We start from the raw sequence: 72,089 nt of genomic DNA, 5'->3' as shown, positions 1-72,089 counted from the left end.
TAAAGATCAGCCATGGATGTGCCTGAAATTTGGTTCCATTGTAAGTACATAAAGAAATTCTAGTACACTTTGATTTTTCCCTGACGTTAGAAATATGTTGGGGTTGGGGGAGATGGATCAGTGGGTAAATTGCTTGACTCTCAAGCATGAGGACCTGAATTCAGATCTCCACTACTCATGTAAAAGAGAGGCCCTGTAATCCCAGGATTGAGGAAATGGAGACATAAGGATCCCTAGGGCTTGCTAGGTAACTGGCTGACTTCAGGAGCTTTAGGTCCAGCGTGAAACCTGGTCTGAAATAATACTATGGAAATTGACTGAGGAAGATACCCTACTTCTGATCTTCACACACACATTCACATATACACACATGTGAGCATCCATCCATCTACACAAATACACACAATCATGCACACAAAGCACACATACATATACATGGCTAAAAATTATTTTAGTTCTCCTTAAGCTAATGTATAAATTTAATTCAATTTATACAATACCTATAATCATTATATGGAGTTAGATATCATCACTCTAATGTTCTTTGCTAAAAGTATGTGCAAGGTAGCTAATAAATAAGTGAAAAGAGACACATATAAAAGAGGATTTATGATACTAGACAAGAATGCATAATATAAAGTTTCTGGGGCTCATAAGATAGTGCAGTCCATAAAGTGTTTTTTTGCAATCATACTAACCTAAAATCAATCTCCAGAAAACACCTCAATATGCCATGTATGGTTTCTTATACCTGTAATCCCAGTGTATGGGAGACAGACACAGGGAGATCCATGGTGCTTGCTGGTCAACCTGTCCTATTTGGTTATCTCCAGGCCCATGAAAATTCAAACTTCAGTTCACCACCTAGTCCATCTGGAAGATTTCATTATTTGAGGAATGTGGAAAGAAGTTCTCCAATGACATTGTCACTTTAAAAAAAGAGAAAAAAAAAACTCTATTAGCAGGGCATGGTGGTGCATGCCTTTAATCCCAGCAGTCAGGATGCAGAGGTAGGAGGATCACTGTGAGTTCGAGGCCACCCGAATCTACAGAGTGAATTCCAGGTCAGCCTGGGCTAGAGTGAGACCCTACCTCAACCCCCCCCCCAAAAAAAAACAAAAACCCACTATTTTTCTTTTTTGCCCATTGTGATTCCCTTTGTTCTTTCAAATATACTTTATTAACATTTTTTTTTTCTTTTTGGCTTTGTTTTTCGAGGTTGAGCCTCACTCTGATCCAGGCTGACCTGGAATTCACTATGTAGGCTCAGGGTAGCCTCAAACTCTCAGCGATCCACCTACCTCTGCTTCCAGAGTGCTGGGATTAAAGGAGGGCACCACCACGCCTGGCAATTTTAAACTTTATTTTGGTGTTTAAAGTTTCCAAATTTTGTTCAGAACATTGTCCATATTTTTTGAGAAAGCATTAGTCATTGGCTGACTGCTCACCAATTAGGCTTGTCTGGCTAGCCAGCGAGCCCCACAGATCCTTTTGTCTCTGCCTGCTCAGCATAGGGATTTTCTAGATATTGCAGGAGTTTTCATATATTCTCCAATGGTCTTCTGAATTTCCCTGACATCTTGGAATGTCATTCCTTTCAATTTTAACTTTATTAATTTATATTTTCCCTCTTTTCTATTAAGTTTGACTATAAGCTTATTGATTTAATTTATTTTTTCATGGAAGCAATTCTTTGCATTATTTATTATTGTATGCTCTGTTCTTTTGTCTTTGATTAATTTCTGCTTTATCTTTATTCTTTCCATCTACTGATTTAGGAATTTACTTGATCTGACTTTTCTAAGATGATGTTCATCATTGACTTGGCTCCTCCATGTTCTGTTAGTGCAATCAGTCCTATCTATAAACTTCTGTTTTGAAACTGTCATTGCTCTACTTCAAATGTTCTGGTAAATTGTTTCATTTTTCATTTGAGTCTGGGAGTTTTTTTTTTATTTCTTCCCTGATTTGTTCAGTGACCCAATGAATCTGTTCAATTTTCATACGTTTATTGAACTATTAATGGGTACATACTGGAGTAAAAATCTCTAGTCTATTATTTCATGGTAGTGTGAATAACTCTGAGTGGCAATTTTCCAAAGATTGAAGGAATTGCATTTGAATACTTTCACTTAAAAGTGGTAAATATTTGAGGAAATAGTCATTTTAAAGTGATTTAATTGTGACACAGTATGCAATCAGCTAGAACATCACATGGTATCAATTAATATTACTTTTCATATATGTTAAAAATCAATTAATTTGATAATTAAACCATCTAAAATCAGAGTGATCATAAAATGGTCAGGAAGATATTAGTAGAACTATTTAAAAGGAAATTATCAGTGAAGTGTATTCTTTTTGTTAAAATAGTGCCTATCAAGCTATCATTATCATAGTATAATGCTCTATTTTTTTGTATGGCATTCAAGGGATTTTTAACATAGCAAGCTGTGAAGTAATCAATGCATTATTCAAAGTTCAAGATATATACACATATTCAAACTTTCTCTTATAGACTTAAAGGCTGTCATTCCCTATCCACAGCCCATGAAAGCTGTTGATTTATTTTTTCCATATATAGGTTTTGCTTTTCCATAAAGTTAATTAAATGGCATCAAATTCTGTCATTTGTATTTGGCTTCTTTTAGTGAGTATAATATTAGATTCAAGTCATATCAATGCTTGTATATATTTTATTAAAGAGTAATGCTCCATTTCATACATATGCACATTTTAGTGTAAATGAATTACGGTAAGTAATTTCTGGAAGAAAAGCCTCAAATTTGGCTTAAGGTTCCAGTGATTAGAGTCCATCATGATAGGGAATGCATGGCATGAGCAGAAGGCTTGTGTCACATCATCACCTAAGCAAGGAGGAAGGAGACAGAGACTACATCAAACATTGCCTGGTTATAACACCTCAAGGACCACCATTATTGTGATTTAAACCACATAGGTGGCTTTATATGTAGCAATGCTAGCTGATGTCAATCATGGGTCTCAGCTAGCTATACACTAGTGATAGAGTTTGTTCTTTACTACAGATGATGGGACTTTTGACTACTGTCCAATTAACTGCCTGACTATCTGCCCCTTGAACTTCTCAGTGTATCTGCTTCTTGCATTTGTCCTTCACGTGACTGACTTCCCTAGTTGTTTCCCACATAGGAGTTGTGGAACTATGCCTGAAGTCCTGATTTTGTGATTTCAAACAGTAGGCCCTTTTCACACAAATGGAGTCTATGTCACAAAATTTTTCAACTTGACCTATGGCTTAAGAGCACTGTGGACCTGTAATATTGGTACAGGTGTCAGTCTCATCACCAGGGCCATTGGACTTATCTTTTTCATAAGGCTTTTCTCTTTCCCTCTGCCCTTCCATGAATGAAATGCTAGAGCTCTGTGCTGATTGCTCCTGTAGACTGCAAGGTATTTTTGTTTTTCCATTGTTTTTCAGCTGCACTGTCATCATATTTATGATTTCAAATACATTTCACTCTTTTTAATAGAATCTATGCTTTCTTAACACAAGTTTTCTTTTATATTTTATTTTTTGAGACAAGGTTTCACGTAACTCAAGCTGGCCTCAAACTTACTTTGTAGCCAAGGTTGACCTGAGCTTCTGATCCTCCTTCCTTCCCTTCTCAATGGCTAGGATTGTAGGCATGCATCACTATACTTTCCTTTACACTGACTTATTATTCACTGTGTGACATAGAGGCAGTTTCTACCCTATTACTCTGGAATTACTTATTTTCTTATAAGTATATTGAAATTATTCATCTGTGGAAAACATGTGTTTTTTATCCTTTGTTTGTTCCTATTCATGTGAGAAGAATGCCTATGACAGTATTTTGGAGATGCCTAAGTTTATGATAGCTGCTGACACTAGACAGACTAAATCCACAGAATACAGATAACTGTGGATATGAAAGGCAAACTACATTTGTGTTGCATATTTGAGATATTATGGTTACTTATAGAACCATAACTATACAAAATTTTATATCCTACCACATTTTCATTTACCATTTCTTTGCCCACTTTCCCCATATTTTCCCCTGTAGGGATAACACATTCTTCAGTTTCTGGTCTAATCTCTCCTCTATTTATTTTCCACAAAGTAGAATTCAAATCTTTTCATGTACTGTCTTCTTATATGAAGGATACCATTCTAATGATACCCATTTCTACTTTCTAATTTTCATTTAACAAATGTCTCCTATCTATCTCATAGAGATTTACATACATTTTTCTTTCTTACAATTCTACCAGACATATCTATGTGGATATGTGGATTTTCCATATTTTAATCATTCACAAACACACACACATAGATAGATAGATAGATAGATAGATAGATAGATAGATAGATAGATAGATAGATAGGTAGATAGAGTTTTATTTGAGTCCTTCATTTCAAAATTATAAATCATGTTTTAGTGAATATCCTTGCATATAGATATTTTGTATTAATGAAAATGTACAATCACTGCATATTCCTATCAGTAAGATTAGGAGTACTGGTTCAAAATTTAAGAGTATATATAGTTGGGTTAGGTACTTCCAATTTCTTTTCTGGAAGGGTTTCACTAGTTTACATTTATATTAGTAGTGCATGAGAGTGGTTGTTTTTATACTGTCTTGCTACCAAAACATGCTACTTTACTTTTTAAACTCTACCCTTTATGTCACCTAGTGCTGAGTGGAAACTCATTGCTGTTTTAATGTGCATGTGTATAGGTATCATGGAATCTTAGCTTTTATCATTTATTTCATCTTATTTTGTACATTTTTGTGAATTATTAGTTCATATTTTTCATCATTAAAAAAAATATTTTATTTTTATATACTTATTTATTTGACAGAGAAAGAGGGAGAAAGAGAGACAGAATGCACCAGGGACTTTAGCCACTGCAAAGGAACTCCAGATGCATGTACCCCCTTGTGCATCTGGCTAATGTGGGTCCTGGGGAATCGAACCTGGGTCCTTTGGCTTTACAAGGCAAAGGCCTTAACTGCTTAGCCTTCCCTCTAGCCCTTTTCCTCATTTTTATACCAACATTTTGGGGTGTGTCTCTCAATATTAGAAATCTATATATAATTAGCATCTCATCCACATGTCTGAGAAATGCCTGTGAATGCATCATCACAGGTTGTCAGTTAACCTGTTTCTTGATTTGTAGTATGGGAATTTTAATTTTTTATTAATTATGAACTTTATGAACAAATAACTTGTTATCTTCATATCTTGTGTTATCTTCATATCTCCTCTAGTGCTCAGCTACTTATTTTATCTATTGGTTTGTTTATTTATTTATTTATGAGAGAGAGAGAGAGAGAGAGAGAGAGAGAGAGAGAGAGAGAGAATGAGCACACCAGGGCCTCCAGAAGCTGCAAACTAAATTCAGATGCAGTGCCACCTGGTGTATCTGGCTTATGTGGGTCCTGAGGAATCAAACCTGGTGGGTCCTTTGGCTTTGCAGACAAGTGCCTTAACCTCCAATGAATGTCTCCAACCCCTTATCTCCTTTTTAATCAGTCCAGTACCCTGGCCCATGAAATAGTGCTGCCCATAGTTAGGTAGTTCTTCTCACCCCAGTTAAGGCTACTCTTACCATCTTCATTCACTTAATCAAGATAATCCTTTACAGGCATGTTCACAGGCTCCTTTCCTAGGCGATTCTAAGTCATGTCAATTTGACAATCAGTATTAACCATCACAATCATTAAGTTGTATAACTCCATGATTGTTGCTGGCCTGTTTGAAATTGAGGTCATTTTATATAGTAGCTTAGGAGAAACTGACATTTTTAAAAGTTTACCTGTTCAGGGGAAAATAAAATGTGAATCTTAAATGGAATGTTCTATAATTGTTAAAGTAGATTTCAGGCAAATCCAAAATAGATCTTTTCAACTAACAGTGTAAATATTCACACATCCACTTAGGAATATATTGACCTTGGAAACTGGTTTAAATTGCAAGTGTGGGAGAGATTGCTTTAGTGTTTGGAACACTTTGTGAAACCACTCCCTTGCTTCCTGAGATGTACAGTCCCCTTCTGACAAGACAGTTTCACGTTTATTACACACACAAAGTATCACAGTTCTTGAAAAATGGAATGTTAATAACCCTGTCTAGAACTTTGAGCAAGAAAACTATCCCATCTTTAAAAACTTGGAGCATTTTGTCAGAATTGCTCTAATGTTGTGTATCCTCAGATTGTAGCATTTAGAAACACCAAGAACATGTAATTCTTCAGTCTTCATTGAGGTAGTTTTATCTTAGCTGTCAAGTTAATCTACACAGAGACAATGGCTTAACGTGTACCAGCTGCTAAAACAAAGTACCATAAGCAGGGATATAATAGGCAACATAGATTTTATTTTCTGATTTTAAAATATGATAGTGTGGAATTATACTTAAGTTTGCTCATTTATATGATACTGATTTTTTAATATCTAATAGAGTTATGATATTTTTGTCCTGGCCTTTTAGCAATTTTGTTTGTTCTGATAGTAGTGGGGAAAATTATGAGTGCTATGATTCTGTGTTTATTCTATATGTCTTACCTGACTTTCAGTTCCCCCAATGTGTTTCTTTTCCCATCATCATCACATACATAATTATCTTTCCTATTTAGAAAGAAAAATATGTTAGAATGACATATATAATTCAGATAGAGTATTTCCTTTATAGCATAATATTTTAAGGATTAGAGGAAAATAGAAAATTAATGGTTTATTGCTATTTTTCTTATTGTTTTACATACTATGAAATATATTGTTTATTGTCTTATGAAATGATAATGCACAGAATTTCAATGAATTATTAAAATATCAATGTAATGATCAATTGATTCTTGTTGGGTCCATGTTAACATTGTATTACTTTTGTCATTTTGAGTTAAATAAAATTTTATTAAAAGTTTTTAAAAAGCTAACCTTACCTGTTTCATGATGATTTTATTTTAGATCTTACATTTTGTATTGTGACTCTTACTTTATGCTGTTTACATAACCTGGCCCCCCTTGCTCTCTGAAGCATGGTTTGGATCAATGTGCAACCGGACTATATTTGGGGCAAGAGGTACCTGGGACGTAATTGGAGTGCTTCCTCGGCTACCTCCATCTTCCATGGTTTGTAAATGGCCCCATATCCTGATATAAAATCTGGAACACTCCATAAAGACATACTTAATACCATTGTAGTTGTACTGACAATGTGAATGATATTCTTATAAATTTCTATAACCAGGTGGCTCCCAATTCTTTAGTTTCAGGAGATTTGAAAAATAACCTAAGTGACTTTTGAATTGGGTGATGATCAAAATAATTTAAGTATATTATATACAAAATCTGGATTCTAATCTATAATGAAGATCCTCTTTTGCCATTTTTAAGGCAATAGAGAATGATGTCTATGAATTTTGTCTCCCTCACGAGGCCTGATTTTGTATTGCTTAATTTTAAAGCATACTCCAGTAACAAATAAGAGCAGCTATACTTCCTTCAGTACAGTAATGAGAAAGAAAGTTTCAAGGATAATGTGGATTTAGAGCTTGATACTCACCTAAACTGCAGTGATCTATAAAGCATAATTACTACCTTGTGGAGGATGGTAGGAAAATAAACCATACAGTCATAATGTGAGTTGAATCCGTCAGACAAATAAGGTAGAATAAATTCCATAGAAGGCCAGCCATCTGCAGGTGTTGTGCCAAGACCCCTGACCAGGTGCCAAGACCCCAGTTATCCAGGAGTCACCCATAGAGCCACCAAAAAAGCCAAGAAACTTGAATGTAAAGGCAACAGGTTTCTTTATTGCAAGCCAAGGCCTGGGCTCCATCCACACAGTCAGGCACAGCGGTAGTGAGGGAGAGAGCCCCTTCCTTCAGGGGAAAGGGGCTTATATACGGATTTGAATAAAGAAGTAGGGGATGGGCATATGATTGGCTAAACAAGCAGTGGTACATTGAAATTATAGGTTTATTTAAGTAAGTGGTTGGAGGCTGGAGGCCCCCCACAGTGGATTGTTTCTGGAATGTCCTTGAAGTGGAGATTCCTCAGTTTCTTATCTAAGCAGGTGGTCAGAGCCCCCCCCCCCCCCCCCCGCAGTGGAGTGTTACTTTAGGGGGAAAGGCAGCAATTGAGCAAGCAAGCAAAGTTTACATTACCCGGCTAGTTCTCTATCTAAGTCAAGCCTGGGCCTTTTACTTAAAATGGTTGTCTGATTTAAAATGGCAGCATCAGCACCACTGTCCAGCCACTAAGCGTGGTCACAGAAACCAGATGCAGCACATTACTTCTCCTTGGTCTCTCACAGGGAGGGAAACTGGATGCATAAACTTACATATTTGAACAAAAGAAGAAACACTGTACAAATAGGTTAGAATAAATTAGCTGAATATTTTAATGAATAGTTAACCTATCAGGTAACAATACCATGACAGTATAAGACCCCTGAGAGCTTCAGACACAGGGCTGTTCACACTTATTTTCAGGCTTTTCTCTAAAGATCCATGCTAGAATCTTAAAAGATGAAAAAGGGATAGAATGGGAGATAAAAGAGAACTTGGTTGTTGCAAGTCTGGAAGAAGGAATAACTCACTGCTACAACAAAACTGAATTGTCCTATCAGCTTCTACACTAACTAATCTATTAGCTTCTGTGATAGAAATCCAAAATATTCAGTGATTTTTATTATCCACAAGTCTGACAAATATGTATTGTATGGTAAAGTTAGAAAATATTCTACCATGAGGAGAGGAACTTGAAAGATCTATGGGTACATATCCATTAGCAGTAGCATTAGCAGTCTCTTACACACTGAAGAGGCAATGTCAGCCAACTCTCCTGTACACAATCACAAGGAAAAGGTAAAATATTGCTGCTTCATGGAAATAAGGCAAATAATTTGAGAAGACTCATACCCACAGATGCCTATACACATAAAAGGGCTCAAGATTGAGCTGTAAGCAGGAGAGTGAAAAAAATCCTGTTCATTAATATTAGGCTATCAAATGCTCTACAGAAATAAAGATATTTACAAATGCAACAGGTATTGACATGAGGAAATAGACCCTCTTTGTAGGAAAGAAACACAAAGATGAAAGTAATAGATATACCAGGAATATTTAAGGGAATGATTTAGGCTGAGCATGGTGGCGTAGGGCTCTAATCCTAACACTTGGTAGGCTGATTCAGAACAATTTGAGTCTGGAGTTATTTTACCATGAGTCTAAAATATAAGTATGTTTTCTTCACTTGACTTTTTTCAGGTTATTTTTCCCTTGGTAACTTATCTTATAAGATTTAGATTGGATTAGACTTCCTGTTAAGATGGAGGCGTAGTACCACGGCAAAGCAGCCTAGGGGGGAAAAAGACCAAAAAAACTCAGCGAAATACACACTTTTACTAAAAAGTGAGGTGTATAGGAAATTGAAATGGCAGGGGAGAAGTAGAAGAGTTCCAGAGCATCCAGAGCCCTCACAGGCCAGCAAAAGCAGCCAGGCAGGTGGCAGCGTACCACAAAGCTGCCAGTCTCAGCTCGATCCACAGGAAAAGCCAGGTGAGGGGAGCTTCCACTCACACCAGAGCTCTCCGCAACTCAAGAAACGTGAAGGGAGAGCAGCAGTGAACAACGGAGGAGCAGACCACGAGGTAGAAGAACACATGGAACAGCGAGAGAACTACAGCAGCTGTGGCTCCCTCCCCTCCCCCACTGCCTGAGCCCAGCTCCAGCAAACAGAGCAGCAGTCCTGGAACCTGGACAACTTGAGCCGACAGTAGGACCCAAGCAGGAGCAGGGTCCGGCAGCAACAACAGAGGCTCCGGCACCAGCAATAGCGGCCCACTAGTGGCAGATCCAGTAGTGGCAGCTTCAGAGGCAGAAGCAGCAGCAGATCCAGCAGTGGCAGCTTCAGCAGCAGCAGCGGCAGATCCAGAAGCCGCAGCTTCAGAGGCAGCAGTGGAAGATCCAGCAGCGGCATCTTCAGAGGCAGCAGCGGCAGATCTAGCAGGGGCAGCTTCAGAGGCAGCAGTACCAGAACCAGCAGTGGAAGCTACAGCAGCAGCAGCAGCTTCAGAAGCAGCGGTGACAGACCAGCACCAGCAGCTTCAGCAGCAGCAGTAGCGGTTCCAGCAGCAGGGTGCCGATCTGCAGGGCCACAGTTGCCAGCCTCGGTTTTCCCCACAGGAAAAGCCAGTGCCCAGCTCCAGAAATCAGGACAGCAGCCCAATCATCAAAAGGTAACTGGGATTGATTGCACCAGGGAAGGGTCTCACTTGGTCACAAGCTGACTAGGATCCCTCAACAGACCAGAAATCTTAACCTCTTTGTTGATAAAGGATCTGGTTGTTATAATAACTACTCTTGCATAAATAAGCAGTGCTGATTTTGATTGAATGTGTACAGTGTTTAGTTCAATTTTAGAATCTACGTGTATTTTATTCCACTCAGCCTACTTGAATACTCTCATACCAGGGAAACTCAACCCCTAGGAACAACTTTGTAGAAACTCAGAGAGCCTTAAGAGCAACACCTAACACCTCACTCTCATCAATTTACAGATCATCCTGGGAAAAAATAAACAGAGAGGCATCTGGACTAAATGAGGTCATAGAAGGAATGGACCTAACAGATATATACAGGACATTTCATCCAAATGCTGCAGAATATACATTCTTTTCAGCAGCACATGGAACATTCTCTAAAATAGACCATATATTAGGACACAAAGCAAATCTTAACAAATTTAGGAAAACTGAAATAATTCCTTGCATTTTGGCTGACCACAATGGAATTAAACTACAAATCAGTAGCAAGAAATGCTATAGAGCATACACAAAATCATGGAAACTAAACAATACACTACTAAATGATGAATGGGTCAATGAAGAAATCAAGAAGGAAGTCAAAAAATTATAGAGTCAAATGATAATGAGAACACAACATACCAAATTCTCTGGGACACAATGAAGGCAGTTCTAAGAGGTAAATTTATAGCCTTAAGTGCCTATATTAAGAAACCAGAAAGGTCTCATAAAAACGACCTAATGCTTCACCTTAAAGGCTTCGGAAAAAGAAGAACAAGGCAAACCAAAAATCAGTAGACAGGAATAAGTAATAAAGATTATGGCAGAAATTAATGAAATAGAAACAAACAAACAATAAAAAATAATCCAAAGAATTAATGAAACAAAGAGTTGGTTCTTTGAAAGGATAAACAAGATTGATAAACCCTTAGCAATTCTGACCAACAGAAAGGGAGTAGAGACACAAATTAATAAAATCAGAGATGAAAAAGGTAACATCACAAGAGATTCCAGAGAAATTCAAAAAATCATAGGGACTTACTATAAAAAACATATACTCCACAAAGTATGAAAATCTGAAAGAAATGGATGATTTCCTTGACTTATATGACCTACCTAAATTATATCAAGATGAGATTAATCACTTAAATAGACCTATAACAAGCATGGAGATCTGAACAGTTATCAATAATCTCCCAACTAAAAAACGCCCAGGCCCAGATGGATTCACTGCTGAATTTTACCAAACCTTCAAGGAAGAGCTAACACCATTGTTTCTTAAGCTTTTCCAGGAAATATAAAAAGAAGGAATTCTACCAAACTCCTTCTATGAAGCCAGCATCACCCTGATACCAAAACCAGGCAAAGATAGAACAAAAAAAGAAAATTACAGACCAATCTCCCTCATGAACATAGATGCAAAAATTCTCAACAAAATATTGGCAAACAGAATACAAGAATATATCAAAAAGATCATTCACCCTGACCAAGTAGGCATTATCCCAGAGATGCGGGGACGGTTCAATATGCAAATCTGTAAAACCCTATGGAAAAATACCAGGAGGCAAAAACAGCTCCCAGATGCAGACAGGCAAACAATCTTGTGACCATAGCATGACCATTGACCCTGCCTAATGTACTATAGATAACCCTGACAGGATGTTTCCGAGAAGAAAACAAAAAAAATCCCCTCCGCAGTCCCTGGAACCCTGCTGTATCCCCACCGACCCCAAGTCTATTAATAAGTAACCGGTGCTGGGACTGTAACCATGCTTCTGCTCCTGTAAACCTGTGTAAGATTCCCGGGGGAGGGGGAATCTTCCGTGGTGGGAGACCCACGCCCAAGAACCAAGACTGAGCCACTGGATGCAAAGGCAAGAGGCAGCTTTATTGTTCACACAGGCGCCTGCGGGCACTCCAGTCCTTCGAGAGGCTGAGTGCGCAGGGCAAGGGGAAGGGTCTCTTTTATAGAGTTAGGGAGAGCAGAAGCAGGTTTACAGAAGCAGAAGCATGATTTCATTCCCAGCACTGGTTACTGGTTACTTATTAATAGACTTGGAGTCGGTGGGGATCCTTTTTTTTTTGTTTTCTTCTCGGAAACATCCTGACAGGGTTATCTATAGTACATTAGGCGGGGTCAATGATCATGCTATGGTCACAAGGTTGTTTGCCTGTCTGCATCTGGGGGTCACAAGGCTGTTTGCCTGTCTGCATCTGGGGGCTGTTTTTGGCTCCTGGTATTTTTCCATGGGTTTTACATTCCCCCATTTCTCTTGGAACTGAGTAAAATCTTTTACTTACAATACTATGTCATTTTGGCTTAATGGCTGATACTGACTAGTGAGGACGAACGCCTGGATAACTGAGAGCCTGTCCCGTATAAACTGTACCAGCCTATTGAGAATACATGGACCAAAGGTTAATAGGAGCACAAGAATGAGCAAAGGACCCAGGAGCGTGGATAAGAGGGTGGTGAACCAAGGGGATTTATGAAACCAACTTTCGAACCAGCCCTGTCGTGACTCTAGCAATCTCTGCCTCTGGGCTAGTCTTTCCCTGAGCATTTCCATAGATTCCCGGACTATGCCCGTGTGGTCAGCATAAAAACAGTATTCTTCCTTAAGGGCAGCACAGAGGCCTCCTTCTTTTAGAAACAACAAGTCTAGGCCTCTTCTATTTTGCAATACTACCTCTGAAAGGGAAGTAAGGGAAGTTTCTAGAGCAGAAATAGATTTTTCTATGGCCTGTAAGTCTGTGGTTATCGCTTCTTGTAGGGCTCGGGTCTGCTCAGAGTGTACCAGGGCAGTTGTTCCAGTTTCTATCCCCGCTAAGATTCCTCCTGCTCCCAAAAGGAGGGCGATGGTAAGGGTTATGGGCTCCCGCCTAGGTCTGTTTTCAAATACCTGAAGAATGAATTCTGATCTATGGTAGGTAATGCGTGGCCATAACTGGACTAGGACACAGTAATCAGCAGTAGAATTAAGGACAGTAGCAGAAATGCAAGGAGTCAGTCCTGTATTACAGGCCCAATAGGTTCCATTTGGAGATTCTAAGTAGTAAGCTCCAGGGGACACAGGAGTGGTTTTGTTACATAAATGTTGAAGAGTAGTGGGTATGGTCCCAATACAGGAGCCCTGGCCAGTTACTTCTGCAAGAGTTAATTTATGAGACGCAACAACAAGACATAGAGTAGGAATGTTAGTGGAGTTGGTAAAGTTTCCTGGTAAGGCTATACCCTCATAGTAAGGAGGGTTAGCAGTTAAACAGAGCCAGCAGTCTTGGGTATAATTACTGATAGAGGCATTTAGGGAGAGATAAGCCCCCTGTATTAGACTAAAGAGTCGATTACCTGTTCCCTGGGGTTTATAGGGATGAGTGGTTGGTCTTTTAGGAGGGGGAATTATAACATTGGTAGGTTTAGAAGGCGGGGCCAAGGAAAGTGGGAGTCGGGGGATAGGTTTTTGATCTGGTAGAACTGGGTTGGGGCCTATTGGACTTATGTCAGTTGATAATTGGAGCTTAATGGTGAGGAGGAAACCTGGGTCTGGCCCATCTATGTAAAGACGGACCCCCCAAGTATGGCCTTTGAGCCATGTCCTATCTGCCTTGCCGGGAGAAGTGAAAGTAATGTTTAGAAGCATCTTGTTACCCTGATTTAGGCGAGTTACAGTAATAAAATCCCAGGAGGATTTGGGTTGCCAGTATACATTTCCAGTGGTTTTACATCTCCAGTTTTTACAATAATAGTCCACTCTAGTTCCACAGTCTGATGCCTGGGCATGTTGGGGGCAAACATATAGAGTGGAGTTTAACAACTGTCTGGCAGGTTTGGAGTAACATCCTGGGCTAACAAGAGGGTTGTGTCTCTTCCGGTGAGTCCTTTTTAAAGTCTCTTTAAAAGGTTTTCTATGGGCAGTCATGGCACACAGATTGGGGGTTAAGGAGGGCCACCATGTCCATAATGGGGCAGGGGAGGTATTAGACCAAATAATTTGTCCTCCCTCAGAAATGACTAGCCAAGTCAAAGATAAGGGAAGGTGAGGACTAGCAGAGACGTTACTCACAAAACTGAAAGTTAAGAAGAGGCATGTTAAGATCGAGAGAGTCTTATCTTTAGGGGATTTGGAGTGTGATGTGCTTTCCATGATGCGAGGTTTGGTGGTGTGCTGTCTGGGTACTCTGTCAGGGCAGCCTTGACGTGGGAGGCGTGGATCCAAGTGGCGATTCCGTCTACTTTTAAGGCTGTGGGAGTTGTCAGGAGCACAGTGTAAGGTCCTTTCCAGGGAGGTTCCAGATTCTTGGTCTGATGTCGATGGACCCAAACCGAGTCCCCTATCTGGAATGAATGGGGGATTAGCGGTTTATTAGTTGCCTCTTTATAGGCAGCTGCTAGAGGTTTCTAAACTTCCTGGTGTACCAACTGTAGGACCTTCAAGTGAGCCTGTAGGGTGGGGGTATCAGTAAAATTAGAAATTTCTGTAAGCATGAAAGTGACAGCTGGCGGGGGACTGCCATAGAGGATTTTAAAGGGGATTAGGCCATGAGGGCCTGGGGTGTTCCGGGCCTTGTAGAGGGCCAGGGGTAGGAGTTGTACCCAATCCTTTGAGCCAGTTGCAAGCGTTAATTTAGATAAAGCCTCCTTAATTGTTTTATTTATCCTTTCTACCTGACCTGAACTTTGGGGTCTGTATGCACAATGTAACTTCCAATTGATCCCCAGTACCTTGGCCACTGACTGACTTACCTGGGAGACCCGAGTGCCTGTGGCATTCCATACCGAGGAAAGATATCATCTAGCAATTTCTTGGTTACCACTCTGGCGGTTTCATGCTTGGTGGGAAATGCTTCTACCCATCCTGAAAAAGTGTCTACAAAAACTAGGAGACATTTGTAACCATACATGCCCGGTTTTACCTCAGTGAAGTCGAGCTCCCAACAAGCCCCGGGTTGGTGTCCCCTCAGGCAAGACCCAAGGGCCATCTGGGCTCGTCCAGCATTTACCTGAGCACACACTTTGCAAGTGTTTGCAACTTCTTTTAGGATTGAACCTTTGTTTAGAAAAAGATGTCCTGTTTCCTTTTGTTCTAGTAGAGTATTCATCTTCTGAGCACTCATGTGGGTTAGCCTGTGAAGTTGCTTAATGAGGAGGGCTGTAATCTTTTGAGGTACAATAGTCTTTTCTAGGTAAGTCCATTTGTCGTGGGCAGCATCATATGATGCCCCCAGTTTCTGAATCAAGTCCCAAGTCCTCATTCGTGTATTCCCATCCTGGAGTTGGAGATGCTGCTTTAGGAGTCCCCTCCTCAGTGGCCATCAAAATCGAGTTGGGGGTCCCAGAGCTGCCTCACGGGCGGCTTTATCAGCGAACCTGTTCCCTATGTCCTCGGGGCTGTTTCCTTTCTGATGACCTGGACAGTGTATAATGCTGAGCTTCTGGGGTAGGTACAGAGCCTTGAGGAGGGCCAATATCTCAGTCTTATTTTTGATTTCTTTTCCCTCTGAAGTCAGCAGGCCCCTTCTTTTGTAAATTTCCCCATGTATGTGGGCGGTGGCGAATGCATACCGGCTATCAGTGTACACATTGAGTTTTTTACCTTTAGCCTGCTGGATAGCTTGAGTCAAGGCAATGAGTTCCGCTTTTTGTGCTGAGGTCCCTCCGGGCAGGGCGCTAGCCCAGACTACCTGGTCTCTGGTGGTCACTGTGGCCCTGGCTTGCCCCTCATCATTCAGTAGGAAGCTGCTACCGTCCGTGTACCAGGTGAAATCTGCATCCTGCAGCGGCTGGTCAGTGAGATCCTTTCTGGTTCCGTGTACCTCTGCAAGAATCTGCTGGCAGTTATGAGTCTCTGGCCCCTCAGGGAGGGGCAACAGGGTGGCCGGGTTTAGGGCCACTACCGGACCAAATTGCACACGGTCTTTGTCGAGAAGCAAGGATTGGTAATGAGTCATACGTGTATTAGACAGCCAGCGATCTGGGGGCTGTCTCACGATAGACCCAATGGCATGTGGCGTTAGCACAGTCAGAGGTCGCCCCAGGGTTAGTTTACTTGCATCCTTGGTCAAGACTGCAACTGCAGCGATCATTCTTAGGCATGGTGGCCAGCCTGAGGCCACTGGATCTAACTTTTTTTGAGAGATATGCAACCGGGCGCCTCCATGGTCCAAGCTGCTGAGTTAGCACTCCCTTCGCAAACCCCTGTCTTTCATCTATGAATAGCTCGAAGGGCTTGGTGATGTCAGGCAAGCCCAATGCCGGAGGAGAGAGGAGAGAGTGTTTAATTTTGTCAAAAGCCTCTTGTTGTGGCTCAGTCCAATTGAAGGGGGTTCCTTGTTTAGTCAAGGGGTAAAGGGGGGCTGCCATTTCAGCAAACCCTGGTATCCATAGGCGACAGAACCCGGCGGTCCCCAAGAACTCTCTGAGCTGTCTATGGTTCTGGGGGACAGGAATGCGAGCTACAGTGTCTATACGGGCCGGTGTTAACCAGCGTTGGCCATTTCTTAATTTGTACCCCAAGTAGGTGACCTCTTGTTGACAGATTTGGGCCTTCTTAGCAGAAGCTCTATAGCCCAAGCGTCCCAGAGTCTCAAGCAGGGCCCCGGTACCTGTATGACAGTCCTGATGTGAGGAGGCCGCAAGCAGGAGGTCATTTACATATTGGAGCAGAATTAAGGAAGTGTGCTGGATTCGAAAGTCAGCCAAGTCCCGATGTAAGGCTTCATCAAAGAGGGTGGGACTGTTTTTAAATCCATGGGGAAGTCTTGTCCATGTTAATTGCCCTGAGATTCCACAGTCAGGGTCCTTCCATTCGAATGAAAACAGTGGCTGACTCTGGGGAGCCAGTCTCAGGCAGAAAAAGGCATCCTTTAAATCCAAGATTGAATTTCACTGATGAGAGGGAGGTAAAGAACTCAGCAGGTTATAAGGATTAGGCACAGTGGGGTGGATATCTTCCACCCTTTTGTTAACTTCCCTAAGTTTTTGGTCAGGGCGATAGTCCCTGGTCCACTCTGGGTCTGGGTCTCCTTTGGTCTCCCAACCTATTAGTCCTATCATTGTTCTGTACTACAGTGGCCAAGAGGTGGCTCAATTCTCTGCTTCTCTTGTGTTTCCTAGTATTTTTTTGTTTTGTTTTGTTTTATGCTTGTCTTCTCTATTCTCTGCCTCCCTGCGTAGGCAGTCCTCTCTCTTTTCTGTTGTCTCTCATTTATTAAAAATCCTCTCTGCTTTCTTCAATAAATCCTGGAGAGTCTGTCCCTGTAAATAGTCTAATCTTTGAAGTTTATTTCTAATATCTGGGGCAGACTGCCAGATAAAAGTCATGGACACATTTAACCCCTGATTAGGATCCTCCAGATCATAGGGGGTGTACATACGATAGGCTTCCTTAATTCTCTCTAGAAAGGCAGCAGGGGATTCATCTGGTTTTTGTATTACTTGCTTTACCTTGGTCAAATTAGTAGGGTGGTGCCCAGCACCACGGAGGCCCGCTATGAGCAACTGGCGATAAAGGCGTAGGTGTCCCCTACCGTCTGCTGAGGTGTGGTCCCAGTCGGGGCGGGTCAAAGGAAAAGCATCATTAATCTTATCTAGTATCTGGGTGGGTCTCCCGTTATCGCCTGGAACATTCTTTCTGGCTTCCAGAAAGACTCTCTGCTTTTCTTCTGTCGTGAGAAGAGCCTCAAGGGAAAGGCTTGTGAAGTCTCCCCCTGTGGTGGCTGCTCTCGGTGGCTCCGTAGGTGTCCAGCCACTGGGGAAGGGAGTGCAAGGGGGGAGGGCGTGGCGGCACGGCTGGTGCCTGGGTTTGGGATCCATAGGGAGGGGGTCCTTCCGAGAGGAGATCTATAAGGGGGGGTATTGGGGTCCGGGGGAAGTACCGGTTTCAGGGGCTGCTTCTTGGTATCAACCGGACAACAAGAGGAGGAAGTAGGGGCAGGGAGAGGCAGCAGCGGGGCAGGTTGGGGGGGGATAAAAGGGGCGACCCATAGCGGTGGGCCAACCGCTAGACACTCCCAGGTGACTATATAGGGGACTTGGTCCGGTTGTCCATGTGGACCGTGATCGAACACCTTTGCTTTCACCTGTAAAATAGTAGAGAGGTTAAAGGTCCCATCCCTTGGCCAGCCCACATTAAAGGTGGGCCATTCCGCAGAACAGAAAGTTTGCCATTTTTCCTTTTTGACGTCTACTGACTGGTTGGAAGCAATCTTTCGAACGTCTTTCCAATGATCTAGGGTTAAACTCAGGGGGGGTCACCATTTTTTTGACCCATTTTGTCAAGAGACAACACTAAACAAACACCAAGGACTAAGACAACAGAGAGACAGCCGGCACAGAGACGTGCAGCGTGGCTTCAGTAACAGACTGAAAATGCAGATTCAGACGGGGGGACCGTTTGTCCACCCAACAGACTAACATATCCCTCGGATACTTGTTGAGCTCCGAAAAATCGGGCTCCCAAATTCCCTGAAGCGTCCTCCAGGGTGGTGGGGGAGAAGTCCGAGCCCGTCAGCTCCTTCTCAAGCCGCCCAGATACAAAACGACACGGATCCGAGCCGATTTTCTAACGCAGCGCAAAAAAAAACGGAACCAGACGTAGACAGACAGCACCAAATCAAATGCTTACCTTCCGGTGGGTTGGGCGGGGGTCCCCAATCCCGGGCGAGCCCCCAGCTGTAAGATTCCCGGGGGAGGGGGAATCTTCCGTGGTGGGAGACCCACGCCCAAGAACCAAGACTGAGCCACTGGATGCAAAGGCAAGAGGCAGCTTTATTGTTCACACAGGCGCCTGCGGGCACTCCAGTCCTTCGAGAGGCTGAGCACACCGGGCAAGGGGAAGGGTCTCTTTTATAGAGTTAGGGAGAGAAGAAGCAGGTTTACAGAAGCAGAAGCATGATTTCATTCCCAGCACTGGTTACTGGTTACTTATTAATAGACTTGGAGTTGGTGGGGATCCTTTTTTTTTTGTTTTCTTCTCGGAAACATCCTGACAGGGTTATCTATAGTACATTAGGCGGGGTCAATGGTCATGCTATGGTCACAAGGTTGTTTGCCTGTCTGCATCTGGGGGTCACAAGGCTGTTTGCCTGTCTGCATCTGGGGGCTGTTTTTGGCTCCTGGTATTTTTCCATGGGTTTTACACCTGCTTCTGCTCTCCCTAACCCTATAAAAAGAGACCCTTCCCCTTGCCCGGCACGCTCAGTATCTCGAAGGACTGGAGTGCCCGCAGGCGCCTGCGTGAACAATAAAGCTGCCTCTTGCCTTTGCATCCAGTGGCTCAGTCTTGGTTATTGGGCATTGGTCTCCCACCACGGAAGATTCCCCCCCCACCCCGGGAATCTTACAAAATCTATAAATGTAATACATTATATAAATGGATTGAAGGACAAAAATCACATGATCATCTCATTAGATACAGATAAAGCATTTGACAAAATCTAACATCCCTTCATGATAAAATTCCTACAGAGACTGGGAATAGAAGGAACATATCTCAATATAATAAAAGCTATTTATGACAAGCCTACAGCCAACATATTACTAGATGGGAAAAAACTGGAAGGTTTCCCACTAAAATCAGGAACAAGACAAGGATTTCTATTGTCCCCACTTTTATTTAATATAGTTTTGGAAGTCTTAGCCATAGCAATAAGGCAAGAGACACATATAAAAGGGATACAAATTGGAAAGGAAGAGATCAACTTTTCATTATTTGCAGATGACAGGATTCTATGCATAAAGGACCCTAAAGACTCTACTAGCAAACTGTTAGAGCTGATCAAAACCTATAGCCATGTAGCAGGATACAAAATAAATACACAGAAATCATTAGCCTTCATATATGCTAACAACAAAAATACAGAGGATGAAATCAGAGAATCACTCCCATTCACAATTGCATCAAAAAAAATTAAGTACCTTGGAATAAACCTAACCAAGGAAGTAAAGAATCTCTACAATGAGAACTTTAAAACACTCAAGCTAGAAATTGCAGAAGACACTAGAAAGTGGAGAAACAGCCCCTGTTCCTGGATTGGAAGAATCAATATTGTTAAAATGGCAATCGTACCAAAAGCAATCTACACATTTAATGCAATCGCTATCAAAATTCCAAAGGTGTTGGGCTTTGAGAGGCCCGGACATGAGGCCTAGTGGAACTTCCTGAGTCTAACTGCCTCCACCCCGCTATGACTCAGCAGGGGGCCAAATGGCCTCTGGCCTGCTATTTCCACACAGGAAATTAGAATTCCTGCCTGTGGGCACTTAGAACTCAGCAGGGGGCCAAATGGCTTCTGGCCTGCCACTTCCGCACAGGAAGTTAGAGTCCTCTGCTCATGTGCTCTTAGAATCAATCATCTCAAAGGTTGCGGTATGCTATTGGCCCTTACATCTCACCCCACCCTAAAGTCTCTGCCTTCTTTCTCAGCATTATATAAACACCCGCCTGTAACAATAAAGTGAGTTCCTGCTTGGAAAGGACTCCCGACTCAGTGTGGTTTTTCTCCGGTGGCCAGGAGAGGTTTCTGGGTGGTCCGAGGCTCATCATCCCCTCAACCACTAGGGAGGAGCCAGCAGGCCTGGTTCTTCCCTCGGCACTACCTGAGTGGGAAGGAGCCCAACACAAAGGCATTCTTTGTGGAAATAGAGAAAACAATCCAAAAATTCATTTGAAATCACACAAAAAAACTAGAACATCTAAAATAATACTGAACAACAAAAGTAAGGCTGATTTTAACCTATACTACAGAACCATAGTAACAAAAACAGTATGGTACTGGAACAAAAACAGACATGTAGATCAGTGGAACAGAATAGAGGACCCAGTCATGAGTCACTGTCTCATCAGTTTCTTCAGGCAGAAGAGTAGCGGGTTTGAGGATGGCAGGTGGGGCTTGAGTTCCTTGGTTTATTCAGCCATGGCCTGACCCATGGCGGGGGTTTGTCCATCAAATCCTTCCATGTGAGGATATAAGCCTCCTGGTTGGCACGGGAGCCTGGACCATTCTGAAAAATAATATCTTTAACAGCCAGAATAGTCTCGGAATTAAAGGTTCCTTCTGATGGCCATTCGACCTTATAAGTTGGCCACCCAGAGGCACAAAACGTTTGTCAGGGTCTCCTTCTAACCTCAACTGACAAATTATGGGCCCTAGACTTAACTTCAGTGCAATGGTCAAGAGTCAAGTTAAGGGCATTTATCATCGTCTATCACATAACAAAAACTGTAAACAAAGACACGAAGGACAACAACGCACACAACTGAGACTAACAGATTTAGACATCAGCGGCACGTCCACGTCCTCCACAAGCAGGCAAAAGGATCCGACGGCCACGGAGGCTCCCTCCACCTCAACAACAGAACTCGGTCCTCTGACCGACAATAGGAGACTACCAGGTGTCCCTGGTTCTCCTTACCTCCTGGGGCGTCCCACAGGGTGGCAGCCTGTGATCTTCGTAACACATCTGCTGAACACAGTCCTCTGTTCCTTACGGCCTGAGAGGATGGCTGCAAACCAAAAACTGAAAGTGCGCATCCCAGAAAACATATTCATACCTCCCAGAAAACAGATACTCAGAACAGAAACACTGGCCGGCACACATTCATTCCAGGGGGGGTCCCCATCACCTCCAAGTTGGTTCTCAGGTGTGAGTGTGGTCACAAATCCTAGATGAGCCCCCAAATGTAAGACCCCCAAAACGAGGACCCCTTTCACTTTCACCTAGGGAATTCAGTATCACATTTCTATTACTTTTGGAAGTGTTAAATAAGCATGAAATATAAATATCATTTTGTCTGCTAAGGAAGTTGCCTGTATTCTGTCTGAATTTTTTTAGACTACACCAGACTAACTTTAAGCAATAAATCTCAAGATTGAGAGTTCTGAAGTGATGTGGATATGTCTAAAAACTTTTATTTCTCTCCACTGGATAGATTGCAACCAAGGATTCCCTTCTGCATCACACACAGCTCTATGGCAAGTGACAATCTGTATCTTACTAAGTTGCCCTGCAATCTTGGGACTCCTATCTCTCTTTTACCATGATTATTCTGTTCTAGACCACATTTCCAGCATTTTACTTTTTTTTCTTTTCTTTTTTTTCTCTATCCTTCAAACTTTCGAATCTTTCACTGTAACAATTCCTCTCTCGGTGGGAATTTAGGCACAGATTCTGCCTAAGCCTAGTCAGATTAAATAAAACAAAAAAACAAAAAAAACCCAAAAAACCCGCTACCTTCTCCAGGTTTACTCTTAGTATTTCCAGTAGGTCACTAGTTTGCCTTTTCCATTTTTTTTTTTTTTTACATTTGCCAGGCTATAATAACATCAAGAATTTAGATTGATTCACTAGGTGAACTTTCTGGGTTGGGGAAGGAGGAGAAGGGGAAAGCTGTGGGTCTACTGCTGATGCCTGCTACTGTGGCTGAAAAATAACACAAGCACAACTAATGGGTCACTTTTAAATTCAGACAGATAGTATTTTGTACAAGTATAATGTGATACTTATGGAACCAAAAGCTGAAGCTCCCAGAAGCCACAACTGTGTTATTAGAATTTCAAGACAATTATGGAGAGTTTGTTATTATCTTTCTTACTATCTTTTTGTGTGTATGAGTTGACAGTTCTGTGACTAGCTGAGGTAATCCTTGTTCTGGGTTAATTATTCTAGACAGATTTATTTTTAACTTAGATCTATGCATAAGACATTGTTTAATTCTTCTTTGAGAAAAACATTCTTCCATATGACTAAGTTCATACTTGCCCAATTAGAGGGCACAGCTTTAGAATTATAGAAACTAACCCCTGGATTCATTTATGCAAGACTGTGCAAGCAGCTCATTATAGCAGAGACTGAAAGAAAGGAAAACTAATCTCTGGAGTTTCCCAAGAATGGGTTAGCTGTGTCAATAACAGAGCCTGTGAGAAGAGAAAATTCACCCATGGAGTAATTTAAACAAAGGGCGAGACTGTTGCATCTGTCATTTCTGCTGTTTTGATGTTCTGTGGATATATCTACTGCTCATAGGCACTTACAGGTACTTTTTTTTGACCAGCCCCAAATCAGTAATACATGAACAAGTTGTATGGATAAATAGAAAAAAAGTTTGACTTTGGATAATCCTTAAGCAATTGTTAAAGGAATGTATTTAGGGCTGTGGCCTATTGGACTCTGCTGATCCAGAATAGTCACACACTCCATTCACAAATGTAATCATACTTTGTTCACCTATTGTCTTCAACAGATCTGTGGCAGTTCTGTGAGCACTTTGTTTCTGATATCATTGCCTTCAACACTAGACTTATGCAGGTATGCTTGTTCTGGTACAAGAGTCTAAATAGGCCACTGAGGAAATTGGGCAAAGAGGAAGCTCCAGATCAGTCAGCATCACAGAATTTTCCTTGTCAATATTAGTCATCTGTGCTGTTTAGGTCAAAGGTATACCAAGAAAAAGGAAACCTAGTCACATTGTGCTATGTGGGTAGGTTAAATGGTTGTATGTTTAACTTTAAGCCAAGTTACAAAGGAATTTATCAGAAAAGGTATTTCACAACATTAGTCTCAGAAAAGTCATTAGTAAGGTCTATATTCCCATAGCTTTTTCCCATAATTCACTCCCATATTTCATTATTACAGTTTATTCCTATATATGTTTATTTTTCTGTTGTCCAGTGGATACTTTCCTCTCTGAACATATCAGTTTAGTGATTAATTTGCCTATTAAATTTATACAGTGGCCAGGTGTGGTGGTGCACACCTTTAATCCCAGCTCTTGGGAGGCAGAGATAGGAGGATCACCATGAGTTCAAAGCCACCCTGAGACTACATAGTGAATTCCGGGTCAGCCTCAGCTAGAGCGAGACCCTACCTCAAAAAAGACAAAACAAAACAACAACAAAACTTAGACAGTGCAATTCATTTTAGTAGATCCAACTCCAGAAGTTTTCATAAATAATTGCTGTTACTTCCTCAACAATCATTTCGCTTCTTATATACCTAGGACACTCTGTATCCCTCTTCAAAGTTGACTAATCCAGACAAGCCACAGCATGCAACATGTAGACTTCCTCATTCTCCTGATGCAAAAGTACAGAAATTGGCTTTTGACAGAAACACTGAGATGGGGAAGCCTCCTGATCCCACCATGCTCCAATAGAACAGAAAGTAGTCATCGATATAGTCACTTAGTCCCATGACTCAAAAAACCTTCCTCCTTCTCCCATTAACCTAAAAAAGTATGTCTGTCTTTTTATGTAAACAAGAAGTTGGAATGTAAGAGTCCTAGAACACTCACCCATACCCCTTTTTATCTCCTCCAATTTCATCATGCCTATACTAGTTATGGGATCTGGAACTACCTCCTATTATGGGTCCTCTTACTGTTTCTCTCTCTCTCTCTCATCCTATCTTACAAATTCTTCCTTCTCTCTCTTTTTCTCTAGATTGTCCTATTCCAAGTTATCTCTCACACCCATTACAATAAGTTCTTAAACTAAAAAAAAAAACAAAAATTTATCTCAATGACTCTACTTAGAACCAAAATTCAAACATTTACAAAATCTTCAGAGTTTCTACATAAGCAATCATGTGTTCTTCAAGGTTGAATAATTACACTGCTTCTTCCAAGTTTAGATGACTCATTTCTTTCCTTATCCACGCATTCTTTTTAAAAAGTAAAATATTGGCTTTTATTTGAGAGAGAGAGAGAATTGAGATTGGTGTGCCAGGGCCTCAGCCACTGAAATCTCTAACACCAGAGACTTGAGCCACCTAGTGGGCATGTGTGACCTTGTGCTTGCATCACCTTTGTGATTCTGGTTTACATGGGAACTGGAGAGAAATGACCATGGATCCTTAGGCTTTGCAGGCAAGTGCCTTAACTGCTAAGCCATCTCTCCAGCCCAACTTTACACTTTTTATTTTGATTTCTTGAATTTTTTTGAGGTAGGGTCTAGCTCTAGCCCAGGCTGACCTGGAATTCACTATGTAGTCTCAGGGTGGCCTCGAACTCACGGTGATCCTCCTACCTCTGACTCCCAAGTGCTGGGATTGAAGGCGTGCGCCAACACGCCCTGCAACCAACTTTACACTTTTAGAAGAAAAGCTATGCATTCTAGGGAGAGTTTATTAAAGCTGTCCATGCTGCAATCCTGAACATTCAAGAGAATTTAGGCTCCATGTTTGCAACTATGTAATATCTAAATAACCCCCCTGTTAAGTTCTGGCACTGCACTAAACTTCCACAACATCTGGAAGAATAAGTAGCTGGTGGTGCGGCTTTGTAGGAATTGGGTGAAGAACACTCCCTAAGTAGCAAACAGGGGGCGTAGTTTAAGAACAGAAAGTTGTCTCCTCTATCCTCCACTCTCTCTTCTCTATGCCCTTGGACAATTTCCTGTAAGGATTCCATTTTGTTTGTGTGGCGCTACTAAACTGCTTGTGTCCTGATTTTACTTTCCTCAAGAGCCCTGTTGGATCTCAAATGCTCATCTCCAGACTCTACAGACTCTCCTCATGGGTGGACGTTGGTGAAGAGTCATTGCTTTCAGAAAACACCATGGGTAAGTTGATTTGAATGATTATGTTTTCCACCTCAATACATCCAGCAAAAGAGGGTTCCGGATTGTTGCTTCAGGGTACGGTGTGGGGTGGTGAATATTGGAAATTAGCGTTCTCACTCACAGAAGGAGGGAAGCATGGAACCCACAATGCCTTTAATATTTGCAGTAGCCTACATCGAAAAAAAGAAGTTCTTTGAAATAACTTTTGGGTTTGTTCTGTTTAGGTTTAGGGTCTCGCTCTAGCACAGAGTGACCTGGAATTTACTATGTACTGTCAGGATGGCCTCAAACTTACTGCGATCCTCCTACCTCTGCCTCCCAACTGCTGTGAATAAAGGCGTGCACCATCACACCCAGCTTGCAATAGCTCTTTAGAAAGTAGTAGATCTGGGCTGGAGAGATGGCTTAGCGGTTAAGCGCTTGCCTGTGAAGCCTAAGGACCCCGGTTTGAGGCTCGATTTCCCAGGACCCACGTTAGCCGGATGCACAAGGGGGCGCACGCATCTGGAGTTTGTTTGCAGAGGCTGGAAGCCCTGGCGTGCCCATTCTCTCTCTCTCTCTCTCTCTCTGCCTCTTTCTCTCTCTCTGTCCGTCGCTTTCAAATAAATAAATAAAAATAAACAAAAATAAAAAAATTTAAAATATGAAAGTGGTTTAGTTCATAATTAGATTTTTTTTTGTTTTTTAGAAACTTAGTATTGAATACTCCTGAATCTAAGGCTGTGTTCCCTGTTAGCAGCTCCATAGAACCAAGGAGACAAAGAAACTGTGAAATATCTATGTTTAGGGCAAATGTCATGGGAGGATAAAGACTAGAATTTCTGGAATTAGTTTATGTCTATAATAGCAGAGGCAGAAACAATTTCAGTATGAGAAGCCCCCTCAGATGTTGCTGAAGCATCTCATCCACATTAGGCTCACAGGCCTCTGCACAAACCTACAGGGAGACTTCCACCTTTGTCAGTCTCCTTTCATCATCCAACCCCTTCTCCAGTGTCAGGCTATGGAGATGTGGAACTTCCCAGCAGCCCAAACAGCAGTGCCCCAAGGCCAAGCCATTCTCAAGCCCAGCCAGCCATCTCTTCATCCTCCCTCTTTACTGGAGACTGTTTGGAAGCAGGTGTGTGAGGACAAGGGGTTTGGAGGGAGGGACTTCTGGTCTTGAAGATTCTGGCATGACTCCAGCTGAGGGTCTTTTTTTAATATATATATTCCAAGGAATTTTGAATTTTTCTTGGGGAGCCAGGGCTGCTCCCTTATCTCACTGTTTTAAAACTTATTTTTTATTAAGATTTGGAAAGTATTGCATTTTCCCCCTGTCTATAACTGTAGTTACATTCAGGGTTCCCTCTAGAGATCATTCAACATTAAAAGCTGGTCATCCTAATTCAGAGAGGGAATTTTAATTTCCCTTGTGCCATCTTAGTATCCTAATCTCCTGAATAACCCTTCTTGAGGTATTTTTTTGATCATGTAGTCTAGGACAGTGGGCTTGGAGCATGCACCGCTCAGGATAGAAATCTCTGTACAGCTTAGGAGCCGTGAGCCACATGCATATACATACACACACATTCATATGAAGTGCACTCCTTTTCATACACATTGCAAACAGCTTCATCCCACTGAGGTGACCTAACTGAGCAGGCACAAGACTGGGAGCTAAATACTCTCCTCACCCACCATTTGGAGGTTCCCATTGAGCACTCTGGGGTTTCTTATCATGTTTCTGATGTCCCCGATGATTTGTTCACTCTCCTCATAAGATCCATTGTCCAAAACAAAAAAAAGAAAAAAAAAACAAAAAAAAAAAAGATCCATTGTCCAGAACCTGGTCTGATAGCACAGGCCACAGGCCATGCGGTCTGTGTCCCAAATAAGGGCCTGATGGAGCATCACCTGTCCCTTAGGTGTTCTAGGCCACATCTGACTCCTGCAGAAATAGTGGTCAAAGGGCCACCCTTCTATGTGGACACAAGGCAAAACAGTTTCCTGACACATACACAAAATAAGTCTGGTAGACTGAGTCACACAGAGCCAGCATCAGAGATAGAGGGAAGAGAATCAGACAATAAATTCATGTCAACATGACCTCAGGGTAATAACTTCCAAAGCCTGAGTGCTGAGCTCTGGATAGCTCAAGAGTTTTTATGGACACTATGGCAGGTGGTTTGGCATTGTTTTGAATTATTTACATGATTGGTGGATTAAACTTCCAGGCTATGTGACCTGGGACACAGGCAGGAAGTGATGAGTGGCTTGCAGAAGCAAAACAATAACCTTTAAGCTCAGTGAATAGTTTACCCACGGGTTGGGTTTTTAAAGATATTTAACTAATTCAGGACAGGACATAGTGACATGGTTGTTGTGGGTCATGATAAGAGTAAGAACGACATTATTTATATTCATTTTTCAATCTCTTTTTTTGCAAGTAGAGACAATGATAAGAGGGGACTGGGCAAGCCAGGTCCTCTAGCCCCTGCAAACAAACTGCAGATGCATGAGCCACTTTGTGCATCTGGCTTTATGTGGTTAATGTGGAATCAAGCCCAGCTTGTTAGGCTTTGCATGCAAGCTCCCTAATTGCTGAGCCATTTCACCAGCCCCCAGATTGTTTACATTCCTTTTAACTTGGAATCTAAGGTGTTTGCTATATACTGCTCAGCACACAAATGGGAGAGGGGCTTTAGTTTGGTGAAAATCTCCCAGGCTACTTCTTGATGACATTTTCTATAGCCGTTACTTTCTTGCTGCCAGACTAAACACCCAACTAGGAGCAGCTTATGAGAGAAACGTTTGTTTCAGGCTTACATTTTCAAAGAGAGGTTTCATCATGGTGAGGAAATCCTGACAGGCCTGAGCAGAAAGTCTGGGTAGAAAAGAGGATCATTGGATTTAAAAATTGGACCCCCAGATCCTTGCCACTGGCTATTTTTTGGACTTGTAGCTACACAATTTGATATTTGTCTTGTTTGTGTTCAGTCTTTTATTAGTTCAATCTTTCTATGCTATGCCTAATGCCATCTTTTTCAGTGTGCATGTTTATTATGTACCATTATGCCATTTGGTTTTTATAAGCTAATACTTGGATTATAGGGAGTCCTTGGATTTGGGGGATGTTTTAAGTGTATTGGGATTGATTAAAATAAATGGCCAGGCCTGGTAGTACACACCTTTAATCCCAGTACTAGAGAGGCAGAGGTTTGTGGATCACCATGAGTTTGAGGCCAGCATGAGACTACATAGTGAATTCCAGGTCCACCTGGGCTAGAGCATGACACTATCTTGAGAAACCAAAAATAAAATAATGATAATAATAATAAGCATTGGGACTTTTAAAGTTGGACTGAATGCATGACATTTTACATCAAGGGTGGTTATCAGTGTATGGGGCCAGAAGCAGTATGTGGTGGTTTGAATTACATTTCCCTCATAAACTTATGTGTTCTGAATGCTAGGTCCCCAGCCAATGGCAATTTAGGGATTAGAGCCTTGCAAGCGCCTTGGAGGTGACATCCACCCTCTGCTCATGCCATCATTTTCCCCTGCCATCATAGAGTTTTACCTCAAGTCTGTAAGACAAATAAAGCCCTTCCTCTCACAAGCTTCTTTTGGTTGGGTGCTTTGTGCCTAAGCATGAAGGTTATTGCAACAATGATTCTCTATTGTATGGTTGCATCCATTTTTTTCCCATAAATAATGTAATTACATTCTTTTTCATAGCTGAAAAGATCCCCTTGTATTACACCACATTTCCCTAATATATATTCCTGTGTTTTTGAACATCCAGGATGATTGTAGAAAGTAGCTATTATGAATAGTACTGTAATCAACATTGATGTACAAGCATCTCTGTGAGGTATTGAAGTTCCTTGGGTAATTATCAAGGAGTGATATAGGTGGATCCTATGGCAGTTCTACTTTTAGGTTTTGGAGAAACCTTCATACTGACTTCCATCATGATTAGACTAGTTCATATTATGACCAGCAATGTCAAAGAGTGCTTTTAATTGACAACTACACCAGAACTCCTGTTGATTGTTCTTTTAATGACTTACATTCTAACTGGAATGAGGTGGAATCTCAAAGTAGTTTTAATTTACATTTCTGAGGGCTAGTGATGTTGAACAGTTTTCTTGTATCAATTGGCTATTTGTGTTTTCACCTTTGCAAATTGCTCATTTCTTTAACTCAGTAACTAGTTGGGGCTATTGCTTTGGTATTGCTAAGTTTTTTGCATTTTTGTGTAGTTTAGTATTAATCTTCTGTCACATGCATAACTGACAAAAATTTTCTCCCATTCTGTAGGCTAATTTTTCACTCAATTAACTATTTCCTTTATAGTACAGGAGCTTTTCGACAATGAGTTTTGGATTTCTGATCCTCTTGAATTCCCACCCCTTCGATACCCTCCCCTTCATCCCCATCCATCTGAGTTTCTAGTCCATGGGATGCTTGCTGGGTATGTAAGGTATCTTGGATAGATTCAGGTTAGGTGCTATAGATGAGTGAGACTATGTGGTGATTTTTGTGTGTGTGTGTGTGATTGGGTAAGTTCACTGAGAATGATCTGTGCCAGGTTCAACCATTTTTCCTCAAATTTCTTTGTGTCATTTTTTCTTACTGCTGCACAGAATTCCATTGTGTAGATATACCACATTTTAGTTATCCATTCTTCTAGTTATGGACATCTGGATTGACTCCAGCTCTTAGCTATTACAAATGGAGCCACTACAAACATGGTTGAGCAAATCTCTCTGGCCTGTGGTTTGAAGTTTTTAGGGTAGATGCCCAGTAAGGGAATAACTGGGTCTGTTGGTATCTCTATAGTGAGCCTTTTCAGGAGTCTCCATATTGCTTTCCAAAGTGGTTGTACCATCCTACATTCACACCAACAGTGGATAAGTGTTCCTATTTCTCCACAGCCTTGCAAGCATTTATTTTCATTTGATTTTTTGATGTTTGCTATCCTTATTGGGGTAAGGTGGAATCTCATAGTTGTTTTAATTTGCATTTCTCTAATAATTAGGGATGATGAACATTTTCTTAAGTGTGTGTTTGCCATTTGTATTTCTTCCTCTGTGAACAGCCTGTTCAGCTCTTTGCCCCATTTTGTTAGTGGGGTGTTTAACTTCTTACTGTTTAAATATTTGAGTTCTTTGTAGATTCTAGAGATTAGGCCTCTATCAGTTGGATAACCTGCAAATATTTTCTCCCATTCTGTGGGTAATCTATTAGCTTTGCTTATTGTATGCTTGTCTGTAAAGCAACTCTTCAACTTCATGTGATCCCATTGGTTGAATGACTGTTTAAGATCGTGAGCTACTGGGGTTTTGTTCATGAAGCATTTTTCCATTCCTATATCATGGAAAGTACTTCCTAAATTTTCTTCCAGTAGTATTCGAGTTTCTGGTCTTATATTGAGGTCTTTGATCCATTTTGATTTGAGTGTAGTGCATGGTGAAATGTGTGGATCAAGTTTCAGTTTCCTGCATGTGGTTATCCAGTTTGTTAAGCACCATTTGTTGAAGAGGCTCTTTTTCCCAGCCTATATTGTTCGGTCCTTTGTCAAATATCAAGTAGCTATAGTTGCTTGACCCAAAGTCCGGGCCCTCAAATCTATTCCATTGGTCTATGCTCCTGTTTTTATGCCAGTACCATGCTGTTTTTATTACTATGGCTTTGTAATATAGCTGTAGATCAGGTATGGTTATGACTCCAGAGGTATTTCCTCTTCTGAGGATATGTTTGGATATGTGAGGCCTTCTGCCTTTCCATATGAAATTTGAGATCATTTTTTCTATCTCTGTGAAGAACACTGTAGGGATTTTAATTGGAATTGCATTAAATATGTATATTGCCTTTGGTAGGATTGTCATCTTCACAGTGTTTATTCTGCTTATCCAGGAGCATGGGAGGTCTTTTTTTTTGGTGTTGTTATTGAAAATGGGACTATGTCACTTATTTTTTTCTCTGTATCTTTGTCATTTGCATATAGAAATACTACTGATTTTTGTGCATTGATTTGGTATCCTGCTACTTTTCTATATGAGTTAATCACCTTCAGAAGTTTTGGGATGGAGTCTCTCAGGTCTCTTATACATACAATCATGTCATCAGCAAATATAGCTAACTTAGTTTCTTCCTTTCAAAATTGTATCCCTTTTACTTCCTTCTCTTGTCTTATTGCTTGAGCTAGGACTTCCAATACTATATTGAAAAGCAGAGGTGAGAGTGGATAACCCTGTTGTGTTCCTGATCTTAATGGGAATTCCTCCAGTCTCTCTCCATTAAGTATTATTTGGGCCTTAGGATCTTTGTATATTGCCTTTATTATGTTAACATATGAACCAACCATGCCAATCCTCTCAAATGTTTTGATCATAAAGTGATATTGTATCTTGTCAAATGCCTTTTCTGCATCTATCGAAATGATCATGTAGTTTTTATGTTTAGCCTTGTTTATGTGGTGTATTACATTTACATATTTCCATATGTGGAACCACCCCTGTGTTCCTGGGATGAATCCCACTTGGTCAAAGTGGATAATGCTTTTGATGTGTTGTTGGATTTGGTTTGCGAAGATTTTGTTCAGGATCTTTGCATCTAAGCTCATCAGGGAAATAGGCTGGTAGTAGTTTTTTTTTTTTCCTTGTGGCATCTCTGCCTGGTTTCGGAATTAGGGTGATACTGGCTTCACAAAAGCAGTTGGGTAGCTTTCCCTGTTCTCCAGTTGTGTGGCACAGTTTGAGAAACATTGGTTTGAGTTCTTCCATGAAGGTTTGATAGAATTCAGCTGAGAAGCCATCTGGTCCTGGACTCTTCTTTTTGGGGAGGTTTTTTTTATTACTTTTTCAATCACCATGAGTGTGATGGGTTCATTAAGAAGATTAATCTGCTCTGAGTTTAGCTTTGATAGGTGGTATGGATCCAGGAATTTATCCATCTCCTCCACATTATTCAGTTTTGTGGAGTAGCGGTTTTTGAAATAAGTCCTGAGATTCTCCCAATTTCATTTATGTCTGTTGTGATCTCCACTTTTTCATTATGAATTTTGTTCATTTGAAGCTTCTCTCTTTTTTTTTTTTCTTGACCAAATTGGCCAGGGGTTTGTCAATCGTGTTTCTTTTTTCAAAGAACCAGTTGCCAATTGTCTTAATTGTTTCCTTGGTTTCCAATTCATTAATTTCTGTCCTGATTTTAATTGTTTCTTTCCTTCTGGAGCTCTTTGTGTTGGATATTTCTTGCTTTTTCAGTGCCTTTAGGTGGATAGTTAGGTTATTGATTTGGGATATTTCTGTCTTTTTTATGAAGGCATTGAGTGCTATGAATTTTCCCCTGAAGACTGTCTTCATTGTGTCCCATAAGTTTTGGTACAATGTGTTTTCATCATCATTCAATTCTAAAAACTTTGCAATTTCAGTTTTTATTTCATCCACTATCCATTTATTGTTTAAAAGTGTGCTATTCAGTTTCCAAGTGTAGTTGGGATTCTTGGTGGGTCTTTTGTTGTTGATTTCTAGCAATATAGCATTGTGATCTGATATCATGCAGGAAATTATGTCAATCTTCCTAAATATGTGGAGGCAGTCTTTGTGACCCAGTATATGGTCTGTTTAGGAGAATGTTCTATAGGCTGCTGAGAAGAATGTATAGTCTCTGGATTTGTGATGGAAAGTTCTGTAGATGTCCGTTAGGTCTAAGTTATCTATGGTTTTGTTGAGCACTCTTACTTCCCTGTTGAGCTTCTGTTTGGATGATTTGTCTATTGCTGATAATGATTGAAGCAGGCAGCTTCAGGTTCACTCTGATGAACTTCCAGACCAGACACAGTTATATAATAAGGAATTTATTGAAGCCTACAGATCCAGGGGAAGGTCCATAAATGGCAGAAGAACCTGGCCTGCCTTAACAGGAACAAGCAGAGAGAGAGAGAAGTACAAGCCAAAAGCCAACAAGCCACACAGCACAGCACACTTTAGGAACTCTTGCTAGGCACACTTTGCATATCTTTAGATTGAAATCTGAAACCAACCACCACACCTTAACTGAGTGACATTGCCTCCAGCCAGGTGACTGCAGATGCAATCTACAAACAAATAAACAACTGGATATATTGGGAGTCATCTATTCAAGCCACCACATTCCACTCCTGGAACCCAATACATTTATAACCGTCATACTTTGTAAATTGTTCTCAGTTCAGTTTCAAAGGACCCCACAGTCTTGATCAATTTAAGATATTAAGACTTATAAAATCAAACAAGTTAAACAATTCTAACACATAAAGTTACAGAGTAAACATTTTTAACTGGTATAAGGCATAAGCAAGGAAAGACTAAAACAATGCAAACCCAACCACCATCAAACAAACATCAGACTTCTGCAGTTCAAGTTCAACATAACCAGAGACTGACCGTGTCCAGATTTTCCAATTCCGTCCCTCCAGCTGGGCAGAGTAGCAGGGGAACACTTCCATCCCAGGCCAACATTGCACTCCATGGTAGCCCTTGCACAGTCCTGGTATATCCAAAACTTCTTGAGGTCTTCATGCAAACCACGGTCCATCTTTCAAAGGTTCTTTCAGCCTATCATGGCATCATGCCCTGCCACATGCCGCATCTCAGCAGCAGCTCCTGGAACTGTGTGCAATTCACGACCACTGCTCACATTTTTCATGCTTCTGATACCAATACCAGGTGTGCAGGACACAGCCATATTCTTAATTCACAGACAAAATAAATCATAACCTTGTAAAGCAGGTTCCTTCTCCGTCAACTCTTTCCAAAACTGTTTGCATTTCTATGATAGTCTTTCCTCAGGCATACTTTCCTTGGTAAAGCAGTTGGACCATCTTCCTTAAGATTGCTAATGTGTTTGACAATAGCAGCTTGAGTAACCTAAAAACAGTCTCAGTGCCTGTGATTTGAACTTCTGTGAGGTTTTCCAGCTTAAAATCTTAAATCTCTCAGTCCAATATCTCTAGCCAAGCACATCAGTCCATTACAAATTCAATTTTGTGGACCTCATCAGCAAATGGAGTCAGGCCTTATTATGCCAGTAGCCCAGTGCCAACAAAGTCCTCTTAGTCTTTCCTTCTCTCCTGAAATCTCATAAGCCAGCCTCAAAGTTCAATACTGTCTACACTTAGCATTCTCAGACTCTAATCAGAATAGTCCATAAAACTTGGCTTACCACTTCAGAAAACATCTTCAGTTGCAAGCACGAAGTCCATGCATATTCCTCCAAAGCAAAGGTTCCAAAAGATCAACATCCAAGTGGTCAGGCTCATCTCAGTCCACTCCTCAGTACCAAGTTCTGTAGCAGACAGCTTCAAATTCAATGAGATGGACTTCCAGACCAGACACAGTTATGGAGGAAGGGATATTTATTGAAGCCTACAGATCCAGAGGAAGGTCCATGAATCTCAGAAGAAGCTGCCTTGCCCTAACAGGATCACGCAGAGAGAGAGAGAAGTACAAGCCAAAAGCCAAAAGAGCCACAAAGCACAGCACACTTCAGGTTCTCTTGCTAGGCACACTTTGCATATCTTTAGATTAAAATATGAAACCCACCACCATACCTTAAGATCACCCCGTGACATTGCCTCCATACAGGTGACTGCAGATGCAATCTGCAAACAAATAAACAACTGGATATATTGGAGGCCATCTATTCAAACCACCACAGTGGTATATTGAAGTCCCCATCTATGACGGTGTTGGTGCTTATTTCTGTTTCATTGTCAAGTAGGTTTTATTTTATGAACTGTGGTGCCTCTATGTTTGGTGCATACAGATTTATAATTGTAATATCCTCTTGATGGATTGTTCCCTTGATAAGTAGGAAGTGGTCTTCTTTGTCTTTTTTTATTATTTTTGGTTTGAAGTCTATGTTATCTGATATTAATATAGCTACACCTGCTTGTTTCTTATTCCCATTTGCTTGGAATATTGTTTTCTACTCTTTCACCCTGAGGAGGTGTCTGCCTTTAGTGGTGAGGTGGGTTTATTGAAGGCAACAGATTGAGGGGTCTAATTTTTTGATCCATCCTGTTAGCTTTTGTCTCTTGATGGGTGAATTAAGGCCATTAATATTTAGGGTAATGACTGTGAGGTTTGATTTGATCCCTGCCATATTGTGATCATAAATGTGGGTTGGTGTTTTCATGGACTTTGAAGATTTTTGTGCCTACTCTGAGTCTGGTTATTGTGATCTGCTTCTTGTAGGCACTTGAGTTTGGCTATTTGTTTCTTCTCTGTGGAGAATTTCCTGAAATACTCTTTGTAGGTTTGGTTTTGTGTTCATATCATTGTAAAGCTGAGATTTTCATGGAAAGTTTTTCTTTCACCATCTATTATGAGGGATACTTTTGCTGGGTAGAGTAGTTTCGGTTGGAAGCCATAGGTTCTTAGACTTTGCAGTGTTTCATTCCAGGCTCTTCTAGTTTTCAGGGTTTCCATTGAGAAGTCTGAAGTAATTCTGATGGGGTTACCTTTGAAAGTGGTGTACCATTTTTCCCTAGCTGCTTTTAGGATTTGCTCTTTGGTGTCAATGTTTAGAGTCTTAATGACAATATGTCTTGGAGAGTTTCCCCTTTGGTCAAGTCTGTTTGGAGTTCTTTTGGCTTCTTTTATCTTGATAGGCCATTATTTTAAGAGGCTGGGGAAGTTTTCTTCAATTATTTTGTTAAATAAATTCTCCATGCCTTTGGTCTGAAATTCTTCTCCTTCTGGTATTCCAATGATACTGATAATAGGATATTTATATGTGTCCTACAATTCCTTCATGTTCTGTTCACAGGAACTTTTGAAGTTACTGAAATTTTTGAACTCTTGAACTGTTTCTTCCATCTTGTCTCCTAGATCAGAGTTTCTATCTTCCACTTGGCTGACTATTCTTTTTTTTTATATTAAGTCTTACATTTATTTTTCTTTTTTATTAGTGTTATATTCAGCAAATATAGTCAGTTTGGTACAATTATTAGGCTCATGTGTGGCCTACCCCCTTCCCATTGGCCCCTCCTTGTTGGGGTACATGGGTCATGCATTGTGGGGTTAGCCCACAGTTATTGGTACGATAAATGTCTCTGCATATCATGATCCAACATGTGGCTCTGATGTTCTTTCCGCCACCTCTTCCTCAAATTTTCCCTGAGCCATGTTGGGTTCATTTTTGGTCTACTTCAGTGATGAGGTGTTGGGGCCCTCTGAGGCTCTGGCTCTCTGATTTGGTAGGAGTTGATTTTTCTCTGTGTTGGTCTCCTTCCCCTTTGTGCTGGTATCCCGTTCATCAGGAAAATAGCACCCTTGCTTGTTTTGCCAGTTTTCCTTAGTTTCAGCCGGGGGCCCTTTTGAGGTATGATGGGGTGGCTCTCTCCTTAGGATCTGCATCTATCTGAAACAGAGAAGCAGATTCTCCAATGGAGAGTAAGTTAGCACCAGGACAAATGAGATAACCCTTACTTTTTTAATAGAAAGTTTAATAGGTGTAGGCCCTCTTGTAGCCCATGATTGCTGGTAGCTTGATATTGGAGAGTGTGCTTATGTTTGGATATGGTTCTGAATTGTTTCTCATCTCCAGCTATGTGTCCCGTACCACTGAGGGGATCAGTTAGTCAAATCAAGAGCAGTTTGTTCCCCCCATGGCTGTGTGCCACTATTGCACTTGTGTGGGCATCACAACAGATTATTTGCTTCTAAGTAGGTTAGGCCATGAGTTGCTTGGACAGATATTGGTCATTTTCCCCCAGTTGCCTATGTAGCACCTTCTGGCACTAGACATGCTGACTGTCTGGGAACTAACTCTGTTTCAACTTCCAGCCATGCCATTCCATTTTACATGTCAACCACATAAGGTGTCTTCAGCAATAGGGTCTTACCACTAACCTTTGGTGGGACATCAAGTACTCTGACAGAAATCTGTTATTCTTTTAGGAAACCTTGTAGGTTTCTGTGATCAAAAGCTCATTGTGGATGATAGCCCCATGCTGGTACTGGGTGTTACAGGTCAGTGCCCACTAAGAAAATGAGGAAAAAGGTAACTAATATACAAGAGTTAGAGAGATGAGAGGGAGAGGGAAGGAGGGAAGATGTAGAAGATTTAAGTTAGCAAGGTTATCATGGACTAGACACTAGATGAATGTGGAAGAAGGGAAGGTCATCAAAGAGGTGGGAAACACTAATATAGACCCAAATGGCAATGTACCATATAATTCTACTTCCTAAAAGGCAGACCAAATGGATGAACCTTCACCAGGCCCTTACAGAAACACATGAACCACAAGACAATGGTGAGGGTAGGATCAAGTCTAACCTAAACTGCTGACTATTCTTGAGAGCTTCTAGAGAGTTTTGGACTTGTTCAATTAAGTTTGCATTTTCTACTACTTTTCTATGTATAATTTCCATCCCTCTGTCAAGCTCCCTCTTCACATCATTTTCTTATTTTCTTGATGATTCTTGGAATTCATCCTTGCATTTCTTTATGTCTCCATTTAGCATGGCCAGCTGATTTTTAACGTCTTCTTTTTTTTCACTCTCCCTCCAATCTATTAACTCTCTTTGTACTCCTTTCAATTTCTTATCTATTAGTTCTAGTTTAGTGATGGCAGCATCAACACGATTATTGGTCCTTTGTTGCTTTCCTGCAAGTTCTACCAGTGGGTTGGTCAGGGTTGTATTGCTCATGGCTTCAATTTGAAGTTCTGATCCTAATGACTTTTCTGTTTTGGTTAGATATTTTCATTGTCAGGGTGGGTGATCTAACTGGATTTTCTTGCATTTGATTTTTCATGTTATTTCTTTTGTGCTGTGGTCTGCACATGACAGTGTATGGGTGGGTGGATCAGCCTTAATGATTATTATTATTATTTTGGTTTTGGGAGGTAGGGTCTCACTATGGTCCAGGCTAACCTGGAATTAACTATGTAGTCTCACGGGGGCCTCAAACTCTTGGCAATCCTCCTACATCTGCATCTCAAGTGCTGGAATTAAAGTCAGGCGCCACCACACCTGGCTTATTTTATTTTCAATATTGATTTATTCATTGTGTTTAGCTTTTATGTTCCTTATAGATTGTATATGTGATTCCTTGTCATATTTTACTGCTATAGATATTTTGTGACATTTTCAACTGACTTTTAATTCTGTTGATTGCTTACATTACTTTGCCAGAAGCCTCTTCATATGATGTAATCTACACTGTCAAGTCTATAATTTTACTGCCTGTGCTTTTAGAGTCCCATCTAAAAATCACTGGCTGCATCATTTTCTGTATTTTGTCTTTCATCAATACAGGTATCCTCAAATGAATGAAGATAATGTTTCTGTTCCGTTCTCTTGTAGAAATTTCATACTCAGGTTGAAGTGTTAGGTCTCTATGGTTATTTGTGTCAAAATCATAAGATTTATAATGCCCTAGGAAACAAATTCTTGGGGCGTGCCAGTGAACGACTTTCTTGATTATGTTATTTTGGATGGGAGGGCTCAACCTAACTTCAGTGAAACCATTCAATGGTGTTGGGTCTGAGACTGAATTAAATAGAGAGGTCAAACTCAGCATCAGCATTCAGCAGCTGCTTATGTTCCTGATGCAATGCCTTCGACAGTATGAAGGACAGTGACCTCAACTCCCTTAAGTTGATTTGTGAGGAATTTTGATGACAGAAACAAGAAAAATAAATAATATACAAAGTGGGGCCATTGCAGTGATAACTCTGATTATGTTGTGTGGTGTCCTTTTGAACTGGTTTTTCTGTGCAATGTGGAATAGTAGAAGTTTGGAGTAGAAAAATCCCTAGAATTCTGATATCAGACCTTAATGAACCATTCTGATGGGAGCTTGGAAGATGACCAGGCCAGGAAAATACGCATAAGGTAGCTCACAAGGCTTCAGAGATTTATAAGGACTCTATCAGGAACTAAACTAGTAGTACATATTTTATTATGGCAAAGAATATGGATACACTCTGTCTATATACTGAGAATATAAGTGATGCTGTATCAAAAAATAATAGATGAATTTTTTGGTGGAGAAATTTTAAGATAGTGTAGTGTAGCAGACAGCTTCAGGTGTGCTCAGATGAACTTCCAGACCAGGCACTGTTATGGTAGAAGAGATTTATTGAAACTCACAGATCCAGGGGAAGTTCCATAATGGCAGAAGAAGCTGGCATGCTTTCATAGGACCAAACAAGCCTAAAAAAACAAATGCCACATAGCATAGCACACTTCAAGAACTCCAGCTAGGCACACTTTGCATATCTTCAGATTGAAATCTCAAACTCACCACCACACCTTAAGATCTGCCCAGTGACACTTACTTCAGTTCAGGCGGCTACAGATGCAAACTACAAACTATTAAATCAGTGCATATATTGGGGGTCATCTATTCAAACTACAACATTATGCCTCTAGCCCCCAATAGATTCCTAACCTTTACACATTGGAAATTTTATTCAGTTCAATTTTAAAGGTCCCCACATTGTTGACCAATTTAAGATAATAAGTCCTATAAAATAAAAAAAGTTAAATCCTTCCAACATGTAAATGTACAGAGTAAGCATTTTCAACTGGTATAATACATAGCAAGGAGAGCCTAAAAAAATGCAAACTCAACCATCATCAAAAAAACATCAAACTTCTGCTGTTCAAGTTCAATATAACCAGAGACTGACAGTCTCCCTAATTTCTCATTTCACCCCTCAAGCTGGACAGAGTAGCTAGGGAACACTTTCATCCCAGGCCAACCATCTGCTCTATAACTATAACTAACGCTTTCATTCTCCTGGTATATCTGAAACACATTCAGCTCTGATTCATGCAAACCATGGTCCATCTTCTGAAAGCTCTTCCAACCTATTAGGGCATCCCACCCTGCCTCAAACCAAAGCACATCTCAGCAGCATCTCTTGTAACTATGTGCAATTCATGACTAGTCCATGCATTTTTCATGCTACTTAAACCACTACCAGGTAGGCAAGACACAGCCATTGTCTTAATTCAGGGACAAAACTAATCATGACCTTGAAAATCAGGTTCCTTCTCCAGGCAACTCTTCCAAAAGAGTTTCATTTCTATGACAGTCTTTCCTCAGGCATCCTTTCCATTGATTTAATGTACTTGGGCCATCTTCCTTAAGATTGCTAATGTGTTTGACAATAGTAGGTTCCATAACCTAAGGCCAGTCTCAGTGCCTGTAATTTTAACTTGCTTGAGGTTTTCCAGCTTAAAATCTTAAATCTCTCAGTCCAATTATTTTTAGTCAAGCACATCAGTCCATTACAAATTTAACCTTGAGATAACTCTCTGGGCCTGGGCAACAGAATACAGCCAGCCCTTATGCCAGTAACCCAGTTCCAAAAAAGTCCTCTGTAGTCTTTCCTTCCCATAAGAAAGTTCATAAGCCAAGCCTCGAAGTTCAATACTGTGTGCACTGAGCATTCTCAAACTCTCACCAGAATAGTCCATAAAACTTGACTTACCTCTCTAGAAGGCATCTCCAATTGCAAGCACCAAGTCCATGACCATTTCTCCAGAACAAAAATTCCAAAAGACCAACATCCACATGGTCAGGTTCATTGCAGCCTAGTCATGGCTACCAACTTCTGCAGCAGACAGCTTCAAGTTCACTGAGATGAACTTCCAGACTAGGCATGGTTATGGAGGAAAGAATATTTATTGAAGCTTACAGATCCAGGGGAAGTTCTGTAATAGCAAAATAAGTTGGTTTGCCTTCACAGGTACAAACACAGAGAGAAAGCACAAGCCCACAAGCCATAAGCCACACAGCACAACACATTTCAGGAACTCCACCTAGACATAGTTTGCATATCTTTAGATTACAATCTCAAACCCACCACCACACCTTCAGATCTGCCCAGTGACACCGCCTCCAGCCAGGTGGCTGCTGTTGCAAAGTACAAATTAATAAAACACAGAATATATTGGGGGCCATCTATTCAAACTACCCCATATAGCATTCAGGCTGTGTTATGGCTAATGCTCAATGGATTTATGTAGATCTGTAATGGGAGAGCACAGAAAAAAGTGAAAAATATGAGGTTTCTGACTGAGAAGGTAGCTGCAATTGTTAAGGGGATTATCATCATTAGAGAGAAATATACTATGTCCTGGGAAACAGGAAAATTCCCAAAGAGAAGGCTGAACCTTACAAAGGCTCCATCTCATGGAAACACAAAGTCACTTGAAAGTAGAGAGCCTAAACTGAGAATACCACTGATGTAGTTCTCTGCTAAGAAACAAACAAAAAATCAAGGGAAATATTTTCCAAGGATCAGCTTGGACAGCAACTGCAGTCAAGGAGACCAGGTTCCATCTCAAGATGGGAGCATAACTTACATTTTTTTTATAATAAAAGTTTCAAGTATAAGGGGAGGTTAGAGGCTTACACAAAGTTCCGAATTAAGGCAATGTGACAGTCAGATTCCCAGCAAAGAAATCCTGACAGACCATCATATGATGCTGGACAGTTGAAGTCTAAGTGTGAATGGACATCTACGAATGTAGACATGACTGGACAATGGGATTTTCACTGAAGGAAAGCTGAAGGCTTAGAGTGTACCTTGCCAAAGAGAGGGTGAGTGTGATGCAGGATGCAGAACTGAATGGATATACCTACCCAATACCAGTGAAGCCCAGATGATTTCATCATCAGCCCTAGACACTGGACACAGAGCACATTTCCAATTGCCCAGTGCTGAGCAACTAGCCCATCATCAATGGTGGTAATCTCTAACAGTTGCAGTGAAAGTGGCTGTAGGCTCTGGGCCCAAGACCCATACTCGTTCACATTTCTTTCTGCACTAAATGTTCTATTCTTCATATCCATCTGTTCTGAGGTGAAACATCAGTTAATACCTTCCAGAATCATCATTGATCAAGCTCCCAGTATACAGGTAGAATGCAGTCAGCCTCCTTGCCTAAATATCACATGAATTTCCACTAGCCCAGTACCTTAAAAGGTCCTTGTTTTCACCTGTAAAACCTTGTATGCTGAACCATCACAATACACATTATTCTCTGCTTTCTAGCCTTTAAGATTTTCACCATAATGGCCCATTATACTCTGCTGATAGCATTGTAAAGCTTCTTCAGTACAAAGTTCCAAATCTCCGTATTCTCCCCCCATACAAGTTCCAAAAACACTAAAATCCATAGTCTGGTTTCATGCAACAATGGCTCCACTTCTTAATACCAGTTTCCATTAACAGTTGCTTTCTTCTTGTAAGGACAAAACATACAACCAGAAATATTTTATGGAAGGAAGAGTTTAGTTGTGTGTTGCAGTTTTTAGGGACAGACATTTCATCATGATGGGGAAAGTATTGCCAGAACAGACAGCTGGTATTCCCACATCTCCATATCAGCAGGGTGGAAGTAGAGAGTGAGCTTAGCATGGCAGAGTGGGCTTGGCTATAACAACCAAATGTCCACCCCTAGTGACACACCTACTTCATCAAGGTTCATCTCCCAAATGCTCCACAAACTGGGCATTCCCACATGACGCTATGGAAGACTTTGTACATTCAAGCCACCAGAGAATGAATTTCTAATTGAGGAAGAAAGGCCAAACCTAACTTTGATTAGCACCATTCCATGGGCTGATGTCCTAGTTTAAGTAAAAATGAGTGAAAAAGCTGAGCCTCAACATTCATCTCTCTGCTTTCTAACTGGATAAAATGTAGCAAACTCCTTCATGTTCCTGCATCATGCCATGTCTTCCATAATTGTAAACCCAGACTGTTACTTAAGATAAACCATTTCTTTTTAAAGTGTACTTAGTCATGAATTTCTGTCACAGGAAATATAAAAGAAAATATACTTTTTGATCCATTTGGAATTACTTTTTGTTTATGAAGCATGGAAAGAATCTGGGTTGACTATGCATATTCATATCCAGTTTTGCCATCAATTTTTTTTGAAAAGGATGGCTTTCTCCACTGTATGTCAAAAAGCACCTTGGGTATATAAGTGAAATGATTGTGAGTTCTACTTTCTGTTCCATTGGTCTGCATGTCTTTTATTAACTTTTTATTGACAATTTCCATACATATGGAAGATATACCATGATTATATTTCCTACCATCTTCTCTTTTTCCCCTCCCAATGTAACCTGCACATAATCCCTTCTATCTAACAATCCCTCTTCGCTCTTCATGACATAATTCTGCCTCTCCTATTATACAGATCTTCTGGAGGTAGTGACAGCAACTGTACAGTCATGAATGCCATAGCCACTTTGTGCCAGAAAGACATTATGGCAAAGGATTTATCCTTTAATTTGGCTCTTAAATTCTGTTTTCTTTTATTATTATTATTATTATTATTATTATTAATGACATGTTTTCTATGGCTACATCATCTATTGGTACACTCTCTTCCCTCATCCCGACCCCCATTCCATTGGGAGCACTCCTCAGTGGGGTTGCAGGTATTCCCCATGGGATTGTGGTTTATGCTTTGTGGAAGCAGCACTGAGTTATATTTTGGGGGGAGGGAATGCCTCTGGGCATGATGTTTCAACCTATGGCTCTTACAATCGTTCTACCCTGTCTTCCGAAAAGTCCTCTGAGCTGTGGTGGGTGAGTTTTAAGTCTACTTTAGTGATGATTTCTTAGGACTCTCTGGATCTCTGTTTTGTGAAGTGGTGTGTTGCTTCAGGGTCTGTCTCCTATACCCTGTTGCTGAATTTCAGGTTCAGTATGGAAACAGCACTCATGCTTGTCTCCCCAATTCCTCTATGGATTCAGCTGTGGCTTTGCTGAAGTGTGAGGGGTAGTTTATCTCCTTGGGTCTCACTACCTTCTGAAAAAGAAAAACAGATTCTCCAATGGAGAGTGAAGTTAGCTTAGTTTAAATGTGATAAATATTATTAATTTAGGGAGAATTTGATGTATGTAGCCCCTGTTTTACCCCAAGACTAGTTGAGAGCTTGACACTGTAGAACATAATCTTTGTCTGCATAGGAATTTGATGTGGATCCCAATTCCACATATGGGATCCTTTACACTGAGTGGATCTTTTAGCCAATCAGAAATATATTGCTTCCCCATTGAGGCTGTGTGCCACTATTGCACTGGCATGTACATCATGTCCGGGTGTTTGCTTCTGAGTAACTTAGACCTCTGGTTACTCAGACCCTTATTAGCCACTTTCCCCCAGTAGTCATGTAGCACTTTCCAGCCTGGACGTGCTAATTGTCTAGGGATTGGCTTTCTTCTGGAGTCCAGGCAGGTCTCTTCTATGCTCTATATACTCAGCATATGGTGTCTTCAGCAAAACGGATTTACCCTTTTGCCTTAGGCTGGTAATCAAGTGCTTTGACAGAAAACTGCCTTCGTTTGCGGAACTCATAGGTTTCTCCAATCAAATGTGGGTAGCAACCAATCTCTGGTACTGGGAATTACAAGCCAGACACCGAAAAAAAAAAATTTTCTTTTAAACTTAGGCTTTATCCCACCCTCTCCAGGGCCCTTCTTTTCAGTTGCTTCCCCTTTACTTTTTTTTTTTTTTAAAGTAGGGTCTCACTCTAGCTCAGGCTGACCTGGAATTCACTATGTAGTCTCAGGGTGGCCTCGAACTCATGGCAAACCTCCTATTTCTGCATTCTGAGTCCTGGGATTAAAGGTATGTGCCACCACGCCCAGCTCTCCCTTTACTCCTTTTGATAGTTTTATCTTTTAGGCTATCTGCAAAGATAAAGTTTTCTGTAGTACCACCTCATTTTGGATTTATTTTTGTGTTCATCCCCCCCCTTCCATTCTCCCAAGCCCCTCCAATCCTACTGTCTGGGCCTTGAGTTGTCTATCAAATATGTCAGAAACTCATGCAGGTCCAGGTTAGGAGCTTCATATAAGTGACACCGTGTGGTGTTTGTCTTTTGGTTGTTGATCTGTTCCAAGTCTGTCTATTTTTCTACAAATTTCATTTCATCATTTTGGCTCTTAAATTCTTTCGGCCATCTCTTCTGTAGTGGTCCCTGAACTTTGGAGTTTAGGCTGGAGATGTCTCACTTTATGTTGAACTCTCCCTTATCTCTTCCTGCTCAGAACGTTGAGGAGGTTTTATTTTTTTTTTAACATTTTACTGACAGCTTCCAGCTTCCAAATTATAGACAATAAACCATGATAATTCGCATCCCCACCCCCACTCTTCCCCTTTCAAATTTACCTTCCATCAGATCCCCTCTACCTTTCAATTAGTCTATTTTTTGTTTTTATGTCATCATTTTTTCCTCCTATTTTGAAGGTCATAGTGTCAGACACTATGAGGTCATGAATATCAAGGCCATTCTATGTATGGAAGATTGCATTGAGCCGGGCGTGGTGGTGCACACCTTTAATCCCAGCCCTCGGGAGGCAGAGGTAGGAGGATCGCTGTGAGTTCGAGGCCACCCTGAGACTCCATAGTGAATTCCAGGTCAGCCTGGGCTAGAGTGAGACCCTACCTTGAAAAACCAAAAAAAAAAAAAAAAAAAAAAAAAAAAAAAGATTGTGTTGTAAGCAGTTCTCCCCTTCTTTTGGCTCTTCCATTATTTCTGCCACCTCTTCTTCAAAGGACCATGAGCCTTGGAAAGTGTGATAGAGAAGTCTCAGAGCTAAGCATTCTCCTGTCAGTTCTTCTCAGCACTATGATGACTTTTGAGTCATCCAGTTGTTTCTGCCTTATGAAAAGAGAAGCTCCTCTAGCCAAAAGTATGAGTAGCATTAATATGTACACAAACATAAATATTTAGAGTACAATTTTGTGGGCATAATATATCAATTTAGCCACAGGACAATAGTAGTTTTTCTCTTAAAGCTTTTGACCTCCTTAACCTTGGGCTTTTCAATAGGTTTTCAGTTCTAGGCATGAATTCTGTTCAGGACCTCAAATCAAATCAGAGAGTAGTTGGTTTCCTTCATAACCAGATAAGCCATCATTGCACAGGGTGGCTATTGTATGTCATTTTTATTTTTATTTTTAGAGAGATAGAGAGAGATAATTGGCTCACCAGGGCATCAGTCACTGAAATTGAACTCCATATGCTTGCATAACCAAGTGGGCATGTGCAGCCTTTTGCTTGTCTGACCTTTGTGAGTCTGACTAACGTGGGATCTGGAGGATCAAACATGTGTTCTTAGGCTTCACAGGAAACTGCCTTAATCGCTAAACCAACTCTTCAGCACACATAATTTTTAGTTCCATAAAAATACTAGATTTTTTCTACAACTGTACAAAAAAACTATAGGCATTTTTATAAATTCTGCATTGTATCTATAGTTTGTTTGAGCTATTATGGTGCTTTTACCAGTGTTGATTATTTTTTTCATATTTTATTTTATTGGATAATGCTGACCCCAATGAATGTTTTGTGCTTTTGTATCAGTGCAATTTCCTGGCAAACAGAAAATATTCTATAATTTAAAGATATGCCTTCTTAACAGAAGTGCCTGTCTTTTTGTCCACTTGAAAATCACTGTACTTGAGTCCTATACACACACACACACACACACACACACACACACACACACACACACACACACACATATATATATTTGTTTTTCGAGGTAGGGTCTCACTCTAGCCCAGGCTGACCTAGAACTCACTATGGAGTCTCAGGCTGGCCTCGAACTCATGGCAATCCTCCTACCTCTGCCTCCCAAGTGCTGGGATTAAAGGCATGCACCACCATGCCCGGCTGTTGAGTCATTTATAATAGCAAAGATTGTTCCACATTGTTTTTAAGTTTCTAAAAACTAAATGTTACCAATAAGATTGAGTGATGAAATTTCTGCTTTTTCAAATGCAACTTGACTGTTTCCAATAACCAGCCCTACTTCAATCTGCATACAAAGATAAGAATTAGCATTTTAATATCACGCTTTTAGGCTTCTCAAAGCAATACTAAAAATAAAGGGAAAATGAAGTCTCTTTGCAAAACAAATCTAATCAATTTTCTAAATTACATTTACTTTTCTCATAGCTACCTTCTACAATTCCTACATGCTATATTTCAAGGCCTATTATCTTGTCAATCCCAGTACTTGGGAGGTAGAGCCAGGAGGATCAGAAATCAAGGCCATTATCAGCTACATAGAGAGTTGGAGGCCAGGCTTGGGAAACATAAGAGCCTTCTGTCTTTTACCTGCAGCAGGTTCTCCCTTCAGGATGCTAGGATCTATAGCTTCAATATCCTTCACCAATAAACCAAAAAGCTTATCATTGTAGCTAAATACAAGCTGCTGTCCCACCAAGAAGGCCTGGTTGTTGAACTGCTGGATAAACTCTGCTGCCATCTTGTCAGTGTCATAAAGGTTGGAGTCGAGATATATATATATATATATATATATATATATTTTTTTTTTTTTTCTGTAGGAAATCAATCTCAAGGGTCATCATGCCAACACACTGTTTGGCTTTGTCAAATGTGTATAAAGAGAGTTCTATTTCTTGCTCAATAGAAAGTCCAGCCCACTTTCACTGAGTTAAACTGAATGCAATGCTCCCAGGAACTACTGATGGATGAGTCCTCAGGATAAATGTGTAGCTATGACTGGGGGAAGTCCTCACAACCACATGCTGGCCAGATTGGAAATCCTCTTCATTCACAACTGCACAATTAGTTACAGATAATTCATCTGTAGGGCATCTTGCAGCTTGCATACTCCGGCCCACCATCTTTGGTGACACGTCTGGCTGGCAACTCTGATTCTTTTTTAAAAATATTTTTTGTTTATTTTTATTTTTATTTGAGAGTGACAGACAGAAGAAAGCAGAAAAAGAGAGAATGGCGCACTAGGGCTTCCAGCCACTGCAAATGAATGCCAGACTTTTGCATCCCCTTATGCATCTGGCTAATGTGGGTCCTGTGGTATTGAGCCCTGAACCAGGGTCTTTAGGCTTCACAGGCAAGTGCTTAACCGCTAAGCCATTTCTCCAGCCCTTTAAAAATAGAGGATTGATATCTAGGATATAGAAAGAACTCAAAAAATTAAATAGTAAGAAACCAAACAAGCCAATTAAAAAATAGGCTATGGAACTAAATAAAGAGTTCTCAAAGAAGAAATATGAGTGGCATATAAGCATCTAAAAAATGTTCTACATCCCTACTCATCAGGGAAATGCAGATTAAAACTACATTGAGATTCCATCTCACTCTTATCAGATTGACTACCATCATGGAAACAAATGACCATAAATGCTGGTGGGGATGTGGTAAAAGAGGAACCCTTCTACACTGTTGGTGGGAATGCAATCTGGTCCAGCCATTGTGGAAATCAGTGTGGAGGTTCGTAAGACAGCTAAAAATTGATCTACCATATGACCCAGCTATAGCACTCCTAGGCATATATCCTAAGGACTCATCTCATTACCTTAGAAGTACAAGCTCTACCATGTTTATTGTTGCTCAATTCGCAATAGCTATGAAATGGAACCAGCCTAGATGTCCCTCAACTGATGAATGGGTAACGAATATATGGCACATTTATACAATGGAGTTCTACTCAGCAGTTAAGAAAAATGAAGTTATGAAATTTGCAGAAAAATGGATGGATCTGGAAAGGATTATACTAAATGAGGTAACACAGGCCCAGAAAGCCAAGCATCACATGTTCTCTCTCATAAGTGGATCCTAGCTACAGATGACTGGGCTTTTGTGTGAGAAGGAAAACACTCAGTAGCAGAGGCCAGAAAGCTAGAAAACAGATAGAAAGGGAAGTGAAAGGAAGGGAGGGAGGCACTTAATAGGATGGTATTGCATATATGTAAGTAGAAGAATAGATTAATGGGGGGTGAAAAGGCCCAAAATGAGGTGTGGGGAAGAGATTGAGTAAAGGAAAGGTGGAGGAACAGCTAATCCAAATCTAAGAAGACATAAATAAAACATATGTAATCCTACTTTTTTGGACAATGGAACATTTAGGAGCTGTAGATTGTTGCTAGAAAATTTTCATTGCCCGGGATGGGATATCTTCCAGTGATTTGTTGGCCAGGGAGATCCCTGATACCCCTAAAACATTATAGGCCATTGCTAAGGCCCTGGGTTTCCCACCAGGACTAGATGGTAAGACCCTATTGCTGAAGAAAACTCCATATACTTGGGCTGCAAGGCCACTGAGAAATCTTGCTGGAACTGAGCTGATAACCTCCTCCATGTAGACTAGCTGACAGAAAGCTGGAAAAAGCCATTCTGCATGCAGTTCAATGGGAGAAAGACAAGTCACCAGTGAAGATATTCATCAGCGGACACTGCAAGCCTTATAATTGGCCAGGCAGGCCAGATGAGCCAACGGGTGCAATAGTGGCACGTCTGTTATGGGGGAAACAAACTGCCCTCTAATTTGACTGGAGGCCCACTCCATGGGGAGGGAATACATACTTCATACTGAAAACTTCAAACAGGTGTAGTCATAAGCTCTAGGGGTGTAATGTCTGCTGTTGTCTGGCCAAATATATATACTATGCTTATCAAACTGTCCAGTAAGCACTTCTGTTAATGTTCATACCCTTATGTTAATGCTACTCTCACTTTTGGTAGAGAATCTTCTCTTTGCAGATGGCAGTGACCTTGGGACAACTCAGAAGGTATCATGGTGATGGAAAGAAATGTCCGAATTGTTCAGTACTGCAATATTGGTATCACAACTTCCAAGGCTCAGGGTCTGATGTGGAAGAGGTGGCAGAAAGAATGTAAGAGCCAAAGGAAGGGCAGGACTCCATACAACATGTTTCCTCCAAACACAAAATGACCTGGATGTCCATGGTCTCACAGTGCCTGATACTACCTGGAAGACCATCATAATAGGAGGAAAAGATCAAGACATCAAAAGTAAATGAGAGACTGATTGAGATGGGGAGGGGGTATGATGGAAAGTGGAGTTTCAAAGGGGTATGTGGGCGGAGGGAGGGTATCACCATGGGGTATTTTTTATAATCATGGAATTTGTTAATAAAAAATAAATAATAAATATTTTAAAATTAATTAATATATTTATTTACAATGAGAAGAGAGAAAATAGGGCCTCTAGACATGCAAACAAACTCCATATGCATGCTTCACTGTGTTCATCTGGCTTTACATGGGTAATTAGGAATCAAACTGTGGTCATTAGGCTTTGCAGGCAAGCGCCTTAACTGCTGATGCATCTCTACAGCCTCTATTGTTGATGAGTCTAATCAATGAAGACAGATGTGTTTCTATTTTTGTAGTGTTGTTAATTCCTTTCATTTGTGTTTTGTCCTTCTGGTTGATGTGTTCTATCAAATCATTGATTTGCATATATTTTACTATTCTTGTATACCTAGAATGAATACCTTTATTGAAGAAACTGTTTTATACCCTTATATCATGGTATGCTCTCACTTTATATGGTGTTCCTCATGTGTTGCTGAAATTGATTTGGTAGTATTATTTTATTATTGTGGGGCTAGGGATTGAACCTAGAACCATATTAATATCCTAGGCAGTATCCTATAATTGAAGTATCCGAAACCTTTTCTATTCTTTTATTTTAAGTCTGAGTCTAAGTTTACCAGACTGACTTTGAACTCATTCTGTAAATGAGGCTGGCTGTGAGCATTAAGTCTTCTTCCTTTGGCTTTCAGAAGTAGGATTACAGGCCTGTGCTACCACAGCCGGCTTGATTTATGGAGAATTTGTGCACATGTGTTCATCAGGATATGAGTCTACAGACCTCTATCCCTCCCTCTCCCTTTTCCTTCCATCCCTATCATTTTTCTCTAGTGAGGATGGAGAAAAAGAAGAGCCCTTCTATGCTGTTGGTGGGAATGTACTTGGGTCCAGCCATTGTGCAAATCAGTGTGGAGGTTCCTGAGACAGCTATAAATAGATTTATCATATGATCCAGCTATAGCATTCCTAAACATACATCCTAAGGACTTATCTCACTACCTTAGAGATACTTGCTCAACCATGTTTATTGCTGCGCTGTTCACAATAGCTAGGAAATGGAACCAGCCTAGATGTCCCTCTGCTGAGTGGATAATGAAGATGTGACAAATTTATACAATGGAGTTCTACTGTATGGTAAAGAAAAACGATTATGAAATTTGCAGGAAAATGGCTGGATCATACTTGGTGAGGTAACCCAGGCCCAGAAAGCCAAACATCACATGTTGTCTCTCATATGTGGACCTTAGCTACAAATGATTGGACTTCTATGTGAGTATAAATAAAGCTCAGTAGCAGGGGCTAGTAATCTAGAAAAGGGATATAAAGGGAATAGAAAGAGAGGGGGGACTTAATAGGATGGCATTGTATATATGTAAGAAGAACAGATTAATGGGGATGAAAAGGCCTAATTAAGGTCAGGTAAAGAGATTAACTAAAGGAAAGGTGGAGGAAAGGCTAACCAAATCCAAGAGGTTGTAAATAAGTCATATGGAAACCTACTTTTTCAGACAAAGCAACACCACAAAGGCAAAGATTGTTACTAGAAAATTTTCAGTGCCAGGATTGGGATACCCTCCAGGCAGTTGTTGGCCAGGGCGGTCACTGATGCCCCCCAAATATCACAGGATATTGTCAAGGATCTTGGTTCCCCACCAGGAATAGATGGTATGACCCTATTGCTGAAGGCTCTGCATAATTGGTCTCAAAGTTCACTGAGAAATCATGCTGGAGCTGAGCTGAAAACCTTCTTGTAGACCAGCTGACAGAAACCTGGAAAAGCTATGCTGCATGCAATTCAATGGTAGAAAAAGAAATCACCAGTGGAGATACTGAACAGTGGACTTTGCAAGCCTTAATTTTGGCCAACCAGGCCAATTGAGCCAATGGGTACAATAGAGATGACCCAGGGGAAAGTTCCATAATGGCAAAAAAGAGAAAACCTACCACCAAAAGCAATCAAAAACTAGTAACCAAACAGCAGGACTACCAGGCAGAACTCAAGCACTTCTGCATACCTTAGGCTGGAATTCAAGATCCATCTCCAATGACACATTAGGGCTGGTCCCTGGGATCCACATACAGTGACATGTCTTCCAGCCAGGCAGCTGCAAGTCCAAGAGGCTTTAATAGAACTAATTCTATTGGGGGTTATCCATTCAAACTACCATATTCTTCATAACTTATAATGTCATCTAAACAACATCAAATTCTGCATCAGAGACAGAAGAGGACAAGGTGAAGCTCTCTTTCTCTACAGTGTTCATCTCTGTTGTGCTGGTGTGACACACACCAGCTCTAGGGAGCAGACTCACCACATCCCACTGTACCAACCACCTTGGACCAGCCTAGGCTTTGCTCCTCAGAACCCCTTGCTTTATCTAAGGCACTGTGTCTTCCAGAGGAGACCTCTTCTCTGCCTTCTCACTGCCCAGCAAGATTGTGGATTGGTGCATATGTGCCAGGCTGGGTTCTGGCTCCCTTCTGGCACCTTCTTATGCTAGGCCAGGATGCCCAGCATTCACTTCAGTTATTTTTGATTTAAAGCCTGCTTTATCTGTTATGAATATAACTACTCTTGTTCATTCCTTCTTCCCATTTGCATAACATGACTTTTGGCAAACTTTCTGGTTCAGTCTATATACATCTTCACTCACATGTGAAATAAGGCATTCATATTTGGAAGGCACAAAAGCTTGCTTTCTGGGGTTTGTGTGATTGACCTCTTGTGAAAATTGGTACCTTTTTGCCTTATTATGCTTTTAACCTGCCATGTAGTTCATGATTATTGAACTATCAATATGTCTTTATACTTGTGTTTTGTTTCTTCTAAATTTTAGAAAAAAATGATAATGATAACTCTCTCCAAGTAAAAGAGAAAAATGGGAGTCCTTGCCAGGGAAACTTTGGTGCAAAGAAGTTCTGTGATGAGAGAAATGATATTCTGCCTCCACTACAACTTCAGGAGTATGATGGAAACACAAAGATAAAGGCTGTGCATGAGGACCCTCAAAAAAGGTGAGGCAAGCACAAGTTTGCACATACCCACTAGGTGGCAAAAGCATCTGGATTTCAATTCAGTGGCTGAGGCCCTGGCATGCCCCCCCCCAAATAAATAAATAAATAAATAAAAGAATAGATTAAGTGAAAGGCAGGCTGGCTTACATGTATCAACCCTTAGGATTGTGCTAACTTTTGCTCTCTATGGTTATTACATTTACCATCGCATTGCTGGGACAAACATCTGACCAGAAGCAGCTTATGGGGGGATAAAAGGAGTAGTTCAGGCTTACAGATTACAAGGAAGGCTCCATCACTGTAGAAGAAGCTAGGTAACTTCTATACATATACAGCATAGTGAGAATACCCAACACCAGCAACTATGACTAGCCAGAGCTCAAACTGATTCTCTATATACTTAGTAGGGCTGGACTCAAGATCCTCTCCCTGACCCCCACCGAGTAACAAACCTCCTCCAGCAGGGCTCCACCTGCTGAAGACTAAGTAGAAAGCTTAATCTTAATCAAAACATACCAGAGGCTTTGGGGAAAATGTATTTGCATTCACACTACCACAGTGAGTTTTCATGTCTCAGTGTAAAAGTGGAGAGTTACAGAAATGAAGTAGTGCCAAAGCTGTCCTAATTGGAGTTCTGATTATCAGTGAGTTGAAACTGTACAGAAGACTTTGTGGCATTTCTATACATTTCTGGATATTTCCTTCTACCCATTCCCCAACAGCAACTCTTCTACTTTCAAAGACAAAAAAGAGCATGTGAAATGTCATGATGAATACCAAGAAAAAAGTCTTGAAGTGAGAGAAATGTCTTACACACAAAATGAAGTCTTGGAGCCTTGGCTTAAAGTCACAGTGAGTATTTTGATATGTTAATAATGCACAGGAGAGGCATATCATGGGGAGTTCCTTTGATCACATTTATAAACAAATGCAGAAAAGGAAAGAAAAGGAAAAAGGCTGACTACACAAAACCCCCAGGAAGAAGGTAAAGGTATAAAGAACTACCAAGAACATGGAGCAGCTCTGCAACAGATCTGTTTCAGTCACTTTGAGAGTGGGATTTTTTTTAAGACTCTGAAATCCTTGGCATAAATGCTGGTACATTCTCTGGTAAAATATGATAGGATCTGAGAAAAGGTAATTTTTGAATAGCATAATTTCAATATCTTGGATGTAAATATTGAAAGAGAGAAAACAAATAGGAAATATCAAGATGGATGGAAGGGAGGGAGGGAGAAGGAAGGGGAGAGAATGAAAGAAAAGGAGAGAGAAATGACAGAAAGAAGGAATGAAGGGGAAGAAGGAAGGAAGGAAGGAATAAAGAGAGAAGAGGGAGGGGAAAATAAATGTCAATTTGTTCCAATATTAGTAGTCTCTTAATGTTTTATTTATTTAATTATTGGAGACAGAGAGAAAGAGGCTGGTAGAGGCATAGGATGGGCATGTCAGGGCCTCTAGCCACTTCACATGGGCTCCAGATGAATGTGCACCTTGTGCATCTGGCTTAAATGGTCAGTCTTTTAAAACTCAATAGATCAGAATAAAATATCATAACTTCATGTTATTTCTCTTCTTTCCTCTTCTTCCTTCGTATCTTCAGATTCTAAATAGGAGAAAATATGGCAATATATCGCTACTAAATTCACTCCAAAGTCACTGTAGTGTGCCCTTCACACCAGTTGATGTAAGAAAGAATGGTGATGACAGCTGAGAGTGCACAAGGGAAGAGGGGTAGGTCAGGTTCAGCAGGAGCTGTTGGCCTCTGACGTCATTGTTCTTTCTTTCACACCCTGTATTTCCAGTACATCAAAAAATGGGCCCCAATCTTTGTCCAGAATGCTACTAGTGCCTCTACATTAGAAAATAAGCACCTGCAGATTCGTGCAAAGAACAATAAAAAGGTATGCATTGATGGCGTTCCTTGTACCAATCCAGGGACTGGTCTGTTTTGGATTTTACCCTGCCTTTTCTTCACACAAATGAGTATCTTGGTGAATCCATCTGATAAACCAGTTTCTGCCCGGTATTAGTTGATATCACAACAATGGGACAACTAGCGGCAATGCAGGCTCAATTCAGGTGTACCCATTGCCCAGACCCACCTCTTCTCCCACTCCCTGAAATCCTCACACTCTTCACCTCTGTCTCTGCAGCTGGTCATGAGGAAGAGATATGATGTCTCTAAGCAAGCTCTTAACCTTGAAAGGTTCTTCTATAACTCTGGTATGGCTGACTATAGTAATTCTAGATCATGGGACTGTCTGGGAGGAATATATAGGGATGGTAACTTGGGGTAGATCTGTGCTTGTGTTGGCCCAGACAAACACCACTGTAGCTTCTGAGTACTTTATAATCACCTTTTGAAGACTTGATTCATCGTGAAAATGACATGTTTCTGAATCAAAGAAGCTGCATGGTTGCTACACTGCAGATTATCCAAGAGAATTTCTCTGAGGTGAGCTCATAGATCCTGTGCTGATATCTCACTGTGGTATAGGGCTGAGTTGTCTCCAAGACATGAGATAGTAACAATTGCACTAACTCTTACTCCCTAAAGCTCGTGTCCTTGAAATTGGAAAACAACAAATTGTACTGGTTATATAGCCTGTCAGATGAGCTAGAGAAGCAACCCCCACCCCCCAGTTTAAGATTGGGAAACTCTCCAACAATAAAGTGAAAAGATGAGATTTGGGATGAGGATAGGTGGTAGTGCACAACATGGTGCATGATGGCAAGAAGATGTAGGTCCTAAGTCCCAGACTACTCTCCTTTCTTGGGATTTGACTTATTCTCTCCTCTCTCTCACTCTCTGTCAGCTGAATTCAACATGGGAGTTGAAGAAGGTGGAAGAGTTGAAACTAGAAGAGCTGAGGCTAGAAGAAAACCCCTCGTGCGGTACCTTCTCAGATGAATCTGACCATGTAAGGTAGATGTAGCCTGCTAACGCTTTTTGTCCTTTCTGGGAACCATTCCCCTCCCACCATAGCCTGAACTAATCATGAGGTGAACATCTGTAGGATGAGGCAGCACTGGTTCTGTGGGAGGGTAACAGTGCACCCCTCTTCTCTTTGTGTGTCCTCAGCTGTACTCCCAGGCCTTGTTTCCTTGTGACTGGTCCCCTATCTCTTTTCACTTGGTCTGAATTGTGTTTTCCACATCTGAGAAAATAGCAATCTTCATCATTCTCTCAAGTGACTCATCCAGAGAGCACCTGTTTTCATCCCATGCCCTGAGCGGAGTGTTTCTGTCCTTGTTCCTGCAAGGTCCCTCGCCTGTCTCAGACTGCCTTCAGGGCTGTCCCTCCTCATGTGGAGGGCGGCCTGAGGTGCTGGGCTATATCCTCATATTTTCTGTTCTGGGCCTTTGTTGGGAAAGCTGCTCTTCTTGGGAAGGAACCTGAAGACTCCCTGGATGACTGGTCTCGAAGTGGAATACTTCTGGGATATAGAGTACTTCCTGGAGCTGGATGAGTGGGTAGAAGGTAGACAAGGCTGAGGAGATTAAAAACACAGTGGCCTCCCTCCCTCCATCTTCCCTTCCTCCTTTTCATGCCTCAACAACACATCATTGTATCTCATGTATTCTAGGAGCCCCAGGTATCCAGAGAGAAACAAGTTGATTCCTTTGGCCAAGCGGTACACAGCGTTCTTCAGGAGAGAGCAAAGTGAACAAATGAGGTGGTAACAGCCTTTCTTCCCCATGATGAGCTGGGGACTTACCCTTAATTCCCTATGGGTCTGTAGAATGGCTTCTATCTCCTGGAAGTGTCAGTTTCTTATGCTGAAATCCCCCTGGATACAAAGGCTCAACTCCACCCACATCCAGTGGAACCAAGCCTAGTAAGGTGCATGCTTTCATTCTTTTCTCGGGCCCCAGGATCAACCAGGAGCAGGTGAAGGACAGGGCTGTAGCAGGGGAGCCATTTTCTTCTTCCTTATGGCTGACCCAAAGCACCAGAGTAGATAGAGCATTTTTCCAATCCCTTTGCTTTCTCTTTCTCCTTTGTATCTACTCTCCTATGCCCTCTCCCACCTTGATACTCACTGATACTGAGCTCTTCCTCCCTTCTCTGCTCTGCATCCTTGCTCCCTTGCCTCCTTCACCTCTCTGCCCCAGCATCCTTCAGATTGCTGGGCACCTAGAGAGGAGGCAGAACCCTGGGCTCCCACCCCATCTCCTACATCCTACAGTGCATCCTGTGCAATCCTCAAAAAATGGAATGTGAGGCAGGGAAAGGAAGCAAGCCCTGGAGCCTGGACTCCCAATTGCAACTTCTTGTGGCCCTATAGAAGGGGTCAGGATCATGTGTTGGAATCTACCCAACAAGAAAGAGAGTGAGGAGTTTTAGAAGGAGCTCTAGTGAAAGAAAGGGTGCCCAAACATGAACACCAGTTAATCAATCACTTGTTTTGGTTTTTGGATTTTGGATAGTGCTGTCCTGAACTGTAACCCCAAGTTGTTATGCCTGGTAAGTGCCTGCCTTCATCATTCTCTGCTCTTCCTTATGTACATGACATCCATGCTGGTCCATAAGCCTGTTGTATCTTGTCTAGACTAGATAGCATGTTTGCCTCAGACTGTAATCAACTCTGTATGGCATATATTCCTGAAAAGAACTTAGATATTCTCCTGTAAGTGCACAGACAGATGGACAGTAAACACACCTGCACGCGTGCACACGCACGCACACACACACACACGTTTCATATAATACCAGAGATATTCAGTACCCCAAATATGATATGACACCTGTCATTCCAGTGTCTTTTCATGCCTAGTTCTGACCCTTCTTCCTCCTTGGGCCTCTTGATCTCCTTGAGTACTCATTGCTCTTAATTCCCTCTTCCTTTCTTTAGGAAGGCCAGGAATTATTCCCAGCAATTGCATCTGACAATGAAGTTCCAGCACTGATAAAACCATGTGAGGTGAGGAGGTCCCATCAAGATTTCAGGAGGTAGCAAAGAGGGATTGCTCAGTGGTTAATGATGCTTGCTTATAAGCCTTGGCAGCCTGGGTTCAGTTCCCCAGTATCCACATGATGTGAGAGTCACAGAATGGCATAATCATCTGGAGTTTGTTTTGCAGAGGCAGGAGGCCTTGATGTGTGTGCTCATGTACACACACACTCATACAAACAAACAAATAAATAAATAAATGTATTTTTAAAAGATTTCTGGAACTGCAAGGGTAGTTATTTTCCAAGTGTCTTTTTCTTCCAGGAAAGCTATAAAGGATCTGAAACTCTGAAGAATCTGGTGGTACAATTTCTATTTCAGTAAGTTCCAGTGGAACCATGAGGAAATAGTGGGCAGAGCTGGGATGGGCCACATTAGCACAGGTATGTGCCTAGGGGTTTTCTGCTGTCATTTGGGGCCTGTGTTACAGAGATAGCCTGTTTCCCTCTGCTGTGCCGCTGCAGGTATTACTTGATCTATGACTATGGAAATCGATATGACCTCCTCAGTGCTTACCATGATGAAGCTTGCTTCTCTTTGACCATTTCCTTCAACCACAGTGACCCACACCAGTGAGTACCACAGCTCAAGCTCTATTCTGGAAGTAAATTTCCCTAAACATACCCTGGTAAGGCCCTAAAAATATCCATAGTGGTCGAATCAGCCTTCTGTTGCCCCTTTGCTTCCAGAACAAGTTTGAAAGATTACTTCAAGTATAACAGAAATATAAAGTGGTTCAAGAACTCTTGTAAGTGTGTCATGGGGGAGGGATGATCTGCATGAAAAAGTGTTGTGAAGAAGGCAATAAAATGGTACTGGAGCCAGGGTTTTCTAGCTTCTATCTATGCTTCCCTGTTGCTTAGTTTTGAAGATGCAGCTGTTAAAGCATACAAAATTTGAAATTGTGTCCTGCCTCGATGAATTACCCAAAACTCAACATGACTTTAACTCCTATGTGGTGGACATGTGTACATACATGGTAAGCCTTTGTTTCCTCCTTCACCCATGTGTGGAAAGCTGTAAGAAAAAGTTTTAGAAGGGTAATAAAAAGCCTTAGTTTACTGTTCTTTCTTTTCAGGAAAACATGATTAGCTTTTCTGTCAATGGGATGTTCAAGGAAGGTCGGTAAAAAATCTCACAAACATTCTTGTGGCCCCCTTCTCCTGGCTGAGTTCCCTTTCAGTACATTCCCAGTCACATTTTTCCCCATAGGTTTTCTTTCTTGTTTCTTCCTTTCTGATTTATTTCTTTTTTCTTCAAAAGATACCAATCTGACCTACATCTGTATACACCTACCCTGCACATATCAGTTATCAAGGACATAAGCTGTAGATTTTGATGGCTCTTTTCCGTGACCTTATTTTTTTTTATTTATTTATTTTTTAATATTTTTTTTTAATTTTTATTTATTTGAGAGCGACAGACACAGAGAGAAAGACAGGTAGAGGGAGAGAGAGAGAATGGGCGCGCCAGGGCTTCCAGCCTCTGCAAACGAACTCCAGACGCGTGCGCCCCCTTGTGCATCTGGCTAATGTGGGACCTGGGGAAACGAGCCTCGAACCGGGGTCCTTAGGCTTCACAGGCAAGCGCTTAACCGCTAAGCCATCTCTCCAGCCCTTCCGTGACCTTATTTTGAGAACTTTGACCTAGTAGCTCCTCAGCTTCCTCATTTACAGAGCAAATAATATCAGTCTCTTAGAGAACAGCAAAGTGGGAATCAAATCAATTTGTCAAGGATCCTAGCCTTTGTTGGAGGGTTGATTATTTACTTTGTTTCCCTCTCAGTCCCTGGAACTTCCTCATGACTCTCAGTAAAAAATTGTCCCAGTCTGACTTCCTTCAGGGTGTCACTAAAGGATCTGGAAAGACTCTGGGGAATGCTGTATTAGCTTTTAAAGCATTTGTAAATCTAATATATCATTATATTTCTTGTCACCGAAGTGGAAGGGAAGTTTGAGGGATGTGTTCGTGCTTTCACCCGGACCTTCATCTTAACATCTGACAGCTATTCCAAGTGAGTGCTATGTTGTGAGTGGCAGTAGGGACCCCCAGCCAAAATAAGTTGGGCCACAGGCATGATAGTACAGTTTTAGGGACTTTTCAGTACCACAGAAAACTGACAGATAACTACATGGAAAAATCTAGGTTTGTGGTTAAAGAACATGGATTCTAGAGTCAGATTACAAATATATTCTTTGATTGACACCAGCCCTGGCTAATTAGCCATGGGTCATTGACCAGATTGTAAGACTTCTCTATGACTGACTGCTCTGTGAAAACGTGAAAGTGTCCACTTCTTTTGTAAAGAGTAAATGCTCTGAAGTTAAGCTTGCACTCTAATGAGGCTGCCCTCTGAGGCAATTTCTCAAAGTAGCTCTGTGGCAGCGATAAAGGACACAAGCCGTGGAAGCAGGAAGATAGATGAGCAGGGTTTTGAAAGGAACCAGATAACTTAGTAGCAGTGGAAGCAAGATTTCTCTTGAGAGTGTGGGGTTGTTCATTTGTCAATTATCTGAAGATCATTTTTTTTCCTTTAGTCTGTGTATTGTGAATGATGAGATGACTGTGAGCAATGTCAGTCCAAATAAAATGAGGAGTTCCTTCTCCAGTACCCTGTTCACAACCTCCTCCAACTCAGTGGTCACCCTCACAGAGAATCAGCAAGAAGTGGGACCAGATTCCTCAGTCCAATATGAGTGAGTGCTGGGAATCTCTGAAAATAACTTAAAAGATGTGGGGACTTAAGAGAAATGTTCAGTTAATCTGTTAAAAACAGTTATTTGGAGATTGCAATTTTGAATAATGGAATGAATGTAAATACTTTAATCCATTAATTTGATGGTGACAATGTAAGTAATTTTAAACAATGTAAAGTTCAGATAATATGGATATATATATTAGAAATTATTGAAAGTAATAAGAAAAACTGGACATGTTGAGGCATGCCTTTAATCCCAGCAATCAGGAGGCAGTAGAGGGAGGATTTCTGTGAGTTCAAGGCTAGCTTGAGTGTACATAGCAAATTCCAGATCAGCTTGGGCTATAACAAGACCCTACCTCGCAAAACAAAAGTCACGAACAGTCATAAAACAAAATTAAGAAAATAATTACAGGCTGGAGAGATGGCTTAGCAGGTAAGCACTTGCCTGTGAAGCCGAAGAACCCTGGTTTGAGGCTCAATTCCGCAGGACCCACGTTAGCCAGATGCATAAGTGGGCGCATGCGTCTCGAGTTCGATTGTAGTGGCTGGAGGCCCTGGTGCACCCATTCTCTCTCTGTCTCTTTCTCCCTCTGTCTGTCACTCTCAAATAAATAAATAAAAATAAACAAAATTTTTAATAAAGAAAATAATTCCATTTGTGATAGCAAAAATATAACATGCCTAGAGATATACTTAACAGATACAAAAGATATTGTCTGAAATCCACAAAACACTGTAGAAATAAATTAAGACTCAACAAATGGATGAGTATCCTCTCTTCCTGTAAGATTTAATATTATCAAGATAACAATGCTCCCACAATGTTTGTTACTGTTCAGTACCCAAGAAATCTATGCCAAAATCTCAGTCTTCTTCTTTGTAGAAATTTACAAGTCAACCAAAAGTTCAAATGAAAAATACAGTGAAATTATAATTGAAAAAGGACAGAGTTAAAGGTCTCACTACAAACTCACTGTACTATTAAACTATATAAATCAATTAATCTGAAGTGATAAAAGCCTAAGAATAGACATACAGAATAATGGAATAAAATGAGAGTCCAAAAATTAAAAATGCTGGTTTTGGTGGTGCACAATATTAAACCCAGCACTCAGGAGGCAGAGGTAGGATGAGGATTGCTGTGAATTTGAGGTCAGCTTATAACTACTGAGGGTGTTGCAGCTCAGCCTGAACTAGAGTGAGAACTTACCTTGAAAAAAAAAAACTCAATAAATAAATAAATAAATTTATCTTCACTTTTATAATCAATTGATTTTCATCCAAAGTACTAAAAAGATAAAGAAAGGAAAAGAATAGCTTTTTTAGCAACTGTTATAGGGACAACTAGACATACACTTAGGAAAGGCTAAATTTTATCCCCATCACATACCACACACAAAAATTTGACTGGTAGGGTAGCTCGATTGGTGGAGTGCTTGCCCAGCCTGCACAGAGCCCTGGGTTTGATTCCCAGTAGCACAAAAACACGAGGTAGAAACAGTAGTATCAGAAGTTTAAGGTCATCCTCTGATACACAGCAAATTTGAGCCCTGCATGAGCTATGTGAGACCTATCTCAAAGTAAATAAAATAAAACAAGTCAGAAGCTTATAAGCTAGATCTAAAGCTACAAAGCAAATAGAGAATATTCATGACATTGAATTAGACAGTGGTTCCTGATACAAAACGTGCAAGCAAAATATGAAAAATCAGATAAATTTCAAAACCTTTTCAACTTCAAAAAGTGCGACCAATGAAATGAGGAATCCCAAGAAACAGAGAAAATATTTGCATACTTTACATTCAAAAAGAAACCTATGTCACAAACACATGATGATTTCTTAGAATCCAAGAATAAAAAGATGACACAATTAATATGAAAAGATCAAAATAGCTATTTATTTCAACAAAGAAACACAAATGTCTGAAAAGTCAGCATTATTAGTCATTGGAGAAAGGCAAAAAGAATTACATAGACACCAATTCACTCACAGCAGTTATATTTATTTTAATGGAAATAAAAATATTGGCAAAGATGCAGATAAATTGTAACTCTTATTTATTACTTATAAGAATGGAATATGATTTAGTCATTGTGGGAATAAGTTTGGTAGTTCCTGAAAATTTTGAACATGTGGTAACTATATAACTCATCTATTCCTGAGAGATAAAAAGACATTCATATAAAATCATGTACAATAAGGTTTGTATATACATTATCTGTAATAGCCAAAAGTGGCAAGAATCCAAAAGTTTCTCAATTTATGAATGACTAAATCAATGTGATGCATATATACAAATGAGATATTCATCAGGAATAAAATAAAATGAAATTCTGATATATGCTATAACATGGATGAATCTTGTAGACACTGTTCAAGTGAATTAAGCTGGTCCCAAAAGATGATATATTGTACAAGTCCATTTATTAAAACAATAAGAATATCTCTAGTGGCAGATTAATAGTTACTTCAGTCTGGAGGATTGGGAGTAGGGAGTGAATGCTGAGTTAAATTTGTTCTTTGTTTTCTGTTCAAAATGATGAAAATGGTCAGAAATTAGGTAGTGTCAGAGATGTACAATCTTGTGACTATATTAGAAAATCAGTGAATTATGCACATTAAAATAGTAAATTTTAAGGATATGTCTTGGATCTCAATTTAAAAATAATTGGAGCCGGGCGTGGTGGAGCATGCCTCTAATCCCAGCACTTGGGAGGCAGTGGTAGGAGGATCACCATGAGTTCGAGGCCACCCTGAGCCTACATAGTGAATTCCAGGTCAGCTTGAGCTTGAGTGAGACCCTACCTCAAAAAAAAAAAAAAATTAAAAAAAGTGGACAACTTTTATTAAAATTACATTTGATATTTTCTTAAGCATGTTTCAACATACCGGTTTTTGTGCTTTGAATTCTACTGAGCATGAATAGTGGTGACAGACACTTTGGTTTTTACCAGGTCTGTTTTCATCTTTCCAATGGAGCTCATTCTTACAGATGTTTCCCAGAAAAACATTAGAACTGGTTCTGGTGGCACACATGTGGTGGGACTGTCTCTTCTGTAGTAGTAATGGAGGTCACCTTTTCTTCTGCCACTACAGGTGCCTTGAGGACAAAAAAATAGTACCATACCAGCACTGCTCAGATATTCACTATGCTCCAGGTGAAGTCTGGGAATCAAGTGGGTAAAAGATAAATGTCTCTGGGCCCTTAGGAAGGTGAGGGTGGGTGGCCTGGGGATGGATCTCAGAGAAAATGGCTCTTCTGATATCCCAATTCCTTCCTTCCAGAGTGCAAGATCTCAAAGAAGTTCTTCAGACAGATGTCCTAAAAGGAACCCTTAGATGCCATCTCCCTCTTCACCCACACAATTGTTTTTTTTTTCTCTCTCTCTCTCGCTTTTTTTTTTTTTTTTTTTTTGTTGTTGTTAATTTCTGAGTCTTACCCATGACAGGAATGAGAAGCCTGACTAACCAAGAAGTCAAAGTTAACTTGTAGGCTAAGTAAAATAACCAGACCCAGGGCCCATTGCTTCTTGTGTTTTTCTCCTGAAAGTGCCCGTTTATTTTCAGAATAAAGAGTGACATTACGTGTTGTATACTGGATTGCTCTTCTTTATGAGCCAGCAAGACTAGCTCTGAAAGGCTCCACTCCTACCCCATTCATCCCTTGCTGTGTTTACGCAGATCCATCAGGCTTATTTCCATGTTTACTTTGTAAATAAATTCTCATGACAAAGGGCATAGGCTGCTTCCAGTGATGGACCTTTGGAGACTGTGACTGTCAGATTCTCTGTCCGGAGGCCTATCCAAACATACATGTCTCCTGGTATACAGAGATGCCTCCTGCCTAGTGGGGCTGTGGAGGAGGGAAGGAAGGTGAGGGGTCACATTTTACTGCTTGTTCTTTTTTTTTTTTTTTTTGAGAGAGAGAGAGAGAATCGGCATTCTAGGGCCTCCAGCTACTGTAATGGATCTCCAGACTATACAACCTAGTGCACATGTGCACCCTTGTGCTTGCCTTACCTTTGTGTGTCTGGTTTATGTTAGATCTGGAGAGTGTAACATGGGTCGTTGGACTTCAAAAGCAAGAGCCTTAACCTCTATGCCATCTCTCCAGCCCTTATCCATTTATTATTCCTAGAATTTCCAGCACTATGGCACTATATTTAATAAAAGTGAATGTCCTTGTCCCATTCTTTAAGGGAAAGAAGAAACATGTTTCACCATTTATTATAACTTTGGCTTCAGTTTTACATACTTTTTTAAAATATGGAACACTTCACAAATGTGTGTGTCATCCTTGCACAGGGGCCATGCTAATGTCTGTTTTGTTTCTATTTTAGTATATGTGCTGAGTTTATGTGCTGCTGAAGCTAGCACTATATACAGTTTTTTGAAGTAGTTTTGAGTCTTTCCAAGTTTGTTGAGTGTCTTGTCATGGAAGGATTTCAAACTCTTAACAGGTTTCTTTTCAACACCATTGTAACTGTTCACGTGCCATTCGTCAAACATGTAGAACAAGCCATTGATTGATTTTCATATATCAAACCATCACAGCATAGTATAAATAGACCTATCTTAATCATGCTGTATAATGTTCAATATGCTAGTGATTTATTAGTAGTTGTACCAAACTATTTATAGCAAAATAGTAAAGAATAGTGAACTTTGATTTTACTTTTCTTTTTTTGAGTTAGTGTCTCATTCTGGCCCAGGCTGACCTGGAATTCACTACGTAGTCACAGGGTGGCCTTGAACTCATGTTGATCCTCCTACCTCTGCCTCCTAAGTGATTAAAGGCATGCACCACCACACCCAGCGATTTTACTTTTTTAATGTATCCCTTTATATTTGGGTAATGGGGTAATACAGACCTACCAGACTGAATTATATATAATTCCTCCTAGACTGAGTGTTTTTTCTTAAATATTTTATTTATATGTAAGCAGGGAGAAATAGAGAAAAGAGTGAAGTGAATGTGAGAGAGAGAGAAAGACAATGGGTGTGGCAAGGCATCTAGCTATGGCTAATGAATTACCAGACACATGCACCACTTTGTGCTTTATGTAGGCTTTATGTAGGTACTGGAGAATCAAACCCGAGTCTTTTGGCTTTGTAGGCAAGCATCTTAACCACTGAACCATCTCTCTATCCCTTGACTGAGTTTTAACATGAAATAAAGAAACAGTGTTGCTAGCTCTTCACAGATTTTAGGTTGTCCTAGGGAAAGCTTCTGCTTCAGGATTTGTTTTTGGAGTTTGTGTTCATGTTTCGATCCCCTTACTAGTTACAGATCTTTCATTTTCTTTATGACTCCATACTGGTAGAACAATTCCAGTGATCTTTCTATTTAATATGTTTTCTAATATTTTCTATACATTTCTTCATAGTTGCTTTGCATCTGATATCTGCACCAAAGGTGTGCACTTGTGTTAATACTTGGCCACTAGCATTAGCCGTAATTGAGATGTGATGGATCTTTGAAAAGGAAAGATACACTGGGAGGAAATTAAGTCATTGAGCAAATTCTCTTAAAGTGAATACTACAACTCGGCCCCCCTCTTTTCTCTCTCTGCGTTTCTAAGCATGCTTTGGAGCTTCATCATACCCAAGTAAACTCACACAGCAACCATGTAATGAAATGTCTGAAAATGTGAGCCAAAAATAATCCTTTCTAACTTATACTTAGATTTTATCAGAATTTTTGTCACAGTAACACAAAGCTAATAGTTAAATATTATACACTTCAGCATATCAGACATATTGCTCTCTCTACTTGTGGTTATTTTTATAGCAATTTCATTTTGTGATTTTTTTTCTGATGAATCTTTCTTGAGGCTTCTCAAATTTATTCCTTTCAAGAAGTGCATTGTAGAATTGAATTATTCTATTGCTTTACTATTTTTATTTATCTCTGTGATAACTATATAATTTAATTTATGTCACTAGCCTCAACAGAGACTTTCTTATTTTTTTCTAGTTTTTTCATGTTATATAGTTAAAATTTTCATTTGTTCCTTTTTCAGAATTAAGAAAAAAGACATCTTACTATTTATATGGAATCATAAAAAAGTTGAGTAGTTAAAGGCACCTTAAATAAGATCAGCAAACCTGGAGTTACTGCACAATCCATCTTCAAAATACACCATAAAGCTTTAGTGAACAAAATGGGTCATCATTTATTATTCAAACCAAACACATATCATAAAATATTTCATTTTGATTTATTAAAATGTTACTAAATAGCGCATCATATATAATCACATACTTTAATTGAACCATATATCAATTCTAGAGAATTGTTTGCTTTTACCTATAGTATATCTAGGTTTATTTCCACATTGATTGCTATAATACCTATATCCATGTTCATTGCTGTGTAACAATTAGCATAAATTTGGAGGTATAAATAAATATTTTCTTACAGTTTTTTGTATGTTAGAAAGATATATGGCACAAGAGTTTTCAAATGAAGGCAGGAAAAGATTGAAAGTGTTGAAGATTTCTATTCAATTTGCAGCAAAATAAAGAAAATAACTGTGCCAGAAAAGCATATGGCTTTGGGCAAAATTCATTGCACTGGAGAATTAAAAGTAAGGCATTTATGTTATTCCACAGTTAAGCCACATACAAACTTGTATGTTTTCTCTCATGCAAAGAATTTAGGAAAACGGAAAGGACAATATGAACATAGGAAGTAGGTTAAAATGGAAAAGAAAGGTATTAGGAAGATAAGTAAGGGAGAGATATTTAACATTGTAAAAAAGTAGCCATAAAAAGAAATACAGTACACTATATTTAAGTATGTCACAATGAATGATATTCTGTTTAATTAACATGAACTAATGAAAGAGTTTACAAAAGCTGAAGTAGTTGCTCTGAGAAAAAAAATTAATCATGTAGTTCATAAATCATAGTATTTGCTATTTTAAATGGAATTCTAAAATGATTAATGTGTTACTGTTAAATTTTCTGGGCTGGAGAGATGGGTTATCATTTAAGGTGCTTGCCTGCAAAGCCTAAGGACCCAGGTTTGATTCCCCATAACCCACATAAGCCAGACACACAAGGTGGCACAAGTATCTGAAGTTCATTGCAGTGGCTGGAAGCCCTGGCTGCCCATTTCTATATCTGCCTCTTTCTCTCTTTCTCTCTCTCTCACTCTCTCAGAAATAAATAAAATGAATATATTTTTTCAACCTGAACTTTTTGTACCCACTTTTAAATCAACATATCATATTGAATGTTTACTCAGTGTAGCAGACAGCTTCAGGTTCACTGAGATGAACTTCCAGACCAGGCACAGTTACAGAGGAAGGGATTTATTGAAGCTTACAGATTCAGGGGAAGTTCCATAATGGCAGAATAAGCTGGCCTCCTTTCACAGGGCCAAACACAGAGAAATACAGGCCAAAAAGTCAAAAGCCACACAGCACAGCACACTTCAGGAACTCCACCTAAGAACACTTTGCATATCTTTAGATTGAAATCTTAAACCCTACACCACACCTTAAGATCCTCCCAGTGAGATTGCCTCCAGCCAGGTGGCTGCAGATGCAAACTACAACCTAATAAAACACTGAATATTTTGGGGGCCATCTATTCAAACTACCACATTCAAGTTGCACATTTATCAGTGTATATGTTTATTTACACAATAATATATTGTTGATTACTGAACTGTTAGGTATTGTGGTGGTTTGATTCAGGTGTCCACCATACTAGATTCCCAGCTGATGGAGATTTGGGAATTAATACCTCCTGGAGGGAGTATATAGTTGGGAGTGGGCTTATGGGTGTTATAGCCAGTTTCCCCATGCCAGTGTTAGGCACACTATCCTGTTGCTGTGGTCCACCTTATGTTGGACAGAGCTTGATCTCCACCCTCTGACCATGCCATCGTTTCTGCCTGCCATCATGGAGCTTCCCCTCGAGCCTGTAAGTCAAAATAAACCTCCTTTTCCCACAAGCTGCTTTTGGTTGGGTGATTTCTACCAGCAATATAAACCTGACTGCAACAGTAATGTTCGTACCGAGAGTGGCTTGCTTCTACACACCTGACTATGTGGCTTTGGCCTTTTAGAGCTAATTTTCAAGAAGAATGTGGGAGGATTTGAACCCTTGGCCTAAGAGATGCCTTGCAGTGCTGTAAGTACAGCTTGATGGACTATTCTGGTCAGAGTTGAAAGACCTGAATGCAGTAAGAACATAGACTGTGAGGTTTGGCTTATGAGAGTGAGAAAAAGCTTTGCTTGGACTGGGCTTACAGTTTGTGTAAGGCTTGCTGTTATGCCCATGTCCTGAGAAGTTGTGCAGAGTTGCTTTGTGTAGAAACAAACTGGGGTGTGCAGAGGGCTATGGCACAGAAAAACAAAATCTTTGGGTGAACTTCTGCCCATTCAGCTGAAATTGAGAGATTACAACCTTTGAAATTGGGCAAGATGACCTGCACTGGGACAACAGGAAGAATGTAGACACTTTTGGAGGGGCCTGAGTGCTCAAGACGTTTCCTGTTGCTCAAAGACTATTTTATTACCCCCTGGATTAACAAATTGGCACCCTGCCTGGTATTGTGGAGCATAAGAAATGCAGGAAAGAGGGTCATTGAGTTTGCAATACTGTTTTAGGCCATAGGCAGTGTGAAGCAGGTTTGTTGTATAACTGCATGGAGACCCCATGGATCTATGAGGATGAACGGTGGATTGCAGTGGAGACCCAGTGAAGATGCCTGGACCACAAGATGGCTGCTAAAGAAAGCTGCTGGCCCAGATGAAGTTTTCCAGGACTGTGAGTAGTAAAGCTGGAGGGGCAGGATTGGAATGACAGAGACTTGTTGCTGGTTAGAATTATAGGACTTGGAGATTTGTCACTGGCTAGAGTTGTTGGTCTTAGAGTTACAGAATTTGATGTTTTCCCTGGTTGTTTTAAATCTTGTCTTGGCTGAATGCTTCTTTGCTATGCCCGATGCAATCTTTTTCAGTGTGAATGTTTATTCTGTGCCATTATGGGTTTTTTGAGTTTATTTTTTGGTATTATGGCTCAAATAAAAGACTAGATTATGGGGATGTAGGTATGTCCTTGGGATTGATTTAAAGACTAGATTATGGGGATGTAGGTATGTCCTTGGGATTGATTTAAAAACATGAGGACTTTTTAAATTTGATGGAATGCATTGCATTTTGCATTATGGATGGTTACCAGTTTATGGGAGCCAGGGGAAAAATATGGTGGTTTGATTCAGGTGACCCCCATAAACTTAGGTATTCTGAATGCTAGATTCCCTGCTGATGGAGATTTGGGAATTAACATCTCTTGAAGGGAGCATATTGTTGGGGGTGGGCTTATGAGTGTTATAGTCAGTTTACTTATGCCAGTGTTTGGCACATTAACCTGTTGCTGTTGTCCACCTTATGTGGGCCAGGGGGTGATGCCCACCCTCTGCTCATGCCATCATTTTTCCCTGCCATTGTGTCACTTCCTTTCCAGCCTGTAAGCCAAAATAAACCTCTTTTTCCCACAAGCTGCTCTTAGTTTGGTGATTTCTACCAGCAATGTGAACCTGACTGAATAGGTCCGAAAGGAAATGCTGAAAAGAATACATTATACAGAACATGTTTTCTTCTTACTTTATTTTTGTTTCTTTAATTTTGTGTTTCTGAGACATGGTCTTGCTATTCTGTGCACAGTGATCTCAAATTGCTAGGCTAAAGTGAACCCTTCCCTCCATCTTTTCACATTCACATCAACTTCCCAAATACTTGAACTATAAGCACCTAATTTATTGTTTTTGCTTAATACATCAGAGAACACAGCACATGGGGTATGATACTGTTTTCTGGTAAATGGCAATGGTTATATTGAAAACATTTGCTTGCTTCATTTGATAATACATGAGAAGAAGCAGTATCGCTTATGCATGCCACTTTCAAATTAGAGTTCAATGGCTTTTATGTGGAAACCTACTGCTACTTTGTCCACTAAATTGGAGCATTAGTCCTCTGAGCTTGAGTACTGGCTTGGTAGGATCCCTAACAAGGTATTATTCAGGTCACACACACACGTGTGTAATTTTTTGGTCATTCTTTTTACAAAGGTTATGTAAGCATGTGTGGTGACACATAATCAGAACCTAATGGTCTAAAAGAAAGTGAACACCATTTCTTTGGGCAGGCCAGAAGTTTTGCACTGCCTCCATGTGCAGTGAGGCTAGGTTCTAGGCATGAGTCTCCTGACCCAAGACAAGGCAAATGAACCCCTGCAGTGGATGCTCTAAAATTCTAGAGATAAACGTTGAGAGGAAGTTTCCAAGAAGCCTGTGGTGCTGCTAACTTCAGACAGAAAATGAGAAGCTACCACTGCGGAGGTCTTGGATAAGTCAGAAGGATTTTCCTCTACCCTCACTATTGGGGAAGTTTCACCAGTGTCTTTTAATAAATTGAATCTATTTGAGCTAATATTGCCTGGGGCAGAGGTTTAGGAATTCATGGGCAGATTGTCAAGTTGTTTGTGCTCCATATTCCCTCCACTTGCTTGAGATAGTCTTTTACTCTGAGGTATGAGCAACTTCCAGTTTGAGATCAATCACTTCTCACTCTCTCTTTCTCTTTCTTTGAAGTTCCTCAAACA

At 40.6% G+C, this 72,089-nt stretch overlaps 2 protein-coding genes and 1 non-coding gene across 3 annotated transcripts; 1 reads left to right on the top strand and 2 right to left on the bottom strand.

Annotated features, from left to right (window-relative positions):
* Positions 1-41,858: 41,858 nt before the first annotated feature.
* On the bottom strand, positions 41,859-48,558 carry LOC123456557 (vesicle-fusing ATPase-like). Its single transcript, XM_045139917.1, has 6 exons — positions 48,451-48,558; positions 48,243-48,354; positions 48,012-48,208; positions 47,648-47,723; positions 42,518-42,732; positions 41,859-41,900 (listed from the first exon to the last, which is right to left on the bottom strand). The coding sequence occupies exons 1-6, from the start codon at positions 48,556-48,558 to the stop codon at positions 41,859-41,861; spliced, it is 750 nt and encodes a 249-aa protein (XP_044995852.1).
* Positions 48,559-50,471: 1,913 nt separating this feature from the next.
* Positions 50,472-61,464, top strand: LOC101616627 (nuclear RNA export factor 2-like). Its single transcript, XM_004658977.3, has 16 exons — positions 50,472-50,517; positions 53,632-53,809; positions 54,532-54,661; positions 55,612-55,710; positions 55,963-56,092; positions 56,176-56,264; positions 56,626-56,730; positions 57,073-57,258; positions 58,666-58,734; positions 59,029-59,084; positions 59,229-59,336; positions 59,454-59,512; positions 59,628-59,743; positions 59,843-59,885; positions 60,706-60,778; positions 61,302-61,464. The coding sequence occupies exons 1-16, from the start codon at positions 50,472-50,474 to the stop codon at positions 61,462-61,464; spliced, it is 1,650 nt and encodes a 549-aa protein (XP_004659034.3).
* A 4,262-nt stretch (positions 61,465-65,726) lies between these two features.
* LOC123456885 lies at positions 65,727-65,828 on the bottom strand. The gene has a single exon (XR_006634757.1). It is a non-coding gene; the product is annotated as a U6 spliceosomal RNA (small nuclear RNA).
* Between the last annotated feature and the right edge of the window lie 6,261 nt (positions 65,829-72,089).

This window comes from Jaculus jaculus, chromosome X (genome assembly GCF_020740685.1).
Source record: "Jaculus jaculus isolate mJacJac1 chromosome X, mJacJac1.mat.Y.cur, whole genome shotgun sequence".
Classification (NCBI taxonomy): Eukaryota; Metazoa; Chordata; class Mammalia; order Rodentia; family Dipodidae; genus Jaculus; species Jaculus jaculus.
This window is presented reverse-complemented; position numbering and strand designations above follow the sequence as displayed.

What these genes read in the sequence shown, in the direction of transcription:
- LOC101616627 (XM_004658977.3), top strand. Translation starts at nt 50,472, where the DNA reads ATGGTGATGGAAAGAAATGTCCGAATTGTTCAGTACTGCAATATTG. An exon ending in CATGAGGACCCTCAAAAAAG is followed by an intron (nt 53,810 to 54,531) that starts GTGAGGCAAGCA and finishes ATTCCCCAACAG; the next exon opens with CAACTCTTCTACTTTCAAAG. An exon ending in CACTGATAAAACCATGTGAG is followed by an intron (nt 58,735 to 59,028) that starts GTGAGGAGGTCC and finishes TTTTTCTTCCAG; the next exon opens with GAAAGCTATAAAGGATCTGA.
- LOC123456557 (XM_045139917.1), bottom strand. Translation starts at nt 48,558, where the DNA reads ATGGTGGGCCGGAGTATGCAAGCTGCAAGATGCCCTACAGATGAATTA. An exon ending in AATCTGGCCAGCATGTGGTT is followed by an intron (nt 48,355 to 48,450) that starts GTGAGGACTTCC and finishes ACTCAGTGAAAG; the next exon opens with TGGGCTGGACTTTCTATTGA. An exon ending in CTGGGCTTCACTGGTATTGG is followed by an intron (nt 41,901 to 42,517) that starts GTAGGTATATCC and finishes CTCCCATTACAG; the next exon opens with ATCTACATAAATCCATTGAG.